The sequence below is a fragment of the Papaver somniferum genome, unplaced genomic scaffold, assembly GCF_003573695.1.
Source record: "Papaver somniferum cultivar HN1 unplaced genomic scaffold, ASM357369v1 unplaced-scaffold_10, whole genome shotgun sequence".
Taxonomy (NCBI): Eukaryota; Viridiplantae; Streptophyta; class Magnoliopsida; order Ranunculales; family Papaveraceae; genus Papaver; species Papaver somniferum.
In genome coordinates, this window is record NW_020618825.1 from 8864898 (window position 1) to 8936986 (window position 72089).

The 72089-nt window shown below is 38.0% G+C and overlaps 1 protein-coding gene, 2 long non-coding RNA genes and 1 pseudogene across 3 annotated transcripts; 3 read left to right on the top strand and 1 right to left on the bottom strand.

The window, feature by feature from the left end:
- Positions 1 to 3433: 3433 nt before the first annotated feature.
- Positions 3434 to 4078, top strand: LOC113326630. The gene is made up of 2 exons (XR_003348429.1): positions 3434 to 3578; positions 3901 to 4078. It is a non-coding gene; the product is annotated as an uncharacterized LOC113326630 (long non-coding RNA).
- Positions 4079 to 23807: 19729 nt separating this feature from the next.
- On the top strand, positions 23808 to 27815 carry LOC113326802 (annotated as a pseudogene).
- A 27626-nt stretch (positions 27816 to 55441) lies between these two features.
- LOC113326685 lies at positions 55442 to 56309 on the bottom strand. Its single transcript, XR_003348476.1, has 3 exons — positions 56219 to 56309; positions 55966 to 56041; positions 55442 to 55875 (listed from the first exon to the last, which is right to left on the bottom strand). It is a non-coding gene; the product is annotated as an uncharacterized LOC113326685 (long non-coding RNA).
- Positions 56310 to 66579: 10270 nt separating this feature from the next.
- Positions 66580 to 67123, top strand: LOC113326751. The gene is made up of 2 exons (XM_026574407.1): positions 66580 to 66700; positions 66796 to 67123. The coding sequence occupies exons 1-2, from the start codon at positions 66613 to 66615 to the stop codon at positions 67023 to 67025; spliced, it is 318 nt and encodes a 105-aa protein (XP_026430192.1). The 5' UTR covers positions 66580 to 66612; the 3' UTR covers positions 67026 to 67123.
- Positions 67124 to 72089: the final 4966 nt, after the last annotated feature.

Sequence of the window (72089 nt, forward strand, 5' to 3'; positions counted from 1 at the left end):
GGGAATTCGTTGCAATTTGAGCAAACCCCTCTGGAATCAATCCGAGTCAAAGTAAGTTGAATTGAGGCGAGGGAAGCTCAGTGGAGCTTTGATACCCAAGGCCTCACCGCTATCACAAGGCGGCGCAGTCACGCATTCAACTCACAGAAACCATCATGAACTTTGGAGTGTGCTTAAAGAGAAACCAATATTTTTTGAACGAGTTTCCTATTAAGCTCGTTACCCTATCGGTCTCGTTCTATTCCAAATTTTAAGCTTGGGTTCGCGTTAGGTTTCGTTTTCCTAAGGCGGGCAAGAAGGGAACGGTGATGAAATCCGAACCCTTATCTTGTTTAGGCCTGGCCTTGCCCTTTACTAGGAAAATAAAGATAGTCTGGTTCGTCCTCAAACAATTATCACCTTAAGGCAGACAGTAACCCGCTTGCAGGAGATTCGCGGGTGTTTCGATTGGACTTACCTCCCGTACCAGACGGGCGATGAACCGTTGTCGTCGACTCGGGCCACGACTCCTATGCCGTGTGCGAACCCGAGGGGCCGAGACGATATAGTAATCGTCGTCCTTCCCTGCACACAATTTATAAAATAATTTATTTTTTTTTATTAATAATACCCTTCCGTAGGGTTAAAAAAAAATAAAGTCCAATTGTTTAAAGTCCAAAAAATTAAAAAAAAAAAATTACAGTTTTCCTCACACACTCTAAAAAAATTAAAAATTAAATCCTAAAATTGTCCTTTTTTTTCTTCTCTTTTCGCTTTTCCCTTTAAGCTTTTTCCTCTCCAAGTCCTTAGTTTTCACTTTGAACCTGCAAAATAAAGACAAAAAGAAACGTAAAAAGGAACAAACAATTCTAAAAAAAAATAATAAACCTAAAAAAAAATTCTACCTAAGCACAAATCCGCGTCGGCGGCGCCAAAATGATTTAAAAATTTTCGTGGTTGTAGTAATGAAGGTTCAAACTCTCGGATTTGTGAAGGATAATTTTTTAGACTTAATAAAAAATAAATATATGCAAAAAATATTAAAAATATGGGCAAGAGTACTGGGACTAAGGATTTAGCCGTTTTTCACAACACTAGGTTCAATTGTTTATTCTCAACAATTATCGCTCAATAGATAAATAAAACACCGACTCTTGTTTTGCCAAAGTAGATCCTCAAAACATTAATTGTATCCCCTAAGCATAGATTATCTAATCAAAGCATAACCTATCTAATTGAATCACAACAAATTAATTCGAATCATAAATCAATTTTAAATCAATGCAAAAGTCATAAAAAGAATAAACTAAATTACCCAAGTGTGAAATAAGGATTCCTGCATCGCCCCAGTGTTGGGGTTTAGCTCCTCATATTAATCATGATCTCAAAATACATGTATAAATCTCAAAAGTTGATTAAAAGGGAGTAAAACAATTGAACAGAAAAATTGCAACAGAAATAACTGTTGCAAAGGTGCTGTTCAGATGTTACAAGAAGAACGATACATGAAAAGTGTTGTTGTCCCGTTTTAAGACCCACAGCCGTTGTAACTACGACTGTTAATAAACGACTGCTTCTGCGAGTCCGTTCTTCGTGTTCTTGGTGTTCATCAGCAGCAGCAGCAGCAGAAACCGAGTTTGGGAAAACTCGAATTTCTTCTTCTCTGGATCTTCTCAGCCCCCCATACTCTCGACAACCTCTATACTAAACACAAGGGGTCCTTTTATACCCAACAGGCGCGTTTAATCTCCCCATAACTCGAGATAATCTTCATTATTTCCGCTGTCCAAAAATAGGGAATAATTGCCAAAAATAGAAGATTCTTACGTACTCTTGCTTCCTGCACACTCCCAATTGCCTTCTCCACGCCTCAGCATTCGTCCAATGCTAGTAGAACTCCTCCATGCACGCTATAACTCCGTTTTTGCTTGCTTACAATGCGTGTTGCTCTGTTTTGAGCTCGTGAATTAAAACGAGCTTTCCAGCCAAAGTAGATCAAATTCGATGCCAAAAATGTCTTCCCTATGTCATATCACATCTTAATGCCAATTTTCAGCGATTGAATCGCATTCCAACCTCTTCATTTTCTCGATCAAACATCATGCAGAACTGTTCTTCGTTTCCCGCCAATTTTCAGTTTTCAAATTGTTGAAGAAGGTGCCCCTTATCCTGGACTGGGGTGCGAATAGCAGATGCCTTGGGGTTGACCTGGGGGTGTCCCTTAGTAATTATGTTACCTCTTATCCAAACTTGGGTGTCCGAATAACACTTTTCCTCCGGGTGACAAAATCAACTTTTTGAGCCGAATTTTCCAAAAATGTTTATTTCCTAAAAATACATAAAAACAAAATATTAGTACAAAAACGAGTGCCAACAATATATAGTATTGAGATCAAATTAGACACAAAAATGTGTCTATCAATATATACCGCAATATACCAGTGAATAACGTCCAAGAATCATATTGATCTTTTAACTGTTACCCTGTTCAGTCATTTTTGAGGTATTTTTCATTTTTTCGCCAATCTTTTTTGATAGGATGGATGGATTTGTTCATGGCCTTATGCATGCATTTGTTTGTGAAATTGTTCTTGGATTTAATCAATTTGATGCAAATTTGATTGTCTCAAATGTTGTCACTATGATTTGGTATAGGGATTGTAGAAGTAATAGTGTATGGATTGTAATTTTGTAAAAGAAAAAATTGAACATGACATTATCATAGTGGTGGTGGTAGCTTGGGTGATAGCTCTGATTTGGTGTCAAATGATTAATATACTTCTTATCCTACTGGAAAATGCTTGTGTGTGACCAATGCTACTACATATTTGATTTTGAACAGACTGAGGATAATATCTCGGTCAGTAAGTGGAGTGTCCAATTTTGTCTCCCAACTAAGCATTTTTTGTTTTACTCTTGCTTTTTAATGCTGACAAGAACATAAATTTTTCTCGGTGTTAAGACCAATGAGGTTGGTCTGGTCAGCAACATCAAAAAATGCATCCATAAGACTATGCACACATACCTACAATAACGTTACTTCTGTTTTTTGTTTTTTTCTATGATGCACTTCTGTGCAATATAATTTCTCAGTTTCCCTCAACTTTTGCATTTTTGACATCCTTAAATGTGTTCCCTTAAAGTCGTGGTCAGTTTATTGCTAATCTGCAATCCTCTGTGGTACACATTCGCAGGGACTAAGGAGATTTTTTCATTTTAATTTTACTGCAGCTGTCAGAGATCATAGTTTAAATAATGTTGTGGAAGTGGAGCAGATGTAGCATTTCCTATGTGATTTGGGATATCATTGCAAACTGATTCCTACTTGCGTGAATATGAATTTGTACCTTTGCCAGAATTATAAGCGGTCTTCATTTCCTAGATTAAATCACCGTTCTCCTTTGTGCTACTCATCCAACGTGAACTAAATCATCTGCAGTCTAATGATGGAGTATTCCGATCAGTGCAACTACTAACATTGCGGTCTAATGATGGAGTATGCTAGTCAGTGCAACTATTAACAACTCCTGAACAACTTTTAGGACCTTTAGATCACCTTTATAAACCCAGGGTGCAGCTTTACAGACCTCAGACTAATTGTAAGTACTTGTTCTTCCTTAATTTTGCATTATAAAATATGGAAAACTTTCTTAAACAAATATGTGAATTAGGGTTATAATTGTCATTTGAATTGTAATTTCCGTACATTTTAGCTAATGTGAATTGTTTTCCATGAATGCAAGTATAACTTTTGGTATTCAATGTTTGAACTTGAACTGATTTGCACTATTTTGTCTTTAATCTGTTAACTGAGTCTGCATGTTATTATGATAATATCTTAATTACAGTTCAAGCTTTCAATAAACTTGACCATTTTTTGATGTGTTCTGCTTGGTGGTGTTTGTTTTGATTGTTTAGCAGGATTTTGTGGCCTGGGAATGGACTGCTGGCGTGGATTTAGCACAAAATAGGTGTAATTTGAAGTATCAATTCTATTAGAGTTTGAGATTGTGTAGATTTAGTTTATAATTTTTTATTATTGTGTAAATCACTGTACTCTGAAACATATTTATATTTATGAAATTTGAAATCTTTGTTCGGAAATCAGTTTTTGTCTATGAAATGCTTGATTTAGATATTACTTTACCGACTATGAATCATATACCACAACAATGGTCTATAAACAATATTAGAAAACAATTCTCTTAATAGGCTTTTGCGGAAGAAATGTTGCTTTAATGCAGGTTTTCTTGACGTTGTTGCAAGAGAAGCCTATAACAGCACCTAAGTGGTGTGGCAAAAGTATTTTCACAAAAAATAAAATTAAATATTTAAATAATTAAAATGAACTAAATATTCTTTTGTCTCACATTATTGCCTCACTATATGCTGTTGCTAAAACCTACCCTTTGCTAAAATGCACATAAGGTGTGGCAATAACTTCTTGTCACACAGGTTGTTGCCACAGTGTGTGGCAAAATATTTTGATGTGGCAAAAGGCTATTGCCACATGAAACATGGGTTCTTTCCATGCAGAGAACATGTTGCAATACACTAATTTTCTTGTAGTGGTGGTTCGTGGATCTCGAGGTAGGCGTGGCTTGTCATCAAAAGAGGTGGGAATACTTTTAACTCTTTTGAAACCATTGTTGTTTCTTTTACAAAAGTTTATGTTTTACAAACTCATGCATTGTCTATTTGTGCATTTCATACATTATTTAGTTTGTATTATGATAATTCTGATGATTCTTTGAATCTTTTCATGAATTGGAAAGGACTTGTAATGTTTGTCATTATGAATTGTTTTGGGAAATAAGCATTTCCACGTGTGGTATATAGGATACGCTCCTTCATTTATATCTACATGAATTCAGCTTTTATGCTTATCAGGTGTGGAACAACCCGGCATCAATATAGCTATGTAGGTGTGGAAAAACCCGGCATCACTAATATATATTGTTTGAAGAAGGAGTTTGTCCATATACATGTTTGTGCATTTCCAGTGACTTAGTCACTTTGATGTTTGGGAAAACATGAATTGTTTTCCAAATCTTTCTCACGATTTCTTTAAAGTTAAATGTTATTCCTGCTGGGCACCCCTTCTAGGGATGATGTGCTCACCTTTTCCTACTTTCAGTTTCAGAGACAGTTTAGAGTTGCGCAACGAAAGCTTCGAAGAGTTGACTCCGTTAATTAGTTAGCTTCTGCTATGTTTATTATGTTGGTTATTCTATTTGCAAAAAAAATGACTATTGTATATGTATCATTTGAGAGAAGTTCTTGTATATATATTTCTGAGCGGGGTTAGTTTTTGGTTAAGTTTTATAGCAGATTTCTTAATCGATTGTTTAAGTAAATGATTTAGATTCTTAATGCCTCTTTGTTTAGTTTATCTCTTGTATTAGTCAGCTGCTAGCTTTGGGGGCGCTACAATGTTGGTCTCACAGCTCATTATTAGATCTTATATGGGAAAAGATAGAATTAGCCAATGCAGTTAGTGAACTAGAATAATTTAGAACTGGTTGGGTGTGAGATAAATATTAATCACTAAAAGCTATAAATAATTAAAAGAATTATTTGATTGATTGATTTGTTTGTTTAGTTGTTTGTATAAGTATTGAAGTAAAAATTGTAGTGTACACTAATAATTTTAGTTAATAAGGATTTGAAAATAATTAATCTAAAAAGTATGAACACGTAGATAATCTAATATTATAATAATATTAAGATTAGTATTATTAATAGATCTTGTAAATCACATAGAAAGTTATCGAACACATTGACTTATATGAAAAGTAAGCAAATTATAGTTACATAAATGTTAATAATATTTCTGGGATTAAATAATATTTTATAAGAATAGTTAGATCATAGTTCGACCATCAATGTTAATAACAAAAATATTATAATAGTACTATAAATGATAATAAAAGTAATAATAATTTTGATAAGTAATGTTAGCTTTTCTCAGTTAGTATCATACTGAACTTAATTTAACTAAAATTTCAATATGGATATATAACGATAAAAATAATAATTATGATTAAATAACTATGGAAATTTATTTGCGCCTATCTATGATTAAGTTCTGTAAACAAAATTAATTACAAATTATCTATAAACTAAATTTCTAAATTGCAACAAATATATCCGCAGTAGTGATAATAGTATGCGAACAATTAGTTTGGTAGTAAATTTATAATAGATAATATTGAAAAATTTTGTATACGGTATTACATTAAGTTAAAATTATTGAAATGTTATAAATTGACATAAAATCGAATTGGGATTATCTACATTGGTAAAAAGGAATAGATGAAATAATATTTTGATGATTAAATTTCTTAAAATGATGTGAACTATTCATATTTTTACAAATTAAAAGTTTAGGTTACACCAGTTAAGATAAATGTTAAAGACTAATTAATCTTAACAAATTAATACTTAGTTAATCCAACACTGGGGAATAGTGAAGGTTGTGTTTTCTCTGTTCGTAGGAAGGAATTGTTGGGACTGGCCAACCTTGACAGGGCAACTGCATTCAGAGATGACCGATCATAGAAGTTTAGTGTAATTATTTTAGAAACCGATAAATGTAATTTCAGTTAAAAAGATTCGTAGGATTCTTCCTTGAAAATTAGTGACAATTATCATACCGAAACAAGAACTAGTATATTGAACTTTGAGCCACAAATTTTAGTTGTAGAAAGTCATATAGGTTTGTGCTCTGTTTCCTTTCTGTGCGCTTAGATAAGAGATGGGATTATCTCTATAAGGTGGGGAGTTTTTGAAGACCAGAAGGATGGATTGATTTTCGAGGACGAAAATAAATAAGGTGGGGAGAATGTAAATACCCTCAAGCTCGTCAACGCTATTAGACTAGTCAAAAAATGTCTTAGCCGCTAATTACTCGATTAGTTTAACACGAACGTTAATTAATAGGAATTAATATAACAACGACATAGTTATGAAACTAGTATCATCGAATAGGTATCGAAAAGTTATGCGAAATGGACTACTCGAACGTGTCTTTCGGACACCGGACAAAGAAGATATCATTAGATTATTATGAAGTGTAAAATCATCATTTCCGGAAAAACGCTTTTGATGCAACATGGACACGTTGTGGCTTTCCATTATCATATTCTTGGGTGCATTTAATGACCTCGTCGGCCTTATCACCAAAACGGATCGAAGAAATACCATTCTCTTCTTTTATTCCTCTCTCTTTCTTCTTCTTATTTCTTTCTTCTTCTATGTTCTTCTCCTGTGGCGATTCTGAGACGAGTCTGAGAGATAAAATCATTATTTTGAGATCCAGAGGAATAAATCAAGTAGTAACTGACGGTGTGCGGCGATATGAAGTTTTGGTTAAGGTTGGTTAGAAGCTCTTGAAGATCTGTAGAGAAATATTTAGAGGTATGGTTTGTAAGAAGAAACTCATACGAAGATTAGATAGTGAATTTGAGGTTCCACGAGACTGATTAAAGATGGGATTTTGATTGATTGAAGATTTGAATGGAAGTATTAAGTCTGAATCAGAGAAGAAGAGTAATTGAGAAATTAGGGTTTCTTAAATGGAATTATAATTCGAATTAGATGATGAAATTGATGTGTAATCGAAGCTATAGAGTTGTTCTGAAGATGAATCGAAGAATTAGGGTTTCTCGTGTTCTTCACCAAATTAAGAGTTAGGGTTTCAAGTTGAATTACAGAGAATAATGAAGTTGAAATTGAAATTCTATAAGGATGATAAAAGTGGGTTTGATGTGAATAGAGTATAGATTGAGATCGAGTTGTACTAACAGTGAAGATCGTTGAGTGTTGACTAAACTAAATTGAGAGTGTGTTGTTGGATTAGAGGTGGCTGAATTGAAATGGTGAAGCACAGGGAGAATGTATTTAGTAAACCAGATTGAGGTAATTGTTTTCCTAAATTGTCTTAGTAAAGTTACTCAGCTTCTTAGATTAAGTGTATGTGTTTGGTAATTGAGCTATAATATGTAGTTAGATTTATGATGAGCAAAAGGAAATTGTTGTTATTGTTGAGTTACAGAGATTTATATGGAAATTTTATGATCTGAACGAGAAATTGGTGTTAGTGAGATGATTTGTTGGATGAGCTGTGATAAACAAGATGGCTGGGGTTATTTTATGATGTCTATTATTTGTGTCTGAGATTGGTGAAAATGAAATTCAGGAAATGTATGAGGTTTTAGTGGTAGTGCTGGAGATTGAGTTATGATGCTGGCAATGGAGGTTTTCTGTTGAGTTACACGGAATAGATGTTGGAAACAGTGGTTGCTTGAATTCGGTGGAAGTTGAAGTTGGTTATCATAAAGAATAAGAGTTCAATTGTTTGCTGGCAGTATTGGTGTAATGGATTGCAGAGTTGTAGAGATAGGAATGAATAGAGTTGTCCTTTTTCAGTGTATTTGAGTTGCAGAACTGGAGTTACTAGTAGTAATGATACTATGATCGAATCAGTTGTGTGTGTTTGATGTTGAGTGTTGTTGCAGCTATGAAGATTGTGATTATGAAGTTGTTATAGCCGAGTTCGATAGTAGTGCTTGTTGAGGTTATGCGAATGAGTTGGAGAATGTTGTTTGTTTTGTGAAAGAAGTAAAAATGTTGATTGTTAGTGTGGAAACTTAGCAGGGTTGTAGCTATAATGATTTGGAAATAGTAGATATAGAATTATAGTTAGTGATTCAGTTAAAGCTTGCGACTGCAGCTACATTTCAGGTAAACTGAACTTGTAATCTTTTAAGAATTCTTAAGTTTGATAGAAATGAAATGTTTTTGAAGTAGATTTGACATGAAGTCTGTAATTTGATTTTAGGCTTATTAGCTATTCCAGTCAGTCTAGCTGACTTACCTGACTCAGTATCTAACTAAGTTGAATCGGTTAGACTCACCGAGTTCACTGTCTAGACCCGAATTGACTTTGTTGGTCGATTTCTGTTTGACTTATTTGACCTCTGACCCTGGACTTTCACCTGACGTTTACTGTTAGTTGACTCCATTGACCGTTAGTTGACCCAGTTGGGTCAGCACTTGTGTAATGGGCTGAGTCTAGTGGACTTGGGTTTAGTATCTTGTATTCTTAGTTTGATGTTTTGGACTCTTATAGTCTAAATTAGTTTTTGTCATCTTCTACAAAGTTATAGATATTCATAAGACTTAACTATGGACTATATAATCAATGTAATTGGATTAGTTAAACCTTTAGATATGCAAGAGATGGATAATGAACAAGTGTGGAACCATAAATGGGCTTAGATCAATTAGATAGACTTGTATGATTCTTGTATGAGCCATTTTGGCTAGCTTCTTAGACTTCTTGTGTGATTAACAATTAGTCTATTAACAATGATCGATTCAAAGGATGAACCAGTGGATCGTGGATCTCGAGGTAGGCGTGTCTTGTCATCAAAAGAGGTGGGAATACTTTTAACTCTTTTGAAACCATTGTTGTTTCTTTTACAAAAGTTTATGTTTTTCAAACTAATGCATTATCTATTTTTTCATTTCATACATTAATTGTTTAGTTTGTGTTATGATTGTTCTGTTGATTCTTTGAATCTTTCCATGAATTGGAAAGGACTTGTAATGTTTGTCATTATGAATTGTTTTGGGAAATAAGCATTTCCACGTGTGGTATATACACTAGTGGAAAATGGGTGTTTAGCAACCCACATCAGAGACCCTCGTTGACTGCAGTCAGACCGTTGACCAAAGGAAGCCGTCTCTGATATGATAAAAAAATGGAAAATATTCGAGAGACTAATAAACCGTCTCTGAATAGAAAAATTTATTTACCATCTTATCCCCATAGAACCACCGATTCAGCGACCACTGATCATAGTCTGGGGATTGAAACTAAAATTGATCTGACGGTTGGGATTAAGATATCCCATATCTCTATTAAAACCTCAAAAACCTGTCCATTATTCTATCTTCTCCACTCACACCACAGAAACCATCTCCTCTCTCCTCTCCCTCCGACCTTCACCTCACCACTTCCATCACCATTCACCACCACAGACAACGGAATCTCCATCCACTACTTTCATCACCACAACAACACCTTCTTCTTCATCTTCTCCACTGATTTAATTCGTTTTCTCAAAATCAACGAAACCCACAAGAACCCTAAAATACAAATCTGCATCGTTTCTCACTTCACAAATTCAAAGTTACTGTAGAAATCAAAGCTTTATCCTAACCCATATCTCAAAATCAAAACCCATGTATCAGAAGAAATCAAGAGGAAACTCTGTAACACTAGATCTAGTTATTTTATACCTGAAATCAGCAGGGTAATATCAATCTTTTTATTGTTTCATAAATTGATAAATTTTTAGTATTGTAAATGATTTAATTTCTTTTGATGTTCAATCGTTTTTGCAGTTAGGTGTTTCCTTTTTCTATTTTTCCTTGCAAGAGAGCTAATCCAGGGGTAGAAGATCTCTTCTCCTATAGTAAGAATGAAAACCCCTAACTCTAATTCTGAATATAAGTTTATTTTTACTTTGATCTTTAATCCTAGCTAACAATTCCTTTTTTTCTTTTGGTCGAGTCTTTCTAGAACTTCGCAAAAGAAGGATTTAACCCCATCATAGAATGGTATAAATTTCATGATTCCATATTGGTATTACTGGTTAGATGATTGCTTATGATTTTTTTTAATATTTGATGGATGTCCTGTTTTTTTTTTTTGGTTACAGGGTATCCTACACCAGCAGAATAGATAATCCGAAGTCATATTCAAGGATTATAATTGTCATCATATGACAATGACACTCTCAGAAAACCAAGGTTCGTGTGTTTTGATCCGATTTTTCCTTTTCATTAGATTTCGATTATTCAATTTTTTAAAACTATGAAAGTGTGTGTTGGAAAAGTTCACTTACTGTTATTCAATATTTAGGATTTGCTTAGCTCCAAAATATTAATTCCTGTAGTTGGGATTTTGTTTGAAGCTTAAGTCTAGAGTAGAGTAGTTGCAGTTTTGCAAACTTGCCTCGGACTATTGGTTATGATTTTAAATAAGTACATGTACATCAGTATTGCAAAATTTGATTCTTTTGCTTCTGTCGATACTTTTTAAAATCTATTGATTCATCTTTGCAACTTAACATTCCATTCTTTGAAAGAATATATTGATTTTGATGCTAGCATACTAGTATAGTCTGTACTTAACTTTGGGGTTGAATACATATTCCGTATAATGTATGTTAAGATTGAATTGTTACGAGGTTTTGTCGGATTTGAAAACTAAAGAATCAATTAGTGATTTTTTTCAGAGTTGGTTTGTGCACGTAATTTAATATATGTTCAGTGATATCAATGAGAACGCGTGATGCTAAAAATGAGAAATACAATTTTGAGTGCTTTTTTTCACTAAGGAACTCAAGGTGCTTGCAGAAATGATTGTTAGATCCTTAGTTCCTTTATCTCAATGTTTGTATAATTTGTTGTTAACACCTTACTTTCCTTTATTGTTTTATTTTGATGAATAACTCAATTATTTCAGGTTCGTAAATACTGACTTCAAGCATTAGCCTTTGTTGATATTGGATTAAGTTAGCTACTGGTTGGAGCCTTGGAGGCCATGTGCATTCTAGGAGGAAATAAATGCTTTTTATTTTTCTATTTTCGGCATGAGGTAACAACATGAACCTGTTATGTAGTTTTGAATTTCATGAATGCCACTAGTATACGTGGGGAATTGCAATTTGTATAAATTATTTAGCTTTTAGAAGTTTTATGCAGATGATTGTCTAAAAAGAAAATAGTCGTGAAGTGAAAGTAAGGATAGGGATTTTGATAATTCTTCGGATCGGCGTACTTTTAGAATCACTAATCCATTTCTACAATTGTTTGGCTTAAGATAACAAATGTTTATTATTGTTATGCGAGTTTATTTTGATTTTGTTACAAGGGATTTACGTGCTTAGAATATAGTATATGTTTTGTGTACTAGAAGAGCATTTCTTATGGGATTTTGTTAGTTGTGTTAAGTTTGTGGTTTTAACAGCTATATATATATGAGCCCGGCTATCACAACACACAGTAAAGATTTGTGTATTGACATCAAACTTCGTAAAACTGCATATGTGAAATTATTTAAGTTTTTGGGTATTTGAACAGGTGCTATAAGTTACGTGTTTCTTTAATACTGCTGCAGTTTTAAAGTATGCACAAGTTACTTTTTATTATTGTCTACTTATCAAAATCTTTCACCTGAATTGAGAAGTTGGCATCAATGAGTATACAAGGAGAGCTGCAATACGAGGACAATATAATGAGAACTGCAGATGAGTTCTTATTACATGACAGGTTAGTGAACTATAAAGGAATTGGATTCCTCCAAATGGTTTAGTTACTTTTATTTTTGTCTCCTTATCAGAACCTTGCACTTGAATTGTTCAGTTAACATCAAGGAGAATACAAGGAGGTGGGAATACTGGAAATGCTTGTGCTGCTCGCCTGGGTATGATCCGCAACTACAAAGCTGAGATGATTAAACTATAAGATGTGGCTTATTTGAATGATAATCATTCCTTTACTTTACTTATACCCCCATATGGTTTGAATTACTAAGACCTTATGCTGGTATGTTGCTTGTGAGTGAAAGCATACAAGTTATTTTTGATTTGTGAAATATGAAGGTAGATAGTAATAAATGAGCTCACTTATAATCTTATACCTCATAACTTAACTTAACCAGTTAATAAGCTCAGTGCATAACATTTTCGAGGTTTTTTGAGAATTATTCTCTATTCCCGTAACTGTCATGTAGCTCATTTGGACATAACTTGTCATGTAACTCATCTGGTAATGTTGCTTTCTAATACATAGGACCAGCTATTGGTCCAAATCTTCCATGGTGATTACTATGGAAGTTCAGGTCTAAAACCTTGACTTACTTACACTGTACATGTTCTATTTTGATGTTTTTGTTTCATGTTAATCCTGAAAGTATCTTTAGAATGGTAATGCAAGTCTTAACTCTTTTGTGTTGTAGCTTTGAGTAGTGTGCTGGTTATTTAGATTATAACACAGACTTTTGCGTAAAGGAAATAATGGATATATAGTTCTTCTTTTGCTTGACGTATTTCCTAGGTTACTCCACTGTTCATTGTTGTATATGATTTGGTAAATATAATAGCACTTGTAACACTACATTTAGCTTGTACTTGGAGTAAGATAGATTTATATTTTCATTTAAAGTTTTTCGCTTGTGTTCTTTATCCTTACAAAGTTTGTTCTTTAACCAGGAGCCTCTGAGCCTTGATATGCACCTTGTGTTATTCAGGATGAACTACACAGCGTATCAAAAATTACAGTTACTGAAGCAGTGCAGTGGATGGAAGAAAGAGCTGTCTCGTTGGTTCTATCCTCGTCTTCCTCATTGCAGATTTTCTAGGTAATTCACCAATGTATCTGTTATTTATATTGTTAATCTTAGTATTCCCTGAAAATCCCAATGGAAATAATTCACAATCAATATGGTCCCATCAAGAAATCTAAAACATGTGGGATTCGCTTAACTAAGTTATTTCCTTGGAGTTTCTCATAGAAAGGTATTTAGACTAACAATTTTATTATTCATTGTCTAATTCAGATTGGTTGTTTACACTACTTATTGTGTTGGTGGGAAGATGAAATAGATTACTTTGTGATCAGTGGAGGAAAACATATGCAACAAGTGAGATCACACTCCAAATATACAATTTCCCAATTGTCATTCTTTGTTTAAGAACTAAGTGGATGATGATGAGTGGTTCATTGTGATATTATTAAAACTTTATCAGACTATCCAAGTTTATTTTAGTTAACTGATATTGAAAATTTTTTGTTGCAGGTGAGTTGATCATTGGACAAATTATCTTTTTGCGGGTTTGCACCTGTTCTTTAACAAATCTCAGAATTTCATCTTTTTTGTGTAATTTTAAACCCAATGGAAATGAATGAATGAATGTGGAATTCTCAAGTTTGAGTTTGAGTTTAAATTTGAATTTCAGTTTGAGTTCCATTTGACTTGACTTTTGCTTGAATTTATTTGAGTTCCATTTGACTTGACTATGACTTGACTTTAATTCAATTTGACTTTGATGCAGTCAGATTATTTCAGATTCAGCCATTCAGGCATTTCAACAAATCTGAATCTAAGGGTGCACAGGAACCGAGCCGGACCGACGGACCGTCCCGGAACCGGTGGAACCGTACCTGGTTTTGTACCGAACCGAGGAACGGGGTACAGGTACCGGTCCTAAAAATAGGAACCGAGGCTAGGGAGGTACAGGTACACGGCCCTGGCCTAGTCCCGTGCCGAACCGTACCGTCTGTACCGATTAGTTGTAGCCGTCAGATTTAGGGGATGATAGATCAATAATAACCGTTGGATTAAGTGGTGGTATATAAGAAAATATTATAGGGCTACGGTTTCTATTCTCAATTTCGTTTCTTTTTTTGTTTCCGTCAACTCTCTCCTCTGTCTCTGAGAAGGAGAATAAGTGAAGAACTCTGTGTCTCTGTTGGATTACTCCTCTGTCTCGTTGATTGATATGAGTTTATGTCTCAGTTCTTACTAAGAGGTAATCAGATGTTGCGGATTTTGATTTATTTTTTTTTCAATTTAGGTCAACGTTTCTTCTAATCTGCATCTTCTTATCTGTGTACCTCTCTTTCATTATAATCATGTTTTCGTTGATGATTCGTGAAAAATCAAGACAAAGCTTCGATTTGTAATCATTACTTTTGTGAAGTTTTGAATCTTTTGATCTTTAAAGCTATGTCTGATTATATTAGGGTTTCACTTTCACAGGGTAAGACAAAGGGAAAAGAAAGGAACTGAACTGGATAAGTATCAATCAGATTATCTAAGGGAGTGGAGAAAGAGAAGGAAAAGGTTAGAGATTCGTTGTTGTTTTGGATTATGTTGTTCCTAATTCACTGTCTAGTGTCTAGTGCTAATCTTTGAATGGTAATTGTGTTGTTTTAGTAATTTGAGTACTTCTTTTTCTTTTTGTTAATGAAATTAGGGTGTTAGTAATTGTTCTGATTTCTAATTTACATGGTTGCTAGAAGTAGGTAGATAATTAGTTAGTTACTCAATCTTTTTGGTGTTGTCAAAGTGCATTTACTTGCAGTGATGCTCCAATTATGTGGTTTTGTAACTTTTGTTTATAAAGTTAATATGGGTTAGGTGTTCCTACTAGTTACAATTAGCAATCTGGGATTACGATTTGGTTCATTATACTGCTGTTAGACTTTGTTGATGATGCTATATAAGTACCAAGTAGTTAACTGCAATTACATGTTAGAGCAGGACAAGAATGACAAGTAGTTAGTTCTTATGTTTCATGAATCTTCTTATGTTTGATCACCTCCATGTTTGTCTAAATAAAATGGATTTTATTGAAATGAAGAATCAATAGGTACTGAGAAGTTATCTGACTTGATCAAGTGTATGATTAGGTGCTGAAGTGCAGATTTAAGTTCTTGGAGTGGAGTGGGTTTTCTGAATTGGGTTTATTAAATGTTGTTGAAATCTAATTTATCTGTTTTTCTTGTGCTTTTGATTAGGTGCTGAAGTGCAGATTTAAGTTCTTGGAGTTCACTAATTCAGTAATTCTAGAGGGTTGCTGATACTGCACATTTAAGGTTTGTCATTTGGTATTTGTGCATTCAAGGGATATGTAAATGTGAATGTGTGGTGGCTGAATTACAAGATTCAAGTTGCTAATTAGGTTCCCTTCGTGGATAGGAATTTATCTATGAGATTAGGATAGAGCTAGTAACACTTGTTGATATTCTAGAAATGGTCTATGTTGTCCATATGTAATCTTTGCAGCAGAACACATGTCTTTGGAGACATCTTTTCCTGCTGATGAGTTACACAACTTTCATTCTTTCACATTAACATGCATATATAGAGCTTGCTTGTGTAATGTGTGTGTGATAGTAATTATGGGCTATGCCATTTATCTCAATGCTCCTTGAATTGCTATGCTGCATACTCAGTTTTGAGTAATTTTTGTTGTATCTTTTTGTTATCATTAAAAGTCTTTTCTCTTGTCAGTGATGGAAATATGGTGCCATTTCACTCGGAGAAATGTTGAAGAAGCCACTTGCAATTATTGTGGAAGGACTTATAGGGCTAACATGTTCAGAAATGGAACTTCTGCCTTGTGGAAGCACTTTAAAAGATGCCCCAGCAATCCTAATCATAACATAGCTCACATAAATAATGCTTAGAATTTGTAACTTATGCAGTTATGCTTAATGAAATTATGCTTAGAACTTATGCAGTTATGCTTAGTACAATGTCCAGTTCTTATTTTTTATAACAGAGCTCAATGCTCCTTGAACAATGTCCAGTTATGAAGTTCTTATTTCTTCTTCATTTTATAAGTATGGAATATATGGATGGATCAAGTTTCTTATTTCATTTCTTATTTCATTTCAGTTCTTATTTAATTTTTCAGTTGAGTTCTTATTTCATTTCTTATTTCATTTCAGTTTCATTTCAGTTTCATTTCATTTCATTTCAGTTTCATTTGTTTTCTCAGTGATAAGCTGGCATGGATGAATCAAGTCAAGCTCATGGAACATATACCCCTACACCTATAACTGCTACACCTACCACTGCCACAGATGCAATTGTTGGATCCTCAGTCCAACCAACAAATGAATCAGCACAGCCAGATACAACAACAGTAGATGTAGAAGCTACTTCTACTCGAATGGGTGGTAAGATAACTTCTAACATTTGGAATCATTTCAATAGGTTGAATGTTCAAGATGCTGGATGCAATTACTGCAAGAAGGTGATAAAGGCTCATACTGGAAAGAATGGTACAAGTGGAATGTGGAAGCACTTCAACAGATGCAAGAAGAATCCTAACAAGCCAAAGCCAAAAGGACAACAAACTCTGACATTAAATCCTGCACAACTGGGTGAGGATGAAGGTCAGTTAGTCTCTACTATTTTCAGTCAAGAGAAATGTAAAAGGGCATTTGTTGAATTTATTATAATTGATGAGATGTCATTTAGAGCAGTTGAGGGTGAAGGTTTTAGGAGAATGATGCATGTCTTAGAGCCTAGATTTGTTGTGCCAAGTAGAATGACTATTTGTAGATGTTTATTAGACATGTATGTATTAGAGAAAGAAAAGTTGAAAAATTACTTCAAGTCAACCAAGCAGAGGGTTAGTTTGAATACAGACACATGGACTTCACCAAACAATTTAACCTACATCTGTGTAACAGTTCACTTTATTGATCAGCAGTGGAAGTATCAAAAGAGAATTATTATGTTTTGTGAGGTTAGCGGTCACAAAGGAATTGACATTGGTGAGATGTTAGAGAAGTGTTTGTCATATTGGGAGCTTAAAGATGTGTTTACTGTCACTTTGGATAATGTGAGTGCCAACAAGGTAGCAATGGATTATTTGAAGACTAGTATTGTTTCAAAGACAAGGGCAGAAGAGAGAGCTAAGTACTTGCATGTAAGTATATGTATATGAATATGACTTGTTATTTTTTTTACTTTCTAACTTAGGATTATGTTTATTACTTTCTAACTTGTTTGAATTCACCTTTTCAGGTAAGGTGTGCAGCTCATGTACTTGCACTTGTGGTAAAAGATGTTGTGAGGGTCTACAACAAATCAATTGCAAGAATCAGGTCAGTTGTCAAGTATGTAAAGGTTTCTCCATCTAGGTTGGCTAAGCTTAAGCGTTGTGCAAAATTAGTTGGAATAGAGTCTAAGGTAACATTTATATTAGATGTTAAGACTAGGTGGAACAGCACATTCTTGATGCTACAGGCTGCAGAAGTGTTAGAAAAACCATTTATTAGGTTAGAAAGGTATGACAAGGAATATCGGCAGTTGTTTTATTACCCAAAACAGAGTGAGAAAGATCTACCTGATGCTAAAGATTTTGATATTTATGTTAATGTTGGTGAAGAAGAAGAAGAATTTAGTGAAGAAGAACAAGAAGAAGTTGAGGTGACAGGGAAGAAGAAGGCACAAAAGAAGAAGAAGAAGGTAGTAGTGAGGAAACCTGCTCCATGTGAAGAGGAATGGATCTTTTCCAGAGGCCTTGTCAAATGTTTGAAAGTATTCTTTGATGCCCCTGTTGCATTTTCAGCCTCAACTAAGGTAACAACAAACACTTTCTTATGGCAATTAGATATCATATATGAGCAACTAGTTGAGTTTAGATATAATGTAGATGAAGATCCTTTTATTGCTACTATGGCTGGAAAAATGTTTAAGAAGTATAACAAATATTGGGGTGATTATGAAAAGATGAACCCTACAACCTTTTTTGCCACGTTGTTGGATCCTAGAGAGAAAGAAAAAGGACTACAATTTGCTCTTGAGCTCTTGTATGGGAAGAATTCTTCTAAGGTTGAATCTGTTATGAAGCTTATTAAGTTGGATTTTAAGATTCTATTTGAAGAATATAAGGATGCCTATTCAGTTCATGAGGAGGAGTCAAGTAGTTCTATCCAGGAACAAGCCAAAGCAGTGGGAAGTAAACCAGTGGCAGGGCCAAGTCGTATGAAAGAGTTGATGTCAAGGAGTAAGAGGTTCAAGAAAAGCCCAAATGATGATGAGGGAAAAACAGAGTTGGATAAATATTTCATTGACGAGTATGAAGAAGGTGAAGGAGAAGATGATGATGAGGAGTTTGACTTATTGGGTTGGTGGAAGACCAACAATACAAAGTATAAGATACTTGGACATATGGCTAAGGACATATTAGCCATTCATGTGTCTTCTGTTGCCTCTGAGTCTGCTTTTAGCACATGAAAGCGAGTCTTAAGTCCTTGTAGAAGCTCTTTATCTACAAGGACAGTTGAGGCATTGCTTTGCACACAAAGCTGGCTAAGGAAGCCAATACAACTTGATCTTCTATCTGATTACATACCAGATGATGATGTTGAAGTTGAAGAAGGTATCATATTACATTATTACTTGTGTTTGGCAGTAATAGACATAGTCTAATAGTTACTAACTGCTATTATTTGTTTTTTTTTGCAGCGTTACTTGGTCCTATCAACAGTGATGACACCGCAAGTGCTGCTGACATGGATTAGAAGATCAAGATTCAAGATTACAGAAGCACTAGATGCACTGCTAGTTGAGTAGTTGTTCTTTTTTCAGATTTTCTCATTTTCAAGACTTAGTGTGTGTGTCTGTGGTTACTGCTACTTTTTTTTCCATATTTTCAAGACATTGTTTGTTTGGTTTGTTAGTAATATTGCTACTTATTAGTTGTTGCTTTGAATGAGAATTTTTTCTATAGAAAAAACAGGTAAAAGAAAAGGAAGTCATTTTTGTGCTGAAAAGGTACCGACTGGTACCGGAACCGAGGTACACGGTACCGATACCGGTCCAAAATCTTCGTCCCGATCCTAGGGAGGTACAGGTACTCGGCCTCGGCAAGAACCGAGCCGAACCGTACCGTGTGCACCCTTAGGTAAAAGAAAAGGCAATCATTTTTGTGCTGAAAAGGTACCGACTGGTACCGGAACCGCACCGGAACAGAATGGTACCGGAACCGAGGTACACGGTAACGGTCCAAAATCTTCGTCCCGATCCTAGGGAGGTACAGGTACTCGGCCTCGGCAAGAACCGAGCCGAACCGTACCGTGTGCACCCTTATCTGAATCTATATATATCTTTTTAGGGTTATTTTGTTTTTGGTACTCAAGTTTTGACCAACTTTGTTGTTTGGTCTAACATTTGTCCAGCTTGGTGTTTGGTACTTGGATATGACGTTGACCCGCGTGGACTCGGTTTGACCTTGACGTGTCCACTTCTCTGTTAATTAATTAGAAAATTACTAAAAGAAAATTAACTTTAGTAACAATGACCTGCTAAGTCCTAACGTTACACGTGTACGCTCAAAATTTCATATATCTCAATGGTGGAGAATTCTCCTAAATTTAACACTTATAACCCTAAAATCTATCGACTCAACCCTAAGTTTTCTTTTCTCTTCCTTCTTTCTTATTCTTCTTCTTCTCTCCTTCATTTTTTTTCTTCTCCTATGCTCGAGTTCTGTTAATGTTTGAAGAAGAAGTTTGTCCATATACATGTTTGTTTATTTCAGTGACTTGGTCACTTTTTGATGTTTGGGAAAACATTATTGTTTTCCAAACCTTTCCATGATTACTTGAAAGTTAAAGGTTATTCCTGCTGGGCACCCCTCTAGGGATGACATGCTCACCTTTTCCCACTTTCAGCTTCAGAGACAGATCGGAGTTGTGCAACGAAATCTTCGAGGAGTTGACTTCGTTAATTAGTTAGCTTCTGCTATGTTTATTATGTTGGTTATTCTATTTTCAAACAAAATGACTATTGTATATGTATCATTTGAGAGAAGTTCTTGTATATATATTTCTGAGCGGGGTTAGTTTTTGGTTAAGTTTTATAGCATATTTCTTAATTTATTGTTTAATAAAATGATTTAGATTCTTAATGCCTCTTTGTTTAGTTAATCTCTTGGATTAGTCAGCTGCTAGCTTTGGGGGTGCTACACATACATATGTTGCATTTCAAGTGCATTTGAAATTCCCAACTTAAATAAGTAGCGGAATTCCATAACGTTCATTACAGGAGAACAATTCCAGGGCTTTGTTAGAAACCTTGCGCCACAAGGCGAGTATTTATACTTTAAAACTACATTCTTTTCATAATGCTTTATGAAAAATTAATCATGTATGTCCAATAGGTTTTACACTTGGTTGGTTAGCACTACCACACAAGATACCTGTATATTTGTCAAAGAACCAAGTTCTACCTGGATTGTATAGGCCAAATATGCTCTTCGTTGACATCTCAACAAAGATCTTGGTTCGATCTCATCTTGCTCTATTTCCTAAAGAAAGTATATATGAAATTAATCATCAGTATACTCGCATGATCCTTCCATTGACTTGTGCGCGTTTTCATAATCCACTTGGGATGTCATTGTTCTTTAGAATCATTAAACTTCGGAGCGTCTTCCAGTTTGATTCATTGACATATTCAAAGACAATCTTATGAGGTGATTTATGATGATATAAATAAGTTGTTCCTTACTCAACTACTTCCTTTCTAGGTGAGAATTGATATAACCAAGTGGAGTCACTGACTCAACCACACTTCCACTGAGTGTAGTTACAACACCTTAGTTTATATCGTATATCCCTTATTGAGGATTTGTAACCTTGCAGGTAAGTTGCAGTTGGTATGTGTGATCTCATCAATTTAGCAACATCAATGTACATTCTGAAAATTGAATATTCTTTATCACTTCCCATTTACATTTATGGATTACAAGAATCAATATGAGACACAGTGGGAACACACAACGAAAATTCCTGTCGTTCACCTAGAAAATACTTTTTCTTGTCTCCCCCTAACGACGGGAAGACTGTCTCACCAAAGTGATAACCCGCAAATGTAGCGGTAAGAGACCTCCTTCCAAAAGGTTGAAAATGCGGATAAAGAATATTCGATTTTCAGATGATGATCATAATTTTCATAAATCATGATCATCATGACTCAGATTTGAACACGATGAAGATCATAAAAAGAAAAAATAAATCTATTATCTTCTCCCCATCCTTCTCTTCTAATTCATAAATCATGATGAAGATGATGATAATAATTTCATCATGATGAGGATGATTATCATAAAAAAAAACCAAAACTATTATCTTCTCCTTCTCAATCATAGATCATAATAAAGATGATGATCATCATAACAAGAAAAAACTAAGAAAATCAATCATTTATTTTTGCTTTTGAATGGTTAAAAAATATGATTCGATGAATTTCGGGTAAAAAATAAAACAATTTATAAAGGAGTTTACAGCTGGGAGTTCTTAGATTCCCATCCGAAAGTACATGTTTTGGCTTGGTTTTCCCAACCGAAATTATTTTTCAGATTTTTTTTTGGTTTCCAGAACCAATTACTGCCAGGTTTTCCCAGCCATAAGTGTTGTTATGGCTAGGACCCTAACCCTAGTAATGTTCCAGCCATTAGATTTAGTTCGTTCCTGGTAGTTAGCTGAAGTGCTGTTGAGTGTTAACAAACAATAGTGTGCTGCATGGACAGTTTCTCATATGGCCTAGGTGCTGGTACAGTTGTTCAAGGATTTGTTCATTACGGGTTAAGCACAAATTCGTCCAATCAGAATTAGATTTCAGGTAACTTAGAGTGCATGTAGTAATAGATCTTCGGCAAAAAATATAAAGCAACTCTATAAATTTACAAAGCATACAAATTACAAGCGATTACAATTCCCTTCTAAATGCTGGACAGTGCTCGACCACAAAAGTAACATAGATTAGTTCACATTAACGGGAGTAAAACATTAGACAACTCATAATCCCAACATACATATTCTGAAGCATTCTCCCCAGTGTTCCCACACTTCACCAGATGGACCGATTAAGGAAAAGGTTACATTTTAGCATAAAACCCACTGCACATTCTGCAAGTGAATTATATCAAATGGCAATAGTCTGATAGTCTGATTTATTCGACTAGCCCACAAAATTTAAGTTTCATTATAAGAAACTAGCCCAATGACTTCAAACCACATATAATAGCCTTTCTTAGAAATTGAAATATTTCGAAGCTCTGATACCATGTTGGAAATTCTTATAATTTTAACTATGAATGATATTTGGGGAGATATACGAGCACACCTGCGTTGCTCGTATAGAGCTCCTTGAACTCTAGTTAGTAGAGAAGGTGGAATCAAGGACTTTGTAATTTGAACTTTCTACATTTCTATAACAAACGGACTCTGACTTGTCTTGCTTTATCTAGACTTTTAACATAGCAAACTTTATTTGCACTTAAATGACTAACCAACCAATGGACTCTCTAGAGTCTTCTTTACAATACCGACCTTACTTTCTTTAAGGTAAAGTGACCATGTTTATAGTTTCTAGATTTTTCGTGTATTACAAATTACCATTGACTATTTCTTGTTAGTCGATACTACAGGACTTTGCTAGACTTATCTGCATAATTCTAGAATCTTCTCAGCATTACAAATTAGTTCCAACAGCCTTCAACGAAACATTGCTCATCGAATATGCAATTGCTTGAGAGTCTTGGAAGCTTGCAGCATGATCATCCAAATATTTTATATTATCTTCTAAATGGAAAACAAATAATAGTCGGAAACCTTCTAAATGTACAGAAAATTCGTTATAGAGAGCCGCTAATAAATCTCAGCAGCCAAGATATGTAATGTTATATTATCTGGTAATCTTTATTAATGAGGAAACATGGGAATGAGTTCTTAACTTTACTATTCGGAGCTCATTATCATCAATTCATTTCCCATTTCAAGGGTTATATCAGAAATTCAGTCCTTGAAGAAGCTCAATTGAGTCATCATGTCGACTCATGATTTAGAGAAGCCGTAGCTTGGACCGGAGAATTTCAATCGAGATGCAATTGATCTGGTAACTAATTTCTTGTTATTGTTAGGGACTGTACAGGGTTAACAGATTGATGATTTAACTCTTTGCGGTAACAGGAGCGACTGCCGCTGGAAGAAGTTTTTGGAGAATTGAGAACGTCGCGCGGTGGACTTTCATCGCAGGATGCTGAGGCTCGAGTGATCATTTTTGGGGCTAACAAGCTCGAGGAGAATCCGGTATGTAACTTGTACTACACATTGAGATTACTAATTTGTAATTGCCAATTGCTCATAAGCGTTAAATTGATGAATTTTTGCTCTACTGATAATGAAATTCGTAAAATGAGGTATAATTTAATCGTTATATGCAGGAGAACAAGTTTTTGAAATTTCTTAGTTTTATGTGGAATCCCTTGTCATGGGTCATGGAAGCTGCAGCTGTCATGGCAATTGTCCTTGCTAATGGCGGGGTGAGTAGCCTTTCAGAAATTTACTTGGAAATTGCTCAAAACATTGAATTTTCTTTTAACCATCTCTCTCGCTTTCTGTTTCAGGGAGAAGGCCCTGACTGGCAAGACTTTGTGGGAATCGTGTGCCTGTTATTCATCAATTCGACAATTAGCTTTATCGAGGAAAATAATGCTGGGAACGCTGCTGCAGCACTTATGGCCCGATTGGCTCCAAAATCCAAGGTCAGCGTCAGATGCAATAGAGCATGGCACAAGTGTCCATTCCTCATTTGCACTTATACTGCTTGTGATGCAGGTACTCAGAGATGGGCGGTGGCAAGAGCTAGATGCCTCAGTTTTGGTACCAGGAGACATAATTAGCATCAAGCTCGGCGATATCATCCCTGCCGATGCTCGTCTTCTTGAAGGAGACCCCTTAAAAATTGACCAGGTAATACAGAAATAAAAGCGTAGCTTCCATTTCAAGAATTAAAGGCTTTTTTGATTTTTCTAAGTGGCCTGCGTTGTTATTAATTTGATATGCTGCTGCAGTCTGCGCTTACCGGGGAATCTCTTCCTGTGACAAAGAAGGCAGGAGATGAAGTTTATTCTGGTTCAACATGCAAACAAGGAGAGATTGAAGCTGTTGTTATAGCTACAGGGCGTTACTCGTTTCTTGGAAAGGCAGCTTATTTGGTTGACTTCACCGATGTTGTTGGCCATTTCCAGAAGGCATGTTAAAATTTCAATTCTACAACTATCTCTGAAGTCTTATTAAGTGAATGGATTTTGATTTGAAAAAATGTTCTCCCCTGCAGGTTCTAACTTCCATTGGAAATTTCTGCATTTGCTCGATAGCCGTGGGAATGATCCTTGAAATCATCGTTATGTTTCCTATCCAGCATCGGGCATATCGAACTGGAATCAATAACCTTCTGGTTCTCTTAATTAGAGGAATACCCATAGCTATGCCCACCGTGTTATCCGTTACGGTTGCGATTGGATCTCATCGCCTCTCACAACAGGTACATAATATCTCCTGCGGACCATATGATAGATATGTCCATTGTGTGTAATGTTGTTCATCTCTGTTTCTTGTATCAAGGGTGCTATTACAAAAAGGATGACCGCTATAGAAGAAATGGCAGGAATGGATGTCCTCTGCAGTGATAAAACCGGAACCCTGACCCTGAATCGCCTCACTGTTGATCGAAGCCTTATTGAGGTACTTGAACCAAATAATAAGTGTTTGTCAGCAACATAAATTTTGGAGATGTCTTAATGAATTCATATGCATCTTCTGTAGGTTTTTAGCAAAAACATGGACAAAGACACTGTTGTGTTGCTTGCAGCTAGAGCCTCGAGACTTGAAAATCAGGACGCCATCGACACGGCCATTATTAACATGCTTGCTGATCCAAAGGAGGTGAGGAACAGAAACAAAATAATCCAGTTCAAGACAAACTGGAGTAAATTTCCCCTGCTAACAAGAAAGTTCCGTGTTTTCATTTCTCGCTGCAGGCACGCGAGAACATCACACCGGTTCATTTTCTACCGTTCAATCCTGTAGAAAAGCGGACAGCAATTACATACATCGATTCTGACGGAAACTGGCATAGGGCTAGCAAAGGAGCTCCTGAACAGGTATGCGCACATTTTTGTCAGTGATCTTCATATAATGGGAGCTACCGGAATACTAATTTTCTTTTTTAACTTCAGATTCTCAACTTATGCCAAGAAAAAGAACAGATAGCTGGCAAAGTACATGCCATCATTGACAAGTTTGCTGAAAGGGGATTGCGGTCTCTTGGGGTTGCTTGTCAGTTAGATTTAAAACACTTGACTAGCTCAATTCTGTTATGCCGCTTTCATTTTTATGACGCGCGAATATGCTAGTTCACTGACAACTATAATTTGCAGGAAGTTCCAGAGAAATCTGAAGCTAGTCCAGGAGGTCCTTGGACATTTTGTGGGTTGTTACCATTATTTGATCCACCTAGACATGACAGTGCAGAGACTATTCGGAGAGCACTTCACCTTGGGGTTTGTGTCAAGATGATTACAGGTGACCAGTTGGCAATTGCAAAGGAGACTGGTCGCCGTCTTGGAATGGGCACAAATATGTATCCATCTTCAGCGTTGCTCGACCGTAATAGAGTGACCATGAAGCTCTTCCTGTGGATGAACTCGTTGAACAAGCAGATGGTTTCGCCGGTGTATTCCCCGGTAATTCACCATTTTTCTGACTAAAATCGATCAATCATTTGTTTTCTTGTTTTGCTAATGCTTGGTTTTTCAGAACACAAGTATGAAATTGTGAAAATGCTACAAGAGAAGAAGCACATATGTGGAATGACCGGGGACGGGGTTAACGATGCACCTGCTCTGAAGAAAGCAGATATAGGTATTGCAGTGTCAGATTCTACAGATGCAGCCAGAAGTGCTGCTGACATAGTTCTAACAGAACCAGGATTAAGCGTCATCATCCATGCCGTCCTGACAAGCCGTTCCATTTTCCAAAGAATGAAAAATTATACGGTATTCTGCTAATCCGTAGCTCCCTGCAGTCATCTTGTTGATTTTATTGTTTCAAGCAGTAGTCTTATAACAATGTAAAATGACATTTGCAGATTTATGCGGTTTCGATAACCATAAGGATTGTGCTTGGTTTTGTGCTTCTTACATTGATCTGAAAAATATGATTTCCCACCTTTCATGGTTCTGGTAATAGCTATACTGAACGATGGTACCATTATGACGATATCCAAAGACCGTGTGAAGCCATCTCCAAAACCAGACAACTGGAAACTGAATGAGATATTCGCAACTGGCATTGTCATTGGGACTTATCTTGCACTAGTTACCGTCTTATTTTACTGGATAGTGACCGCCACAACATTCTTTCAGGTATCAACGTTTCTTGTTTCGGCTCCAATTGATCGAATGCGCGTGTTTACTGATCACATTCATTTTTCTAATGCAGACCCACTTCCATTTGAGGAGTCTAAGCTTGACTAACGGGGAGGTATCGTCTGCGGTATATCTACATGTCAGCGTCATCAGCCAAGCTCTAATATTTGTGACCCGCAGTCAAAGCTGGTCGTTTGTTGAAAGGCCAGGAATTCTGTTGATGCAAACGTCAGCTTTGCATCAATCCATGGCATTGGATGGGGCTGGGCTGGGGCAATATGGCTCTACAGCTTGGTATTCTACGTACCACTCGACATAATCAAATTTGCTGTTCGTTATGCTCTCAGCGGCGCAGCCTGGAATCTGGTGTTTGATAGAAAGGTACATGAGTGCAGGAATTCAGATTTGGCGCTATGAGACAGAGCCCAAATGCTAATATCATTTCATTTTATTTCAACAGCAGACGGCCTTCACTACTAAGAAAGATTACGGGAAGGAAGATAGAGAAGCAAAGTGGGTACTTTCTCAAAGATTACTAGAAGGGATAAACTCCACTTATTTAGACACAACTGGATGGAGGTCCTCAATACTAGCCGAAAAGGCTAGACGGCGCGCGGAAATAGCCAGGTAATAAATGATAGATCAAATGCAAACAACTAACATTTATGTTTATGGGTTAAGAGACATACTAATGGTGCATTTTCCAGGATGGGAGAGTTGCATAGTATAAGTGCACACACGGAATCAGCACTGAGGCTGAAAAATCTCGACTTGAGTATACTCCAATCTGCTCATACACTCTGAAGCCAGTGACTTTGAAGCCTAGATCAGCATGGTGTGCTACATTAACCGTTTATTGGTCGTAGATTCTTTACATGTACACCATTAATTTCTACATTTTCATATAGCTACAGATTTTGTCTCGCACCATCACTTGTCCTGTTAATCAAAGGTTATGCATCATCTGTAATGCGGACACTCAAATCATTAATTTGAAATAAACAGAATATTTCCTAGCAATAAAATTAAGGCAACAAAATTCCACCATTTTTACTGGTTAAGAAAAATAACAAGACCAAGGGTGGTTTGGGGCCGGGGCCGGGCCCGGGCTATAATCTTAAAGGCAAAAAAGAAATAAAAATGTTCTTACACCATCTATACACCTGGATATATAAATATCAATTCCCAAATGCCCTAATCCTAATCCATTTCATTTTACTCTTTTATCTCTCCTTCTATCGGAGGGGGCGATTTTTGTTTCTTTCACTCTTCTTCTTCTTCCTTGATTCAAAACTCTATAGCAATTCAAACATCGGAGCTAAATCATCACAAGTGAGTAAAATTATTGTTTTATTTGAAGAATTTGGTCCAGTTATTTGTTCTGATTATCTTTCTTAGAATTTGGTCTTGTAATTCATCAGAGCAACTGCAGACGAGTAAACCCAAATATTTGGTCCAGTGGGCTGGCGCAGTGGGATGGACTATCGATCAAAATTTGATCAAAGAGTAAAAACCAGACCAAATTTGGTCGAAAACCAAGACCAAACCAAAATATAGTCAGGCGTTTATATAATCTCCGCCTACACCACGTACGTTGATATAGTCTACGCCACTCATCAGGCACTGGTAACGCCCAACGAACAGGCGTTGGTAAAATGTACGCCTGAATGGGGCGTTGGTTAAATGTACGCCCCGTCGGGCGTACGTAAAGTTAACGCGGGCAACAGGCGTTTATATAGTCAACGCCTAAAGTTTTAAAACTTTAGGAAATTTGCTTGGGGCGTTGTCTTTATCAACGCCCCATTTTTTTTTTTTTTGAACCCGGGCGAACGTATAATCTCCGTCCCACACACCAGGCATTGCTATAGTTCACGCCCCATACCACGCGTTATCTTTATCAACGCCCCATACCAGGCGTTATCTTTATCAACGCCCCATGCCAGGCGTAATCTTTATCTACGCTGGACGATGAAGCGGACTTTATATCAACGCGCGACCAAATTTACTCGTCAACTAAATCCAAATTTGGTCTTTTTTTTAGTCTTTGGTCTTTAGTTATACTCGCACCACTATGGACGCTCTCAGTGGAAGTAAAGATATAACTCAGCAACACGTGAGTAGTATTTCTTAGATTTGTGTCTTAATTTTTGTTTTTAGGTATTTTGATTGCAAGACATTTTCAGATCTTAGACTGGTTTTGATTTTGTCCTGTGGTTGAAATGAAAAGCATCAGCAATTCATAAAGCTGCTACTATGAAAGAAACCTCTGAGACTTAATATCTCAACTAGTCAAATCAATCTCTAATGCTTTTTTTTTTTCCTTCAGAAATTTAATATTTCAATACGTATTTTTTTTGTGTTTTAGGGCAAAGCTGAAGTGAGTAAGATAAAGTCATGTTCCTCAGTGTTTGCAGATATCTGAATGCTAACGCGTTTGGTGGCTCTTGACATCCCAATGCCGAGGCGCGTTTGGTGGCTCTGGTGACATCCGAATGCCGAGGCGCGTTTGGTGGCTCTGGTTGACATCCGAATGCTTACGCGTTTGGTGGCTCCGCTGACATCCGAATGCCGAGGCGTTTTGACATCCGAATGCCGACGCGTTCGGTGGCTCCCCTGACATTCGAGTGCTGACGCGTTTGGTGGCTCTGTTGACATCCGAATGTTTTCTGTCAAAGTATCTAATTATCCGACTCCAAAGGTACAAATTCTTAACTCCCCGACTATGTATTTTGTTTGTTATTTTGTTGCACAACTTGATTACTTATTCCAGGGATTTTGTCCATGTGACTATTTGATATCAAATAGATTTTGTTTTCCATGTGACTATTTGGAGGTGCGATTGCTGAGAAACTAGAGGTGTTGCTGACAAACAACATATACTTCCCAGCCTTTCAACTCTAACCCACTCGCCCTTCGATAGATCAGTTTTATAGACACCAATGGACTTTCCCAGAGGGTGGCCTAAATGCACTAAGACGACATTTCCATCACAGGAAACCAAGAAATTTATATAACCAAACCTAAATTCTTCCATAGAGAACCTGAAAATTTTCCATTTAATTTTCTTACAACTTTGTAACTGATAGCATGACAGTAAGTCATCTCGGTTATTTGCCATCCAATTATTGTTTCCCCATCTAGTGGTATAAAACGATTTATCAGAAAACCAATTATCAGAGATGGCGAACACTATGCAGTCTCTACTAGTAGGTAATGACGAGAATGAGAAGTCACGGCATGTAGTATATAATACACCAGGTTTTGAAGAACGAATTGTAGCACCTCTTACCATTGCAGAGCATTCGGATGTCGCAGAGCAATTCAGAAACATCTGCATCTGAAATTCAATCAATTACAGTTACCATTTTTCCAACCAAGATAAATTGAACTGCTTTTGGTTTGTGAATTTAATTGTAGTTACCTGTATGCTTGAAGAAGGATCATAAGAATTTAATTGTTGATTATGCATCAAATATTCCTGCATAAGATTTATTTTATGACCACACAATGAAGTGTTGATAATTGAATAGATGAACTAATGTGGACCTTTTCATTTTCTTACAAACGGAAAGGAGGATCATCGTTTACTAGTACTGATAGAAGCTCTAAACTGCACTCTAGACCATATGTCATTAGAAGTACTTGTTAGCCACGGAAGAGACATCCGCCACCAGTTATGGCGCTATGTAAGTTACCTCAACCGATCAGTTGATTTATCAATTAAAAAGTTATTCTGAAACGTAACCCTTTTGTCTTTGGGGTGGATACTGCATGCAGTGGGAGAAATTCTTACTACTAGATAGCAAAGAAGAGAGACAACACTATGAAGCATACCTTTTGGTACAGACGATAACACGCTGTGCACCAGCCACTCACTTCCACACCAGGAGGAAGGTCGGATCTTATTGTCTAATCCTAAGTATGAATGCCTCGTCTCCTCGCCAATTCTGTCTGTTACCGCTTGCTGCGGAGGTGTAGTCAGCAGAGTCTCACTCATGAAAAAGGTATCAATGGCACGATTGTAGACTATGTTCTCAAATTTCTGGAATTTGTTTTACCTACTCGGTTGTTTTTTTTATCTAATTATTTTACCTAGACAACCTATTTAGGCAACGTATCAGCCCCGAAGGAGTATAAAAGATACAAAACTAGATCCTATTCCACAATTGGATGCCACATGAGATAAATTGAGTAGGATCTGGTCACCAATGAATATGGGTCTAGTTTTTAAAAATAATTAGTGGAACCTAGGGCTGCCAATGAGAAGCGATTAGCTGGAACCGAATAGAACCTAGATAAGTCGGGTCCGGTTTTGGGTCCTAAAATTGGGCTCGTTAACAAAATTACTACCTGACTGGTAGAACTGTTAGGGACCAATAATATCCGGTACCCGAATATCTTTTGTTTCTTTGATAATTTTACCTAAAATGCAAAGATTTCGTCTAGTTTTACTTAGATTTTTTTCATTTTACAATTTTGCTTAGATCGAGAATGTTATTGTTACAGATCCTCCTTTGTGTTTGTTCATGAAAACTTGCTTTACTGAGTAATCATGATTGAAAGATTAATTCAACTTGTTAGTTGCCTTTAGTTTATAAAGTTGTCTTCTGTAATCAGATCTACTGATATTGTTTGTTATTTGTTACATTTTAATCTGTATGAATGAACAAGCTGGCATAGGCATAATCGCAGCCGAAAATGTCTATTTACACTGCCGTTTGTTCTCAATTTAATATAATAATTACCAGGCAATCAGGCATAACGATAAAAAATCACCTCCTAAAATATGCTACTAAGCATCAGCCCTTAGCCCAGAGGATCTATAAGAAACAAAATATATGTTCTGTCCCTGTAATAAGAAACCAACCAACTTGAAATGAAAAGCATCAGCAAATCAGTCTCTAATACTTAAATGATTTATGTTTTTTTTTTTTGTTGTTTTGTTCAGAAATATAATATTTCCATATGTATTTTTTTTGTGTTTTAGGGCAAAGCTGAAGTGAATAGGATAAAGTCATGTCCCTCGGCTCTGGTGACATCCGAATGCTGACGCGTTTGGTGGCTCTGGTGACATCCGAATGCCGAGGCGTTTGGCAGCTCCGCTGACATCTGAATGCCGAGGCATTTGGTGGCTCCGCCGACATCCGAATGCTGACGCGTTTGGTGGCTCCGTTGACATCCGAATGTTTACGTGTTTGGTGGCTCTGATGACATCTGAATGCCGAGGCGTTTGGTGGCTCGGTTGACATCCGAATGCTTACGCGTTTGGTGGCTCCGGTAACATCCGGATGCTTATTCTGTCAAAGAATCTGATTATCTGTCTCCAAAGGTACAAATCCTTAACCCCGTTGACATCCGAATGCTTTCGCATTTGGTGGCTCGGTTGACACCCGAATGCTTATGCGTTTGGTGGCTCCGGTAACATCCGAATGCTTATTCTGTCAAAGAATCTAACTATCTGTCTCCAAAGGTACAAATTCTTAACTCCCCGACTATGTATCTTGTTTGTTACTTTGTTGCACAACTTGATGACTTCTTCCAGGGACAGAAAATATTCAGTAGGGAGACTTTACAAGGAAGAATACTTGGCATTTGGTCAGCTTGATGCTTGGGTAATGTTTCAACTAAATTAGCCCTGTTTAGCTTTTGTTTTATATACTGCTATTGGTACTCTTTCTTTCAAAATTAAATCTTGTGTTCAATTTGTTTGAGAAAGAAGAAAACCAGTTACATGTCAAATCAAAAGGTAAACATTCTTAACCCTACCTCGATCTTAATTTGCCCTTATATTTCTAAAATGTCGGAGTTTCTTTTTTGCTTGTTACAGGTATATCGTTCTTGTTGTGTCAGGTTAGTACATTTTTTGCCTTTACAAAGACATAGTAGTTGTTATCTCATGGATAAACAATTGCAGGAAAAACAATGAGATTCTTTTCTTACATCAAATGGTGATACTATCTCAGGTGGTTGGGGTCCTGAAGTACTTCCTGCAGAATCATATAATATCAGTTACTTCTATCTTCTTTGCGAGCATTTATGGAAAGCAAATGACTGAAGACTGACCGGCAGGGGAATCACGAGGCGGACGAATCTTGATGCTTCTCATATATAGGTCTATCAGAGGCTTCGGACAATACATCTTTGTGTTATAATTTCCTGCCAATCCTATTACAAGCGCCACAAGAGGGAAGTCCATGAGCTATGCTATCTTCATTCTAGTGATAGATTTGGATATCTGCAACAACAAAATCGAGTACAAAGGAATTTTTAGCTACAATGAAAAGACCGCAGAGCCAAAAAGTTTTGTTCCCAGTCATAGATTTTGATAGAAGACGGCATAATATTAAAACCTTTTTTCTTCCTACAAGGTTGGAGGCGTCCTGAAGCAGTGGATGACTAATATGAAACAGGCAATTGTTTGAATAGTTAACCTGGTTAAGGAATTTCTGGTGGCGGGAAGGTATAAGAGTAGTATGCATCTGTGAGTGCTCATTAGAAGTGAAATTTTCATTCATGTTGTGAAGTACGCATCTATATGTTCACAAACAATGTTCGCACTCTAGGTACGTACTCGCACTGATGATACAATTGCATTGATTCCTTGGCTCAAAACCTTCGGGTTTATCATAGCCTCATCTAATAATATCGTGACAGGCGTTTACGCAGGGAAAGATAAAGAAAACGAAGTATAAAAGTAAAACTCATGGATCGTTAGACGAATATAAAGTGTTGAAATGTAAATAAGACTGGGATTTACGTGGTTCAGCACTAAGGCCTACATCCACGGGGTTGTTGTTTCACTATGTACTTGATGATTACAGAGATAGTCGAATGACTTTGGAGTTTACATAGGTCTGTGTATTGTAAAGGACAAACTTACACTCATAATCCTTCTCTCTCCTCCTCTCCCTCCTTTTTCCGATCCCCTCACTCTTGGTGGAGAGGGGGTATTTATAGGGTTGGAGTGTGGGACCCATTTCTGAGGGCCATTGGAACCTTATCTTCTTGTGTTTTGTGTCCATCGCGCGGAGATCTTCGCTCATTACTTGATCACGCAGAGTCATCGTCGTTCGTTCCACGGGTTGATCGACACGTATACTGCTCAGAGTGTTTAATGCGGGTAGTTGAGACGCATGCTCGTGTCAGACAAGTGTCTTCTGCCCCTGTCACATCCATGTCAGTTAACCTTCTCTTCACCGTTGATCTTAGCTTCTTTTGGGGATGAGATAAAGTAACTCTTTGGGAGTTATTTGGTGCTCCGCAGTACATCGTGTTTTCGATACATCTTTTAACTTCTGCCCTTAGATTTGTTCGGGCAAAGATCCGACGTCGACGGGACGGGCTTCTTGGCTGTGGGCGTGTGTCATCATGTTCTGATGACTTTGTCCGCATGCTATCCACGTGTCTTCCTGTATACACGTGTTTGATGATGAAATATGTACACACAATTTGCCCCTTTTCTTCGGGCTTGAGTGTTTAGTGGGAGCATTGAAGAAAACATACGTTACATATTCTTCCTCTCTCCTAATAATTTCTCCTAGATACTTGGGCATGTTTCTTACTTGTGCATTAACTGCTCATTTAATGGGCACGTTTCCCATTCCTCCTTTAACTTCCTTCTTTTTCTTTCGAGTATATTAAGGAGAGAAGAAAAATTAATTTCATTCAACGTTCCACAAAATTAATTTCATTCTCCCTGTCAGTCTTTATTCTTTGTTCTTCAACCATTAAATTCTCTCTGCCCTAGCATTAATCACGCTCGTTTCTTCTTTGTTTCTGGTTTGTTGTCTTCTTTCGGGATTTTGTTTGTGGTGGTAAGGTTTCTTTTCTTCGTTTCTGTTGTTTTAAGTTGTGTTGATTGTAAATTTTCTGCTGTTGTCGTCCCTTTTTTGTGATGAAGAACAACTTTTGATACATGTATGTTAGTTTGCCCCTGTTCTTCTTCTCAAGTCGAGGAGGCCATTTTTTTGTTTTGATTGGATTTTTAAGGTTAAGGTTTTAGGGTTTTGGGGAATTCAAGCATGTATGCTAGTTTTAGGGTTTCTGGGTTATATTGAGATGAACTGCTAATTTTGTGGTTTTTTGATCTTTGGTGATGTCCTCGTATTTGGTTCTAACTTGTTTATGTTGTACGTCTTCGCAGCCATGTCTGACCGTCCGCGGCTTCCTTATCCAACTCCGGCATCCAGTCTACCGAGATCCCCTCCTCGTAGAGAGTCTGATACATATCCACCTGAGGGAGATCTCTCTAGATTGTCTCAAATGGATCCCCGCGGAAGTAAAGTTTCGTCTTCTTCTGGGACGAAGGCCTCTCCTCCTAGGAAAGGGGATCCATCGAAGAGTCCTTCCGGGTCTCGATATGCTGCTGGTCGTGTTGCTTCTCGTCCTCGTGATGACTCTAGGTGTACGCGGACACCTCCTCGTGGTGGCGCCTTCGATATTCCTCCTCTTCGTTCTGTAGTGCCCGTGCAGCACCCTCTGCCGCCGCCTCCAGTACTTTCTTTCAAAGGGAAGAACTCCAAAGGTGGTGTGTTGGTTCCGAAGCTTTTGTTGGTTCATCCGATCCCGCGGAAGAGGATGATGCTGCCCCGGTGATACGCAGCGTTTCGGTAAGCAAGAAGAAAGTCACGTTCAAGCACATTGACCTTGAAGTTTTCAAGGAAAATCATGAGCTTCAAGCCTTCGAGGTTCTTTTCTATGCCCCTGAGGATGATATTACTTACGAGCTCATCTCGAAGTATCAGTTTGATGAGTTTCACCTGTTGACTACGGTTGGAGCCTTCGAGGCGGGTCTTATGCTGCCATTGTAAAAGTATGGTGATTCTTTTTATTATGATGTGTTGTCTGGTCGTGAAGGCTCTTCCACCAATACTCACAGTCGTTCCGTGTCGCAATTATCTGGGAATTATCTCCGTGCACTGAGGGAATGTTATCTGCGGAGTAAGGGGGAGACGACGATGACATGTTACGTTCCAAATCCCGCTGAGAGGGAATGGTATACTCCTGAAAACTTCAACAACTCCTTTGGGGATTATGTAAATAGTAGGAACCGTAAACCGTGGAGTGTTAGCCTTCGGAACCTCGCTTCTCCTCGGGGCGAAATTCGTCTGTTAAGTGAGGTGAGCGATGCCAAACTGAAATATGTTCCAGGCACCGAGGGGTCGAGTTAGCGGAAACTTTTCCCGCGCGCGAAAGGATCAAGCGTGACCATGATTATGAGTGGAACGCCACTGTTGTTGAAATTGTTGGTCCTTGGGCGTATGGTTGGATTCCCGGTCCGCGCGGTTGGCGTCCTTCTGAGAGCAGCAGGCCTCGTGAATCTCCTCCTGCTCGTTATGGAGATTTCTGTCCTTGGCGTTTAAATTTCGAAGTCATGAATTTTTCTTATGCTCTCGACGTCGTTGAAGGAGACGAGGAGGAAGGTTCTGGTGCTATACTTCCATCGAAAAGTGCCACTACTGCCAAGGTATGGTTATTGTAGATTCTGTCCGCGCCCCTCCTTTGTTGAAAATCAAACTGTATGAAGAAATAAATATTTTTGTGGTACGTGTGTTGGTTTGCAGGTGTCGAAGAAGAAAAAGATTGGGCCCAAGCAGTCTTCTACCATTGTAACGGGTGAGGCTGAGGTTCATGAAGAAGTTACCAGTCTGGTGAACGAAGAGTTTGCCAAGGATGAAGAAATTTCTGATGGGGAAGAACGCACTGATACTTCCCCTCCTGATGTCGAGGAAGAGGTTGGTGCGGGGTGTGATGGTGTTGTAGGGAGAAATAACGCCGTGGTGGCTGACGAAGGTGTTATCGCGGACATGTCTGCTCCTGCTGGTGAGGCTGCGGAAACTCTCCCCACCATTTCTCAAGAGTTCTCGTTTGACAGGATATATTCTGCGGGGGAACTCTTTGACGATGCCCTTGATTTTCCCGAAGACTTTTCTTTGCTTTCCCCCAATGATGATTGGGATGTGCTCAGGGGTTCTGGTAAGGAAGGTGCTGCTGTTAAGAATGAGGGCGCGGATGATCATAATGCGCGTGGTGATGCCGAAACTTGTGTCGATGGGGAAATGTCAGATAAGGGGAAGTCTGTGGTTGACTTGCCGTCCGAGGATTTCCCTCATTCGCTGATGTTTGAGGGTGAGGATGCCATAATGGATTGGCTCAAGAAAAAGAGTCTGTTGTTTGTTCCTCACCCTGCCCCGGTGGTTGCTGGTGAGAAAGATTCCGATGCTTATACCCGTCGGATGATGGAACTATCTCCCAAGGCGCGTGTTGCTGAGATGTGGGGGAAAAGCTTGAGTGTTCCAGAGGCTACCCTCGTATCGGACCCTCCCTCTTCTGTTGCTGACATGATGGCCATAGCCGATGGGTACCAATATGGTTTTCCCCAGCAGCGTGTCTTGGAGGTAAGTCCTCGTACGTATCTCTTCGTGACAATTGAATCCTTCGGTGTAATAATGTTTGCCGTTTGACGTGTAGATGATGAGGAGTGAGCATTGTAACCATGTGTTGTATCAATTCTTTAAAGCGAAATCTTTGAAGCTGGAGGCTAAGCTTCGTCACAGAGAAAAGGCATTATCTGCGGCTGAGGTGGAGATAGAAGAACTGAAGAAAAGCCTTAAAGAGAAAGAAAGGTTGGGTGAAGCGGAGGCTGGTCTTCGTTCAGAGCTTGCCGGTTCGTGCTGAGTTAGAGCAAACTCGCGGCCAAGTTTCAGCTTTCACAGGTTTGGTTCTTCATCTTTTATCCCTCGTAATTCCTCTACTACTTAGTTGTTCTGTCTGAGCCTCCCCACCCTATCTTCAGTGGGTGGCGTCCCCGAGCTGATATGGCTTCGAAACGAAAGGGCCGGCAAAAATCTCGTATCAAAGAGCTGGTCGAAAAAATTAAGAGCGAAGCCAAAAAGTGGGACGCTCGAGCTGAGGGATGGCGCGCAAGGCATGTTCAGATGGTTGATATGCAGAATCTGTATAATCATGACCGTACTTTGTTCAATGGTACGCTGCTGTGGACACGTGAGAATCTGCGGGAATCCCGTGAGCGTACTTCGTTGTTGGAGTCTAGAATACATCTTCTGGAAGAGGAATTACAAAAGGCTCGCTCCCTTCCTTTTCCGGGAATTAAGGAGAGTATGTTGTGCTTACTAGAGAAAGGGACGATGCCAGAGCCGAAGTTGGGGCTCTCAGCAAAGCCCTTGCTGCGTCTCGCGCTGAAATAGCCCGCCAGGCTGAGTCTGAGAGGAATCTTGAAGTATGTATGTACAGACTTAGCAAAGGGGTAACAGAGATAAACAACGAAGTCAACCACCTTCGTCACATGGATTCGATGAAGCAGGTAGAATTAGATGCCAGTCAATTTACTCTCACCAACCTTCAACTAGATTATAAGAAATTATCCGAGGAATATGACTATCTTGATGAAGCGCGAGATGCGGTTGTTAATGAGTATGAAGAGGCTTCGGCTTGTGTCGAAGGTATAACCCTATTTCGTCGAGTGTGATTGTGTCTTTTCTGTGCTAACTCCCTTGTGTTGTCTTTTTCAGAGCTCGAGGGACAACTCCGCGTTGCAAATGAAAAATTTGAAAAGGCTCAATCTTCCTTAGCGCAGCAGGAAGAACAGACTAATCATTTTAAGAGTTTGGCGGCATCCCGCGAGGAGGCCGTTGGTGCTGCTTCTAAAGAAGTGAATCGTCTATCTTCGTTGTTATCTCAAGCCCACCAGCGGACGACAGTTATTATGCATAAGGCTCGGTGTCAATTGGCTGAGGAGACAAACAAGATGCTGGAGAAGATTGAGCTTGGCCTTAAGACCGAGCATGGCCTCGTGAAGAGCTATCCGCGTCGTCCTGTACCTCCTCCTTGCCTGGCTCCTCGGGACCCTCATCTGGTGGGAGCGTCCCTTCAACTCTTCGGAACAACCCTGCTGATGGGGCGCATCATCTAAGTAGAGACCGCGGCATCATTAGCCTTCCGTTAGATTTTGCTAGTATTTTGTAAAAAGAATATTTTTGATGTGTTTTCCTTGTATTGGCCTTGCCGCTTTTTGTAACCAACCTTTATGAAATGGATCATTCTTTTGATATACCTGCAATATCAGTTTGTTTATTTTAAGCATTGTGAGGAAGGACACTAAAAACAAAAGAAGAGTTTTTAAGTGTTTGGGTGCGATACCGAAGGGAGGTACCTTCGTGATCGTCTTGAGACCTGTCACCCCGCTGGCGAACCCTTGGCCAGAGGATTCCCAGACGGTGGGGGTCGAGGCAACGTTCTAGGATATGGGGTTAAAATATTTACATACACCCATTCCGTCGACCCGTTGCCTTAAGATTGGTTGGGTATCTCTTTCTGCTGGGTGCCTTCCCCGGTCTTACACTTATGGACACTGATGGGGAGCCCTGAGAGATTGTAGATTAACTACTTTCCCCAATATTGTTGATAGTTTTGTTTACTGAATTTCAGAAAGCTTGTTTGATTGATAGGTTGAGGCTGCTACTCCTCGTCCAGAGATAGAAACATGTAGAGCGGTTACGCTGCCTTCTTCTTCTGGATTCTTCACGCAGATGCAAAGCTGCGTTGCTCCTATGGGTAGTATGGTTTGAGCCACTTAGCATTCCAAGGATGTCGGAGAACCTCGCCTTTCAGATTGCGAAGAGTAGGAACCGTTCCCGCAATGTCGTGTATTATAAAAGGTCCTCCCCACGTAGGTGCTAGCTTTCCCCATTTCTTTTCTCGTTGATACTGTGGGATTGTTCTTAGCACATACTGCCCCTCTACAAAATTTCGAAGTTTTACCTTTTTGTTGTACTCCCTTGCTAGTCTTCGTTGATAATTTTCCATCTTCTGCAATGCTGCTTCCCTTCTTCCTTCCAGGTCGTCCAATCTCTCAACATCATGTCTGTTGTGATTTTTCTCCCATGCTTCAGTCTTTGTGGTTGGCATGAGGATCTCTGTTGGGATGACGCTTCAGCTCCATAAGTGAGGAGAAACGGGGATTCCCCAGTGGCAGATCTTCGTGTTGTCCTGTATGCCCATAACACATTGTGCAACTGTTCACACCATCGCCCCTTATGTTCGTCTAATTGCTTTTTGAGGATAAGGGCGAGGGTCTTGTTAGTGGCTTCCGCTTGTCCGTTGCTTTGAGGGTATATGGGGGTGGATTTGTTCTTCCTTATTTTGAAAGTATCGAAGAGCATGTCTATATTTTTCCCTGTATTGCTTACCATTATCGGACACGATTTCTGCTGGTATGCCGAACCTGCAAATGTTTTGGAATATGAAAGTAAACACATCCACGTCTCTGATCCTGGCTAAGGCTTTAGCTTCCACCCATTTACTGAATAGTCCGTGGCTACTATCAAAAATCGTCTTTTCCCTGATCCTCGCGAAAGGCCCGACGATATCTATGCCCCATTTTGCAAATGGCCACGGGCTACCTACAGAATTTAACGTTGTTGCTGGCGCGTGTATCTTTTTGGCGAAACGCTGACATTCTTCACATCGTCGGGACATTCTTGCGGCATCCTGTATCATTGTGGGCCAGTAATATCCTTGCATTTTTGCTTTGTCGGCTAGTGATCTCATGCCGCTATGATTCCCTGCGTCACCATAATGGATGTCGTTTAGAATTCGATGCCCCTCTTTCCTGGACAAGCAGCGTAGTAACGGTCCGAGGAAGGATTTCTTGTACAGGATTCCATCCCGAAGGTCATATCTTCCCTTTGGAGAGTATTTTCCTGGCTTGTTTATGATCCGCGGGTAAGTTCCTTCTTGAGAAACGCATGGATCACCTTCTCCAATCATCTTCGTTGCTGAAATCTTCGTCTTGATTTGCTCTTGACAGGATGTCTTCTTCGTCAAAATCGTTATGGATGTCTTCTCCTACCTGGTCTTCGATATTTTCTTCCACTGTATCTTGATTGGTAGCGAAGGAGAATTGTGATGCAATCGAAGGCTCGTATACCCTTGTTATTAATAGCTTCGACGCTTTTGTCCTTCAGCATGGATGATATATATGCTAGGGCATCCGCGTGCCTGAGATCCCTTCTGCATAAGTGCCGGAACTTGATGTTGGAATTTGTGATGCCAATGTTTGGACCAAGGCCATGTAAGCTGAGAGGGTGTCGTCGTACACATTGTACTCGAGCCCTATTTGTCGTATGACAAGCTGCGAATCACTTGTCAGTCTTACATCGGTTACCCCCATCTCTATTATTAAACGGAGGGCATGTACGACTGCCTCGTATTCGACGATGTTGTTAGTATGCTCTTTGAATTCTAACCTGAGTGCCTGTACGATCCTTTCTCCGGTTGGGGTGGTGATGACGATGCCTATTCCTGCTCCTTCCTTATTTTTGGAACCATCGACGAAGACTTCCCATTGTCTTTGACTCGCGGGTTCGAGGATATCCATTGGATCCTTGCTTTCTTCCTCGGCTTCTGGTATTCCCTCAATCTCCTCGTCGTTGTCCAGGGGGAGGTCTGCTAAGAAATCCGCCAAAACTTGGGATTTTCGGGAATGTTGAATTTCATGATGATGTTGAATTGTCCAGGTGGGTGTTCCACTTGGCTATTCTGCCCACTTTTCCTGCGCTTTTAAGGACTGCTTCCAGTGGTGCTTTGCATGGGACCCGGATGAAGTGAGTTAGGAAGTAGGTTCTCAGCTTTTGAGTAGCCCATACCAATGCTAGGATAAGTTGTTCGATCTTCGTGTAGTTCCTTTCGCGAATTGAGGGTCTTACTGACATATAGATAGGTGTTCTATCTTCGTATTGGTTTTGACCAAACTGCGCTAACTGCGTCTTCCGTCGCTGCTATGTACAATGCCAAAACCTCATCAGGATCAGGCTTCTGCAGGATTGGAATTGAAGCAGGTGTTCTTTGATTTTCTGGAAGGCTCTTCGCATTCTGCGGTCCATTCAAACTTACTCCCTTTTTTGAGAATATTGAAAAAATGTTTGCATTTGTCCGAGGATCGGGCAATAAATCTGCCCAAGGCTGCTATGGACCCATTGAGCTTCTGCACTTCTTTTAAATTCTTCGGGGACATTTCTACTATGGCTTGAATCTTCGCTGGGTCTACCTCAATGCCCCTTTTTGTTACCAGATATCCGAGGAATTTCCCTGAAGTGACACCGAAGGTGCATTTCTCTGGGTTTACTTTCATGTGATGTTTCCTCATTGCTTCGAATATATCTCTCAGATCCTGATGGTGATCTTTGCGCAGCTTACTTTTGACGAGCATGTCATCAACGTAGACTTCTAAGGTACTACCAATCCATGGCCTGAAGATAGCATCGACCATTCTTTGGTATGTTCCCCTGCGTTTCGAAGTCCAAAGGGCATTCTAGTATAGCAATAAAGGCCATGTGGGGTGTAGAATGCTGTGTGTAGTTGATCTTCTTCTGCCAGGGCTACTTGGTTGTAACCAGAATATCCATCCATGAAAGACAGCTCTTCGTATCCTTCTACTGCTTCAACCAGCTGATCTATGCTTGGCAGGGGATAGCTGTCCTTTGGACATGCCTTGTTGAGGTTAGTAAAATCGATGCATATCCTAACCCCTCCATTTTTCTTAGGAACGACGACCATGTTGGAGATCCATGTAGGGTACTTGACTTCTTTGATGAACCCCGCTTCTAGTAGTTTCCGAAGTTTTTTTCCACTGCCTTATGGTACTCCGGTGCAACTTTTCTTATTTTCTGCCTGAAAGGTGGCGTGCCTGGTTTGATGCGCAGCTCGTGTTGGATTATTTTCGGGTCAATCCCCGGCATATCTCCTAGCTTCCAGGCGAATACATCCGCGTATTCTTTAAGTAATTTGGTTAAGGAATCTTCTCTTCTTTCGTCCATTATGGTCCCTACTTTGATCATCTTCGGGTTTTCTTCCGTTCCTATGTTGATTTCTTTCACGGGCTCTACTGGTGTGAACACCGGCTTCGGATCCCCGAGGACTGGGACGTTCTTTGATTGCTATTTGGTATGCTTCTGTCCTTGTTGGCTGCTGAAGTACCTGTTTCTGTGTTTAGGCATTATCATCCTTTGTCAAACCCCTCCTGTGGTTTCCTTGAGGAACAGGTCTATGGCCTTTTCTTTCGCGGCTTCTTTATTTTTAATTCTTCGGGTTTTTTGCTGCTTGTTCGTTGTTGATACGATCCTGAGTGGCTTGGCACTCTCTTGCAGAGACCCGATCTCCCTTGATTTCCATCACTCCCTCAGGTGTAGGGAATCTGAGATATTGGTAGTAAGTTGCCGCCACTCCCTTGAGTTTATGTAACCACTTTCGTCCGATAATGGCGTTGTAGGGGGATGGGGCGTCAACCACGCTGAATCGTGTTTCTACTTTCATGGGTCCGGCGTTAACTGCAACACGATGTCTCCCAATGGCTTCGTGGGTGCCCATTGAATCCGTAGATGGTGTAATAAGAGGTCATCAGCTGTTCTTCATGGAGTTTCATTCGTTTGAATGCGTCGTAGAATAGAACGTTTACTGAGCTTCCCCCGTCTATGAGGATCTTTTTGAGGTTACATCCAGCCACTGGTAGTGTAGGACCAGGGGGTCGTTATGGTCTTCCATATCTTCTTCGATATCTTCAGCGTCGAAGATAATAGGTGAGTCCATCCACTCTTCGTGCTCGTCCACTTCTACACCATCAATCTTATACAATTCGCAGTGGTCCTCGAACTGTTTCCGTAGCCTCTTTCCTATTTGTGCTGTAAGTGAGGGCCCACGGCTTCAGAACACGAGATGGTATTGATTGTGCGGTTCCCCTCGGAAGTTGGACTGCTTGTTCGTTTGGATCTGTCCTCGGTGACCTCCTTTCGTATGTATGCTTGAGTTCGCCAGCATCAATCAATTTTTGGATCATTATTTTGAGGTTTTTACATTTCTCGGTCTGGTGTCCGTTGAAGCATGATATTCACAGTAATCTTTAGACTTCTCGGATCTAGGGGCTGTTTTCCCTTAGACCATGGCCACTCCAAATTTTCCCTTCCTTTGATCTCTCGCAGGATCCGGGCATAGCTAGCATTGAGCTTCGTGTAAACTTGATCTTCGAATTTTCGATCGTCTTTTCGTCGTTCATCCCTTCGTTCCTTCCTTTCTTCGTGGGCCGTTCCACTGAGCTATTCCTTTTGACCCCATTGGTTTGTTCTGCGGAATTGGTACGGTGAGACCTCTGCGGATACGCCCTCGGGTTTTCACGCTGGATTTCTTCAAGACGAGCGTGCTTTTCAATAATTATTCGAAGATCTCCCTGTCTTAGGCACGCTTCCATGAATCTCAACAAATAGTGGACTCATTCGGTCTAATCCCCACTTGTAGCAGTTGATACTTACCACTGGGTCCACACTTCCTATGGCTTGGCAGATCTTGTGCCATCTGTTAGTGTATTCCCTCGTGGTTTCCTTGTAGCCAATTTAGCGAAAAGAGCTTATCCATTCCGGTGTTAAGCTTGTTGTACATGTAAGTTCTTAAGAACTTTTCTGCGAGTTGGTCGTAGGAGTGGATGGAGTCCGGCGGCAAATTATCAAACCAAGACAATGCCGATCCCTTCAGGCTTGATGGGAAGTATCTACAGAGTACGGCGTCGTTCTGACTCCATCTGGCTAAAACACGGTTATAATACCGAATATGTGCAGCGGGATCACTGGATCCGTCATAGCATTCGAAGGTCGGGACAGGGCACTTCAGCGGAATAGGGGTGTTGGCCAGGCGATGAGTTAGGGGCGTGGAATTAGCCTCTCTCATGACCTCCTCTAACCTTCCCCCGCCTTGTCTAGCTTTTAACTGCCTGATCTCGGCCATCATTTCATCACGCAGCTCTTCCATCGCACGGTGGTGCCCTACGCTCTTCTGCTCGTGATATTCTGACTCTGCGTCATTAGAATCCGGGTCGGACGCGCTACTTCCCCTAGCCGCGTCTCCATTAGCTGCTACGATGACTCTTCGGTCTCGATTAGGTTCTGGTGCCTTTGAATTGGCTTCATCAAGTTGTTGGCTGGTCTTCGTACTTAGGGCAATCCGGTCTTTTAAATCTTGGTTTTCTCTGGCCAGCAGAGCTACAACATCTGCGTAAACCTGCTGGCTCTTCTTCAACTCTTCAAGCTCAGCCATCAATCGATGTGATTGGTTTGACCCCTGATTGGGAGTCCCAGCTCGTGCTACTACGTCCATGGTGCCGCCTTCTTCTACGGTCTGTACTAAAGGTGGTAGAGGTTCAGCTTCGATTGTTGGCATTTCCAAATCGGGCTGAGTGCCCATCTGCAGTGTTAGAGCCGCCGGCACAGTTTGATTCTGATCGTTTGTTGATGGCATTCTGAAGGTTGGCGGGTGCGCGGGTTGATGTGTTCTGGATTCATCCACCTTTTCTTTTGGCTGATGAAATTGATTCGTAGCAAAAGTTTTGCTGGCTTCTGCAGCCTTCAGGGTTGCCGCCGCCGTACTGTACTTTGTCGCCGCTGCTCTGAGAGTCGCGGCTGCAACGGAGTTAGCATTCATCGGGGAAGTGATTTCCGCGGTATCCTGCCTCTGACTAGTCATTTTGGCTTTGTCCCCTTTCTGCTTGCTTCGGGTGATGACCGGGGTAGTTCTTGGTGCTTCCTTTGACGAGGCTTTGGACTTTCCTGCTTCCTGCATCTTTTCCATAGTGGGTCATTTTGTCGCTTTCGTTCTGCACAAGGGAATTTCAAACAGCGAGAAACAGAAATGTCCGTGCGGATCGGGTTAGTTTGTGAAATACCTTACTCCAAGACATGGAAAAAATTCCCGACGGCCACAGAGAGAACTCTTAAGGAGGCTCATTCGATTAAAACACACGAGTTAAAATACACGGGCTAAAGTCTTACTAAAAGTGTTGATTCATTGAAAGTACGTGGAAACGCGAGAATATCCCTTTTCAAAATGCCTGTAGATCCTTTGAAAATTTACGAAAACCCTCCAGGAAGACATGTTCGTACGAGATCTAAAAAAAAAGTAAATTCATGGATCTAGTAGTAAATCTTTTAACCAATAAACGAAGATACTGCCGGAGCTAACGAAGATAAAGGGTGCGCTTTCTGAATATGGTAAAATAAATACTGTCAGAGCTAATGAAGCAGAGCAATCATATGCTAGTTTAAGATGAAATCACAGGATAAGATAAATCTTTTACCGGGACGAAGTCCCTGTTTCTAGCGCCAAATTGTGAACACGTAAATCACGAAGGCATCTATATGTTCACAAACAATGTTCGCACTCTAGGTACGTACTCGCACTGATGATACAATTGCATTGATTCCTTGGCTCAAAACCTTCGGGTTTATCATAGCCTCATCTAATAATATCGCGAGAGGCGTTTACGCAGGGGAAGATAAAGAAAACGAAGTATAAAAGTAAAACTCATGGAGCGTTAGACGAATATAAAGTGTTGAAATGTAAATAAGACTGGGATTTACGTGGTTCAGCACTAAGGCCTACATCCACGGCGTTATTGTTTCACTATTTACTTGATGATTACAGAGATAGTCGAATGACTTTGGAGTTTACATAGGTCTGTGTATTGTAAAGGACAAACTTACACTCATAATCCTTCTCTCTCCTCCTCTCCTTCCTTTTTTCCGATACCCTCACTCTTGGTGGAGAGGGGGTATTTATAGGGTTGGAGTATGGGACCCATTTCTGAGGGCCGTTGGAACCTTATCTTCTTCTGTTTTGTGTCCATCACGCGGAGATCTTCTCTCATTACTTTCTCACGCAGAGTCATCCTCGTTCGTTCCACGGGTTGATCGACACGTATACTGCTCAGAGTGTTTAATGCGGGAAGTTGAGACGCATGCTCGTGTCAGACAAGTGTCTTCTTCCCCTGTCACATCCATGTCAGTTAACCTTCTCTTCACCGTTGATCTTAGCTTCTTTTGGGGATGAGATAAAGTAACTCTTCGGGAGTTATTTGGTGCTCCGCAGTACACCGTGTTTTCGATAAATCTTTTAACTTCTGCCCTTAGATTTGTTCGGGCAAAGATCCGACGTCGACGGGACGGGCTTCTTGGGTGTGGCCTGTGGGCGTGTGTCATCATGTTTTGATGACTTTGTCCGCATGCTCTCCACGTGTCTTCCTGTATACACGTGTTTGATGATGAAATATGTACACACACATGTCTTCATTTCCCTCAATATAAAACCTGTATGAGAGTTAAGATGGCAGATTCATTGAATGATTACTAGTAAAAAAGCAACGCTGTTAACATACCAAGCAACAAAAGTGGTTAATCATATTTTTCTTTCAGAACCTAACAAAACAACACAACTAAGGTAGACATCGAAACAAAGATTCTATAAAGTGATTTTCTTCAGATGTGTAGATGACAAATCCCATAGTAGAATATGTTTCCTTGAATCAAAAGGGTCAAATAAGGTGATGTTGTCTCTATCAGCTGAATAAGAAAAAGGGAACGATACATAATTAGTTTACATCACTCGTTCTATGCAAAATGCTCATGACTTTGAGTGTGTATGCTCTCATGCTTAGAAACCAAAGGGAATTTTTAGGGTAGGATGGTAACCTTGGTGATGTTTTTGATCCTCCAGGTCTCTTGCATTCTCCTCATTAGTAAAAGGCTCATCAATATGGTTCATCCGCTGCAATAAGTTAAACTTTAAGATTAAGTAGCATTCCATTTTTAGCAATTTGAATATCCACAAACAATTACGATTTGACAAACACAAAAAGATCTAGTTGAATTACAATCACCAACACCCCAGTTAGTGCCAACCACAACAAGTGGTTCAGAACAAAACTGCTGAAACATAATTTAGTTCACCCAAATGGTAGAAAACCTACGGAACCACAAAACTGAAATAAACAAATAAAGGTAAAACAGATCTCAAAACCACTGAAAGGTTGTAAACAATGCTAACTTTAAATTAAACCCTTATTGAAATTACAGTTTGCAAAATCAGTTGAAAAAGCTCAGAACTATAGGAAATTGGAAACGCTAACTTAATATTTTGGGGATAATCGATATAAATAATAGAGAAAAGAGAGTTACCCCATGCCTCACAGATCTTGATCATCTTCAAACAATGATGATGTTTGGAGAAGAGTATGTGTTTTGGGTTTTAGGTGTTCGTCATCGCTTCCAATAAATAACATGAATCAGAAACCAAATCAAAATCTAATTCAATATGAGAAATAAAAGAATAAATCGAGATATATATATATATATTGAGAGACTGAGATGAAACATAACAACAAAGATTTAGAAACTGCAGATACAGAAATAGAGAGAAAAGAGATTTGAGTCGTGCTGTGACGGGGTTACTGATAGGTGCCAAATATTGCATTTATTTCTGTATCATTTTATTGGCACTTATCCCTTTTTGCATACCATAATTTCCCCTTTTGTAATGAATTTTGTATTTTACTCTCCTCAAGGATAAATACTTAATATTGTTTAATTTTGCATTTTTAGGTACCAAATAAAGACTAGATGAGTTGTGGAGCGAAAAGAGCAAAGACACGGGAAAAAGCCGGCGGAAACTCTAGCGGAAAAGAAGTGAAGAATGTGGTATGGAAGAATCAAAGATGAAAATGGTCTTAAAAAGGAAGAAATTGTTCTTAAAGAAGAAGTGGGCTCAAGACTATCTAATCCCAAACCCATTTCCTAAACCCAAAATCCAAACCCAAACCCGTTTTTCCCTTCAGCCGTCAGATTGGATCCATTCCATCATCCTACGGTCGCTTCATCAGAGTACATCGAGCTTTGAAGTTCCTGTCTAACATCATAGTACCTAACTCCATCTTGGACCGTCAGTTTTGATGTATTCCATCATCCAACGGTCGCTCCGCATCCATCTTCATCGCGTCGTTGGATCATTCTATCACCTTTTCATCCTACGTTTTTCACAATCAAAATATCAAAATTTGATGTCCCGTCTAACACCCTATCACCTAGGTTTATATCCCCAAACCAAACACATCCTAACCCTAATCCCATCGACCCCAACTTCTTCTTCTTCCCCCTTTCCTTCTCTTCACAGCAGAACCATCACCTGCTCCGCCACCAACTTTCTGCCTCCTCAACCACCACCATCATTATTACCACTTTCACCAACTCTATGGCCTCCTAATCTCTCAATTTCACGCCTCACCCATGTCAGAAACCCTAGAGGTGAAATTGATAAATTAGGTCGGAACAGAGTTGTAATCACAGCATGGGAAAAGCAGGAGAAGACGAGGAGGAAGCATGGGTCAAAGCTCTCAAGTGTTTTCAGTGATTAGGTAAAACTTAATTTCAATTTTTGGTAAACCCTAATTTCACTGTTTTAGGAGTTTTTTGGGGAAAGTTGTTATATGTATAAATTGACGTCTTGGGTGTGAGATTAGATATGCCCGGATTAGCCGGTGCACCAAGCTGTAGTAGTATATTGTGTTCATTATGTTCTAATTACTCCTGCTAGGGTTTAGATGAAGCCCTAGTTTGCTACTAGTTATTCCTGTTAATGGTAGTAACCTTGTTGTGCTTAATTGTTTTAGAATAAAATTCAATCTTAGGACTTCATTACTCTACTTTCACAGTGTATGCCATGTATCCATTGTAGTTATAATAATACTGTGCTGAAGAACTACAACTCATACTTAATCCCATATATTGATCTTTTGATTAGCTGTTCCCTGAAAAGACAGTTAATGCTTAGGAGAAATACCTTAGTTGTGATTGAATCATTCATATCAAGGTGACCTTAGATATACAGAGGATTGACATCCCTTTTGTTATCAGATATAAGGACAAGGTTAGTGTTATGAGCAGAATAACTAGTGTAAGTTAGTGGTGGACTCAAAGGACCTAGTACCATTCTCATCATTTGCTCTATTTACTTTCTTTGCATATTACTTTTCTATTTTGTGTTACATAACCAACATCTAGCCGTATCGGCAAACAAAACCCCCTATTTGTGTTACTTCTTGTTCTGAAGTCAGTTGTGGTGAGACCATAGATTCAACTACAGACACCAAGTCCCTGAGGACAAACCCCTTCTTACCTCACTCTCTACAACTGACCATGTATACTTGCAGGTATAAGTTGTAGGTTCTTTTAAAACCACACCAAGTTTTTGGCGCCGCTGCAGTAGTTGAAAAAACATTCTTGCACTTGCTTTTCTGTTTTCAACCTACTGTGTAACTTAGATTTTCTGTAGTTTAGCTGTAACTTAGTGTAGCTTAGTTTGTTGTCACTTGCATCATCTTTTCTTGCATAACCTGCTGTGTAGTTATGATAAGCATCTTAGTGTAATCATCTCTGCTGTAGCATCTTGCCTCAATTAGCTGTAGCTTGTCTGTTAGCTATACAATTTGCATCTGTAGCTGTAGCTGTAGCTGTAAGCATTTGTAAGCATTTTCATCTGTAAGCATCTTATTTTCTTTCCTCTTAGTGTAGCTGCATATCACCGCTGTTTTGATCCCTCATTGCTTCTTTGTAATTCCATTGTTTCAGTACAAAGAGACTGATCCCTCTCTTCTGAGCTAGCAGGTACCTGCTGTGGAGCAGCAGCTTGTGGTGCTACTGATTGATCAAGTCAAGGCTAAGAAAGGGAGGGCAGCAGTTGTGGGCTAGGCGAGAGGAGCAAAGCAAGAACAACAGCTTGTGGTGCTGCTGAGAATCAAGTTTTTGGGCGCTGTTATTGTTTCTTTTGTTTCTCTGATAACCTTTCTTCATTGCTTGCTCATTGTTTACCTGGTCTTTGCTGTTTCATCTTGTATTCTCATTAGCATCTTGTATATAGCATTTCTGTCTTTCATCTTCGTCTTTCATCTTGCATATCATATTCCTGCTGCATATTCTTGTTTGCATCTTCACCATCTGCATACTTGCATTGCTGTTGCATTTAGCATTAGGAGCTGGGTACAATTTTTTTCCCTGCTTGAATTTGCTGTTGTCCCTTGCTTGAATTTGCTTCTTGTGCTGTGTACTTGGAGCTTTGCTGCTGTGGTTAATCTTGAGCTCCCTTGCTGGTCCTGGTGCATTGCTGCTGGGCTGTGGTGATGCGTTGCTTCTTGCTGGTGCTGCTTCTCTGTTGTGGCCCTGTGAACCTGCTGAGCCTAGTTTGCTGGTGTTGAAGTTGCTAGGCTGGTGCATTGGCCTTGCAAACTGCTGGACCCAACTGGGCTTGTGCAAAAGTCAGGAAGATCAAAGCCCAACTGGGCTTGTGCAACAAAAAAGGGATAAAAAGCCCAACTGGGCTTCCCTCCAAAAACAAGTAAGCCCAAACCCATTAGCAAAGCCCAACTGGGCCTTCTTTATTGTCTGTTGGGTTTATATTTTTTCTGGGCTTGTAATATTATTGTAAACCCAACAGTGGGCTTGTGTTTTTGGACTTTTGGGCTTGTAATTTTAAATGGACTGTGGGCTTATAACTTTGAACATTAACTGGGTCTTGTACTCAAAACAACAACTTTGGAAATTTGAGAACAGTGGGCTTAAAATCTTTGAAAATCTATCAAGTTTTCCAATTTCAAAAACTCCTGTTGGGCTCCTCACTTTCCAAATAACCTGTTGGGCCTCCTGAAGACTACTGGGCTATGCTTTGGGACCTGTTAAAATACTAACTGGGCCTGTTCAAACTTCATCCAAATTCACAGTTGTAGGCTGTTTTTTCAAACTTCTAGTGGGTTGTGCATTATCCCACCAATGTGGGCTTGCTCCCAATTTTAAAACCAAATTTGCTCCCAATAAACAAAATTTTTCTCCCACATTCAAACCAAATTTTCTTTTCAAAACCCAACAAATCCAAAAATTTTCAAAACCCATCAAAACCAAATTTTTCTGAAAAAAATGGGCGAGTGTGTGAATAAACCCCATAGTCTCCATGAATACATGTACCCTAACAGAATAAGTAAGTTATCATGTATCGTCTTACCCCAGACTTATGGCCCATTTGAACTAAACGCTAGCATGATACAAATACTTCCTATATTTCGAGGGTTCGATTCTGAGAATCCCTATAATCATGTAAGAGAGTTTGAACAAATTGTCCGGGCTATACAACCTGACTATATGTCTGAAGACTCTTTGAAATTGCGTTTGTTTACATTTTATTTAAAGGAAAGGGCTAAAACATGGTTTTACAATCTGAGACCGCAGTCAATCACCACTTGGGACCAACTCACAAATCAAGTTCTTTCCACATCATAGGACCATCTCTATTCGTCGAAGTATTAATTGTTTTGTCCAGTTAGATGGAGAAACACTTTTTCATTATTTTTAACGGTTTAATGATTTGTTGTTTGAGTGTCCTCACCATGGCCTCGAGAAGTGGAGACTGGTCGCCATTCTTTATGAGGGACTAGACTTTAAGTCTCGAGCCTTGGTTGAATCTATGTGTAATGGTGAATTCATTGATAAAACTGTGGACGATGCATGGTCATTTCTAGCTGAAGTCGCAGAGAAAACCCATCAGTGGGAAACCTATAGGGGAACTAGGACCATGCCACATGATATGGATGATCACCATGAGTCAGATGTTGATTTTCCCAATGAGCTTAATTCTGGATATAGTGTTTCATACCCTATTGCGGAAAATGTCAATCCATATTCACCTATTTTAGAGGCAGATGTATGGGCGGAAAACACTAATGGTTTTGAAAAAATAGGATTTTCATGTATTTGTGATGATGATGATTATGATGATGTTATATTAGAAGAACATGTCTATGCTGAAAATGTTATGGAACCTTTGGGTTCAAATACATTAGGCTTTTCTGCCCCGACCTTCAAAATGTTATGAAACCTTTGGGTTCAAATACATGAGGCTAATGATTTAGATATTGTGCAGTTATCCTGTGAAGAGCATGACTTAGGTAATGTCGAATCTTCTGTTGACACTAATGATCCTATGCATGAAAATATAGTTGATGTGTCTGATTCCATACCTAAGCCACAATATATTACTTCTTTTGATGTTAATTTGGATATTTCGGATAACCATGATTCTGAATTTGGACTTGTGAAATTGTTTTGCGATGATGAGCATGCTACACAACTTGATTATGACTTAGAAAATGCTGATGTGACTGATAATATTGGTACTTTTGATCTCATGCATGTGAGAAACTTAGATGTCACCTTCTTGCCTAAGTCACAAATTGAGATTATTCCACCCAACCTAGATTTGGTTTGTAACAAAAATTTTAAACCAACTTTTCTTAAAATTCCCAACCTAGGATTGGAAATGTGTGCCTCTCAAGTCCTCTTGGACTATTTTGCATCTAAATACAATACTTTTAAGGAGCCACAGTTGGAATATGCATGTTTGCCCGTCCCTAACAAAGTCCATTTCGAGTTAGACCTTGTGTATGATGAACCCCCAAAACCGCGAGATTTTGTATCCAATAGTATATCTAGTGTAAAATCCAGGTTTAGGGGTAGATCATTTGGTTTTTCACTCTCACTCTCATTTCAGTCCAATTTTAGTGTTTTGAAACTGTTTATGTTTCAACACTTTGTCTTTTGGGTTGATCCTCAACTCTTTAGACTTTATGTATATAGTGAATTTTTGTATATAATCCTGAAGATTCAAAATCTTCAGGTTGAGTCACTTTGACTTGATTTCTTTTTCCATTTTTGTATATATTTGGTTACTCCATGGTGATCGCGGATGAAATATGTTGGATTCTAACCATGAATAATGGAGTTCGGTTTTTTCTTTCGTCAAATCGGGTAATCTCTTTCCTTTCTCTCAAAACGTAACATGTTCTCCTGTTATGTTAAAATTATAAATATGTTTATCATTAGAAACATTGAGGACAATGTTTAGTTTAGGTTTAGGGGTGAAAAGTAGATACCGTGATATCATGCTATAATTGAAAACTAAACTCCTCCCTCTTTTTTGAAAAATAAAAAATTGAAAAAACATAAAAATGGAGCTCATTTACTTGAAATGTTGACTCTTGTGCATATATGTAAACATAAGGATTCTTAGTCTAGATATAAAGGCACCCCTGATTCTAGCACAATTTACATCGTGATAAGAAATTCGCACACGCACGATCTACCAATACATGTATAGCCTCAACCTTGAGGTGTTCTATCAGAAGTTTTAGTTTCCAATCACTTTAGAATACTGAACGAGACTTGACTAGCTTGTTCTTTGGTTGGTTGGGATAGAAGGTGGAGGTTACGTTAAGAAAAACAACCATCGAATTTAACTGGGTGCATCAAAAAGGGCTACCTCTTGCTAAGAGTCATGTAATTTTTTGTTTCTTTTGTTATGTATCAAAAGTGTTACCATGTTAAAAAAATGATTATATTCAAAAAAAAATCAAAAAAAAAAAAACGATGTATATATTCAGAAAAATATCAAAAAAAAAATCAAAAAAAAAAAAATCAAGTATTTATCAATTTCATCCTCCCTTGTTCCAAAAATAAAAGAGAGTAGTCAATGTAAATAAGAGTATGTAAAGAGTCATATTTTGTGTTTTTGTGTTATAAGCAAGGAAGGGTGTATGCCATTGATGTACAATGCGAGTAATTGTGAAATACCTCCAACTCATTCACAATTCTCGTAAAGTCCGGACAGCTAGCTAGATTTCGACCTCGGTTCTTAGCCTGAGAAACTATCTCTTGGTGATTAGTAGTCATAACATCCGATCTTTCTTTACACATGTGTAGATACACTTTACACTCTTATCACATGTCTTTATTTGTTATCAGTGCTAGGATTGTGCCTTTGATAGCTAGATTGACATCTCCATTTTGCTGTGAGCTTCTACTGTCTTGCACATGTCACATTTCATGGAATTTGAGCTTATATTTTGTCCTAGAACTTTGTAGGTACGTTCTAAGCAAACCTTCACGAGACTTCAACTCGTCCACTAGGGACACTTAGTGGTTTAAAAGGCTTATTGCATTCGCTAAATGCAATCGAGAGACCAGCGACAGTGGTATAGTTAGGATTTCCTTAGTTTCTGTTTTACTTGAGGACAAGTAAAATTCAGGTTTAGGGGTATTTGATAGGTGCCAAATATTGCATTATTTTTGTATCATTTTATTGGCACTCATCCCTTTTTGCATACCATAATTCCCCCTTTTGTAATGAATTTTTTGTATTTTACTCTCCTCAAGGATAAATACTTAATATTGTTTAATTTTGCATTTTTAGGTACCAAATAAAGACTAGATGAGTTGTGGAGCGAAAAGAACCACCACAAGAAAACTAATGTATTACAACACCTCATTTGTGTGGCAAGAACCCATGTTTCATGTTGCAAAAACCTTTTTCCACATAAAAAACTTTTGCCACACCGTGTGGAAACAACCTGTGTGACAAGAAGTTATTGCCACACCTTAAGTACGGTGCGGCAATAGCTGGTTTTTTTGCCTCACCAAATAGTGAGGCAATAACATGAGGCAAAAAAGTATTTTTTTTATTTATTTTTTTTAATTTGTTTATTTTATTTTTTTTGGAAAATCTCTTGCCACACCAACTAGCGAGGCAATAAAATGAGACAAAAAGGCATCATTTTTATTTTTTAATTTATTTATTGTCTTTAAAACTGTTTTGCTACACTACTTACTGCTGCTGCAACAGCTTGACTTCGGCAAAAACATGTTCACAAATTTAGGGACTACTGTAATCATCATGTAATAATTTATGCACAACAAAATCGATTTCATACATAGATTGAATTAAAACAAACAATTCGGATTTCATTAACAAAAAAGAAGTTTATGTTACAGATTATAAAAAATCCTACTTCACCATAAGAAAAGAAACAAATTAACTTACAGAATCTCCGACTTTAAAGTTGACCTTAAAAGTAGCGAAACTTTATACTTCAATTTAGACCTAACTAACTCCTCTCTACTAGTTGTACTTGTACACAGACACATATGAGAAATGTACCTCAACCATGAATAGTCGAATCCAAATATGAGAAATATACTTTAAAATTTCAAAGAGAACAGTGACTGTAACCACCAACTTGTGTATCCACTTCAGCTTTGCGTCGAATAGTTTTTGCTGCACACTGTGTGAGGCTTCTACTCTTTGACATTGCCATCAGAAAATACCTTACAAAACAAAACGGTTTCTACTCTTTGACATTGCCATCGGAAAGTACCTTACAAAAACACAAGTCAGAATTAATTAGACATGAATGCATTACTAGAACTTAAACTCATACCCATACATAGCAGATGACTGAACTTACCTGAAACATTACTAGAACTTAACCCAAAATTGCACAAGATCCTTCAACTCCCCCTCGTTTAACGCATTGGGTTTATCTGCAAAATAATCTGCCTTTGTATCGTGGGGTGCATAGTGAAACATTTTCCATTTAACTTTATTTCTAAATATTCCACGAGCAATAGATACAACAGAACTACTTGTCATTGAGCAAATAAATCATGTGGAACACAAAATAAACAAACATAATATAAAGTGTTGCTAAGCAAGTTCACCTGAATTTCGACTCACAACCATTCCTTATCCTCATTAGCTTGCATATTCTAATTCTTGGTCTAGTTGAACCACCGAGATTGTTCTAGCAACACCTGCTGGCATCAGAAGAATGTATTTGATTAGTCTCCATTAAGCTTGCCTTCTGCGTAGTATTTAACAACAACCTCGGGGGACGATAAATTTCTCAACTCATGTGTACCAATGAAATAAGCAAAAACCAAGAAACATGTTATTATATTGGATAACTGTGGTTTGCAACATCATAGTAATAACGAAACAAAGAGGGGAACATAAATAAAGATAACAGCTTCTATTACTAGTCAACACGAATGGCCTATTAAATTTTCACATCAAATACATTAAATTAAGAAAATGGATGTCTATTTTAAACTCCTAGAAGACTTAGTAATTATCCTTGCTTTTGATAACTGCAACCTCTGCAAGGGCTAAAAGACGTCCTTTTGTTCAGTAATTTAGACTAATGCACCAGAATTGCTCTACAATTAATCAATTTTTTATAAAAAAATAATTGGTTTATCAATAAACCATTATATATGACTATCAGGTATAATCAGAATACATACCACGGTGAAGGTTTATGAACTTATCATAAGTTTCAAAAGAATACATCTACACAGTCAGAAAAATGATCTGCCAAAAGAAAAAAAAATGTTTAGGACACTCGATACTTTTCAGATCTTGGGACTAGGTTAAGCATTAAGACCCTTTACGCTGGTTCGCAAAATATAAAAGTGAAAGAAAATGTCACTAATGTATTCAAATAAAATAGTCTGATTCATGTTCATGATGGTATATATATACACTGGCCAGAATCTGTCACTAATGTATTCAAATCAATAAGTGATGTAACAACGTATAAAGTTGTCAAAACTGCTCAAGTACAATAAGACGCTAAACAAATATGAAATCAGTTAAAAGGGAATAAGTGACTAAAACAGAAGATTGGAGGGTTGAATGAAAAATGGTTGGCACCTTCATGATAAGTAGGTGGTGTATCTCAATCCCGCTTTCGGCAAAATGCACTTTCAAATAATCCGCTCTTTTCCACCAACCAAAAGTCAAATAAAAGTGTGAGATAAATGTTGTTGAATAAAAAAAACATGCCACATTAGCAAGTACAAAGTCATGGAAAACCAATGGGGATATGAAATACTAAGGAAAAAAACAGGCATACATGAAGCTTCCAATAACAAAAGATCAGGATAATCAGGTTACTCAACCATAGGCACATATGCCTTTCATTTACTTAATCTGCTGTCACATATGCCTTGCATTTACTTAATCAACCAGATGATACATCTTATGTATATAATATATTAAATGAAAGTATCCTAACCGTAAAAATGAGTATATGTAAGAATCGAGCCTTATGGTCTTGTGTTTACTCACCATGCCACTGGAGTGTTGACACCAACACAAGTACACAAGTAACACTATAACTGGTATATCAAAACCTCTGATGGATATTCTTTTCACTGTGACCCATTACTGTCACAAGGTTCCATCACATCAAAGTGTAGAAGACTAATAACATCTATCATAGAGGTATCGTATATGATAGATGAAATTCAATGAATATATGTGTAGAAGACAAACATCTATCATGGATGAATTCATATGTTACTGTATTTCAAACTTTTAAGTTATCACCAAAAAATTAAGCAAACTAAATTTTTTAACCTCAATATTCATATATTCCTCGAATTAAAACCAAGCTTTGCATATGAAGCAGATATAAGCAATTACAGACACAAAACCAGAATACTGCATATTGCCATTATCTAACAAGAATTTCTTGAGCTCATCCTGGAGGTTATGGAAATTAAACTCCCCCTAGTGGTGGATCACTAATTTTGAATACATAAACAACACCAAACCAGAAAACAGATAACATTAAATCCTACAGAAATCGTATAAGGCTATAAGCAAAAATAAACAAAAAGGGATTTAAAACTTACTCCTGTTCAAATTGTATCATCTGAAAGAAACCCTACAAAAATAAAAATAATAATTAAGGTCATCAAAAATCCAAATTAAAGAAAACCCGTTTTGGAATTGAAATTTGAGAGAAGGGTGAGAATATGACCTGCTATAACCCTTTGGAGAGTAACGAAAACAGAAACCTCTCGATTAATCAGACAGAAATGGTAAATTAGGGCTACACCTTTTGATGTTCGCCAAATTAGGGATTTCAGAGTGACGAGATTATGTTTAAGGTGGAAGAAGGTGATTCGTGTAGTTGAGATACGGTCTCAGAGTGACAAGTTTTTTGAGAAACGGGAGTCGTTTTTTAGGGTTATAATTAGATTTGTCGCAAGATTTTATAATTAGATTTTTTTTTTCGTGAAAACTTTTGGATCACTTAGGTGTACTTTTTTTAACCCCTCTTGGCTCACATATGAGGCTAAAGACATCATTTATTTGAATTTTTATTTTTTTTCTTTTCTTTATATCTTATCAATTAATCATATTTTTTATTAAAAAAATCTATTTAAGTATAATTTTAACGTGTTGCCACATTTATGTGCCAAGAGCTTAGCTTATTGCAGAATCATTGAAATGCATGAGGCAAAAAGTTAGTTTTTTGCCTCAATTATTTGTAGATGTGGCAAACAGTCCTGCCTAATGCCACACCTATTGTGGTGTGAGGCTAAAACCTACCTATTGCAACATTATCCATAAAAATGTGTCAAAGTAGTGTGGCAACAGAGTCATTTTCTTGTAGTGAACAAAGACACGGGAAAAAGCCGGCGGAAACTCTAGCGGAAAAGAAGTGAAGAATGTGGTATGGAAGAATCAAAGATGAAAATGAGCTTAAAAAGGAAGAAATTGTTCTTAAAGAAGAAGTGGGCTCAAGACTATCTAAGCCCAAACCCATTTCCTAAACCCAAAATCCAAACCCAAACCCGTTTTTCCCTTTAGCCGTCAGATTAAATCCATTCCATCATCCTACGGTCGCTTCATCAGAGTACATCGAGCTTTGAAGTTCCTGTCTAACATCATAGTACCTAACTCCATCTTGGACCGTCAGTTTTGATGTATTCCATCATCCAACGGTCGCTCCACATCCATCTCCATCGCGCCGTTGGATCATTTTATCACCTTTTCATCCTACGTTTTTCACAATCAAAATATCAAAATTTGATGTCCCGTCTAACACCATAGCACCTAGGTTTATATCCCCAAACCAAACACATCCTAACCCTAATCCCATCGACCCCAACTTCTTCTTCTTCCCCCTTTCCTTCTCTTCACAGCAGAACCACCACCTGCTCCGCCACCAACTTTCTGCCGCCTCAACCACCACCACTCAAGCTCTCAAATCACTAACCCATCACTACCCCCATCATTATTACCACTTTCACCAACTCTATGGCCTCCTAATCTCTCAATTTCACGCCTCACCCATGTCAGAAACCCTAAAGGTGAAATTGATAAATTAGGTCGGAACAGAGTTGTAATCACAGCATGGTAAAAGCAGGAGAAGACAAGGAGGAAGCATGGGTCAAAGCTCTCAAGTGTTTTCAGTGATTAGGTAAAACTTAATTTCAATTTTTGGTAAACCTTAATTTCACTGTTTTAGGGTTTTTTGGGGGAACGTTGTTATATGTATAAATTGACGTCTTGGGTGTGAGATTGGATATGCCCGGATTAGCCGGTGCACCAAGATGTAGTAGTATATTGTGTTCACTATGTTCTAATTACTTCTGCTAGGGTTTAGATGAAGCCCTAGTTTGCTACTAGTTATTCCTGTTAATGGCAGTAACCTTGTTGTGCTTAATTGTTTTAGAATAAAATTCAATCTTAGGACTTCAGTACTCTACTTTCACAGTGTATGCCATGTATCCATTGTAGTTAGAATAATACTGTGCTGAAGAACTACAACTCATACTTAATCCCATATATTGATCTTTTGATTAGTTGTTCCCTGAAAAGACAGTTAATGCTTAGGAGAAATACCTTAGTTGTGATTGAATCATTCATATCAAGGTGACCTTATATATACATAGGATTGACATCCCTTTTTTTATCAGATATAAGGACAAGGTTAGTGTTATGAGCAGAATAACTAGTGTAAGTTAGTGGTGGACTCAAAGGCCCTAGTACCATTCTCATCATTTGATCTATTTACTTTCTTTGCATATTACTTTTCTATTTTGTGTTACCAACATCTAGCCGTATCGGCAAACAAAACCCCTTATTTGTGTTACTTCTTGTTCTGAAGTCAGTTGTGGTGAGACCATAGATTCAACTACACACACCAAGTCCCTGAGGACAAACCCCTTCTTACCTCACTCTCTACAACTGACCCTGTATACTTGCAGGTCTAAGTTGTAGGTTCTTTTAAAACCACACCAGTTACCCTCGTGACAACTACCATAAGGGTGCATATATTAACCCTTGGATAATATCTCGTAGATGCACACACATCCCGAGGCAACATTCATAAAACAAAAAATATTTTATACTATTTTTATTATTTTTATTATTTTTGTTATCTTTAAAATCCCTATATTTAATTGTATTTGCACTTTGATCCCTCTACCAAATACAAAAAAATCCTGTGATATCAAATTCTTATTTTTATTTTTTCTATTTTCTTAGACCTAAACCTGCGTTTTTATTTCATTTTTGAATATGGATGAAGATGATTGTGATCGATAGTGATGTCTTTAAAAGGATGAATCATACGAAGAACAAGATTTACTATTGGCCTTAATATATCTTGAGGCATTAGATGTATATTTTGGATTTTCATTTCTAAGATGATCAATGACCTAATAATATCTAGCTCTAATATCTATATACAATATACTGCATCCTTGATTATTGTATAAACTTTTATTTCCAGCTCTAATATCTATATACAATATACTGCATCCTTGATTATTGTATAAACTTTTATTTGTAAATCACGGTGAACAAAAAACACCTTCGAGTTTCAATTACACTAGTACTCTTCCCACTTTGGAGCATAGTTGCTTAAGTGATTATCGTGGAAATTAAAGTAGGACCACCAATTGATCCATATTCCAACCCAAGAGAAGGAGAATTTAACCACTTTCAAAATCCAAGAAAGTTCCATTAATCTACCTGCCTTCATTTATTTCGAAAACAAAACAGATAAGAAACTTGGGTTGTGTAGATATATGTAAAAAATGAGATATTAGAAAATCAATCACAAATAATATATGGAGCCCTTTAAAGACCATCAATAATTTAGATTTAAAGATACGATGAAGCATAAATACTCAAAAGATAATAAAAAAAAATAAAAATATTTTTATTTTCTAAATATATGAGTACATCTATGAGATAGGATCCAAGGGTTAAAAGATGCACCCTTATGATAGTTGTCACGAGGGTAATCTCGCCACAGCAGGACTCAAAGAGAGTTTGGGAAGAAAAGGTTTCGGCTGCGGATGCTCTGCATATAAGGAAGAAGAAAGAGGTTGAAGAGAAACTTATCTCTTCGACGAAAACAAGTGGAAGAAATACTGATTGTTTAAGTTCAAGGAGTCAAGGGGGTGGAAATATACCAATTTAAAAGGATATAAAAAATATGGGCGGAAAAAGAGCTGAAAAGTATTACCTGAAAGCATGTGAATCGCATGCTGATGATCTCTGCAGTTGTTACTAGCAACATAACCCTGGCCGTTGCGAGATCCGCAACAGAAAACAACATTTGCTAAAATTTAGCAACAACTTTTCTTTGTTGCTAAATAGCAACAACACTATAGCTGTTGCTAATCTGGGTTGCTAATGCTGAATTTGGTGTACTGTTAACATGAATATGCGAGTCTGTGGAAGATCATGAAGGATGTGTTGCCCTTGAATCTCTGCACTGAGTTGGCGATTAGTTTGATTGCTCCTATAGGTGCTTTTAAGTTCAGGTCAACAAACCAAACAATGATTACATCAAGTGCAGCAAGCTGAGATATTCCTGAATCCATCTTCTTCCCTCCACCACTTACTCCAACAAATTTGACATTCACCATATTCAATTGCCAATTATTCTAGCGTTTTCGAACAAGAAGAGAACCTATAATGTCTTCCCAGTCAACAACTCCAAATGCATTTACCTGTTTGTTAAAATGCCTGAACGACTAGATTAGCTGCAGCTTTTGTTTTTCAATGAACCGAGCTGTTACTGGCAGTTAACTATGGTGCGGTGGCTGTTTACCAATAGTTAAAAGAGGGTTTTTAAGAAATTTGGGTTTGTCTCCAATTTTAATTTTTAAATTGTATCAATTGTTGGTTTAGACAGATATTGATTTTGAAATTCTTTGGTTGATTAGCAGTTCTGTTTTGTTTTGTTCAGTAAGAAGTTCCAGTGATGTGTTGATTAGTTCAACTTTCTTGGCTCGAACTTACATGCCCAAACAATGTTATCACTAAATTTAGGATTTTCAGTGTAACCCAATTTTAAAGAAATTGCTATCCAATTTGGGTTATTGGTTAGTATCTTACAAGAACTGTTTTCACCTTGGGGTCGTATTTTCTATAGAGTTTTTTGTAGGTTATGTAGAGGTGATGAGTATTGATTGAAGGTGTTGTTGCTGCAATGGGAGAAATCGGTTGATTTTGCTGTAGAATGAATGGGTAGGTGAATGTCAGGATCTGTAGTTGTTGTTTTGAATGGAGAAGATAAGTGTGTGTGGTTGGTTGTGCTGGGAAGGATTTGAAGTCTTGTGCTGAAGGTTAAGGTAATTGTGTGTGGAGGTTATGGATTTTTTGATCCTGTGATGCATTGATGATATTTCCCCCCATTCTATGAGGTCCTTGGCAATTAAATCTTTTGATGCGGTGAAGAAGAATATACCCACCCAGTTTGCTATGCTGGTGCGTGATTCAGCTCTTTGGCAGAGTAATAGAGTCAAACATGCTCATGATTACTTGTTGGAAATTCCTATTGATGGGCTTAATCAAACTATTGGGGACAGACAGTTTCGTGTCATTGTGCGTTATAGGCTCGGATCCCCCTCTTTGAGGATGGAGATTTGTGTTTTAGCTGTGGTAAGGTATGGATATCTTTGGGGGTCAAGCCTTACATTTCAATAAATGGGTTGGTATCAAATACAGGTATGATCTTGTTCATGACACCTTTGCGGACATTTGTTATCGAGCGGGTGTTTCAGGACGAAAGGAATTGTATTTTGGGATCCTTGCAGACAATGGGGTGGCCTTGCGAGTTACGGATATCCTTGTGTATGGTTGGGACAGTGGACACGATATGTGCTTGGATGTTACGGGCGTCTCCACCTTCACGGGTAACTGGGAGCGTAATTTTGTTCTTGGTCAGGCAATTGATAGCGCGGTTGCCAAAAAAAAATGCCAAGTACCTTGAGAAATGTACGAGTTAGAGGCTGGGGTTTGGTGTTCTTTCATTTTCTACCTTGGGCGGGCTAGGAAGTGATACTGCGGAGTTCCTGAAAAGGCTGCGGAATTACATGTCTAGTCATGATGAGAATGTTACTGTTGGAGATTTCCTTTTTCATAGGTTAGGTGTTGTTATCCAAAAAGGATTAGAGCCCAGCTTGTTTCCAGGCATCCATCCAATGCTTGTAAACTCCTTTCTGTTGATGATGATTAATAAAGTATTTACTTCTTTTTTTTTTTTTTTTTAAAAAAAAAAAAAAGAAGAAGTTGTCAACGAGCAAACATGAGCTCCACTCTCTAGAGAGTAAAAACCAAATTAAGTTATAAGTACCTTTAGTTTCAAACCCCAGAAGAGACAAAGAAAGTGGATATCATGGTATGAAGGGACAATTGCCTTCCCATGGCATTAGCCGACTTCTTCCCCATCCATGGTTGGAGTGTTTTTGCCAAGTGAAAACCACAGTCAAACCCATTCTTTAGAATTTTTATTGTAAAACCCACCATCAGAAAAGTTCACGGGGGCATCCATTTTCTCAGTGAAAATTTCTCCCAAACCCTTAATTGTTCAAATTTTCGTTAAACCGTAATTTCCTTCATCTGATTTTTCTTTTTCTTTCTCTCTCTAGATCGATCCCTGAATATCTTCTAATTTACCGGTAAGTTTATAGATTTGGTTTACAATAATGACTCTGTTTGTTCAATATAAGCTTAGATCTTACTTAATTGTTGTGATATGCTTGTTAAATTAGGTTAAGAAATTGATTTTGTTATCAGAATATGTTTTTTTTTCTTCTGGTTTGAGATTGTTTCCGAAATAGAAGAAGAAATTGATGATGGTTATCTGGAATTATAAATTGAAGATGGTGATGATGTTGTCGAGATCAGGAGAAGAACATAAGAAGATATTATGAAACTGAGATAGAAATTAGGTCAAATATGGACAGAGATGGGGATGAGAAGACTAGGATAGGAGGGTTGATTTGTTGGATGGGGTCTGGTGATGAAATTGGAGGAAGCCGATATAAACTGATGGTAGTATTGAGTCTGTAGAAGATGAGAAGGAAGTGCTTATGGTGTGTGTGATTTTGGATGTAAAGAATATTACAGAAAAGTTGTGTTTGTTGTTCATGGTGGTAACTGAAATAGAAATGATTGCAGTTGAGGGAGCAATGAGCTAATGGATCTAATGGGTGAATGGTTTGGGTACTGGTGGTAGCTGATGCTGATACTTAAAGTAATTTGAGAGATGCGTTCAACTATGGTGAAGATTTAGGTTGTGTATGAAGCTGAAATGGGTTGGAACACGATGAGTTGATCATGCTTAAGAAGGTATTTAGATGTATGTTAGGGCAAGATGATGGATGAAAAGTGAAAATTGTGGTGTTACTGAGATGGAAATGGTGGTTGTAGTCAAGAGGATGACTGCATGAAGTTGAGAAGTGAAAATGGGTATGCAGGTGAATAAGAATGGTAATGGACTGAAAGGTTACTGACATGGTTTTGCAGCTGCATGACACAATGGCTTGATACTGAAAATGAATAGGTTGTGGTGTTTCAGCTAAAGGTGTTGTTGTAGATGTTGCAATGAGTAGTCTGTGTTAAATTATGAGTTGTAGGTGGTGCTGATAAAGATGAGCTGGAGATGTTAGAATTGGTTGCTGCTACAAAAGGAAATGGAGCTGTGAATAATGATGCAACTATGAAATTGGTTGCATAACCTGTTATGCATCTATAAAAATTGTTACAGAACTTGTTATGCAGTCCAGAAAATGGTTGCATAACACGTTATGCAACAACTTTTTTTGTTAGTATGGAAACCAATAAAAAAGAAAAATGCTTGTCATGCACCTACAATAATAATGGATGCATAACTTGTTATGTAGTCGATAAAATGATTGCATAATTCGTTATGCTTTTTGTTGTGATGTTATTTTTTTAGGCATATATATCGTTTTTGTGGTTGCATGCGTTGCATAACTTTTTATGCATCTTTTGTTGTGTCTGCATAATGTGTTATGCATCTTTTTTGGTGGCTGTATAATGGTTATGTACCAAGTTTTCGAAAAATTTTCCTAAAAGAACAACCACCTCCAATTTTTTCGTAAAAAACTTAAATTTGGTATTGTTGTTTGTACTCGTTGTGTAGATCTCTTTAAAAGCTTTCCAACGAGATAAAATTTGTTAAATTTCAAGGCACGTTTTTTTAGATATGTTATATTCTAATTTGCTTGCCAATTATATCCATAAAAGATTAAGATGTATTACGAGTTATGTAAACATTTTTAACTATTTCAAATAATTATGAGTCTCACGGAAACTGTAAAATATTTTGGGCCTGATAACGAGAAAAATAACATTTTTTTTGGCCTTAGCCTAATTTCCCCTATTGCCAAGCCAGGGAGTATATCGTTAGACTTCTGGGGCATTTACTCGGCCTATGATCACAATCATTGACCTTGACTTTCTTAATGGGCCGAAGAACATTTTTTTTTCCTAGACGAATGGCGCTAGATGAGGTAGCTGCCGTACCAGTGCCATTGTGTGCATTTTTTCAGCAATATCCGTTGCTAATTTGCTTGCGGATGTACCAATTCAATGGCGCTAAATGGATCATGGTGCATCCCAAACATGGTAACCCCATTAACACCCATGATTTTCTATGTTTCACTTTTTATATTCAAAATCCAACGTGAAGTCCACTCTTTAGAACTAAACTAAATTCCTTTATCTTAATTTTAAACCTTAGAAACCGTTTTATATACAAATAAAATCAAATCGGATTTCTATCTACTTTAAAATAAGTAATCGTGCAAGACGTGGTTAGGTTGTGTGTTTATGGTACCGATTGATAATAATGACCAAAAGCACATCCCTAGACTAGTGTTTCTTCTTCTATTCTCTTCATCTATAAATGTAGAGGGCTAGAACAGATCATATTTGAATCATCGTATCAAATCATAAATTGCAAGAGGGAAATTAGTAAAAACAAATCATGGCTAAGACTAATTTCATGAGAGGAGTTGTGTCGACTACTGCACTTGTCTCCGTTTTCATTATGATGTCTGCTGCTTTATTACCACGTAAGTTATCATTGTCATCTTCTTCACCTTTAGTATATATTTACTACTAGTATCTTTCTCAACACCCTACTTGATGATATTGCATACATCTGCAGATGTTATGGGTATCAGGCTTATGGGTCCTGGCGGTTGTTACGTGGATATCCCCGACGTGAAACCAGTGGTTCTTGGCTCTGATTTTAATCGGGATTTTCGCGTGGTTCCGGGTGATAATGGCAATCTTAATGTTGGACTGAATGATGATGTGGATCCGGCGGCTGTCAATGTCAACCAACCAAAAAATCCTGGCGAAGTCAGCGTTTCGGTCGGTAATTGTGGCCGATGAGTATTCGGGAAAAGGCTGCACAAGCACTCTGCCTGGCATCGATATTATAACCGGGGGAACGTAGTACTTGGCTGCCAAATACTTTATATCAATATGAAGTGCCTTCCTCTTTTTTTTTTTTTTTTGTTTCTTTCTTTCTTTTTGCATGCATTTGTTGTCTCGTAACGATAATTGTATTTACATGGTTCAATAATCAGCATGACGTTGTTTTGTGGGATTTTTTAATTGAAGTGGGAACCGTGGTAACACAAATTTTCTTTATCTTGTATATCAAAAAAGACAAACAAACATAAGTTTCTAAGATTTTAATCCATGCACATACAGTGAAATAAATTTAACCATTTCATTACCAATGAATTAGTCATCGACACCAAAAAAGAAGAAAGAAAAAAAAACCCTAAAGATCTAGGTCAAAATTAGAGATTCAAGTTCGAAATTTGTCAGCACTAAACTAGTTAATGATCAAAAGAAAAAACGAATTGAAACATAAACAAATATTTTTTTTAACTAGTGGGACCAGGGATTGAGCCAGGACTAAAAAGTATTAGGGTTGAAAATAAAATTCTACCGTGACTACCATTTATCTAGTAGCACAATCAAAAGACAATTGTCTTTCAAAATCATTGGATCTTAATTTATGCCAATAAAAACAGTAAATAAAAAATGACATAAACAAATAAATAAGAGAGTTCGACAAAGATAATTAACGTGGTTCGACAACGGAGTGTCCACATCTATGAAAAAAAATGAAAGATGAATATTATTATTTGTTGGTGTTACAAGGTTGATGAACTCCATTGATGAAAGTGATATTCAGTGAGGTTATTAGGTGAGCGAAGGTCCATGGGAACGAAGGATTATTTCTCTTTTTTAACCAACTAAAAATCTCCCTCTTTCTTCAACTTATCTCTTTTGCTTTATAGGGAAAAGAGATACTCATTTATTATTAAAATGATATCGGCTTAGTTTCTAAACAGGTTTAGAGTTGATTTGGTATGTGTTGTTATATACTGGTATCTAGCTGCGGTTTCTAATCACCCACCCCGTGTCAAGGTATTTTATGGTATGTACTTCATTATTATATTTTTTAACCTAATCTAAATCATAGTTTGGAGATTTACCTTTAAACGCAAGTACTAGTGCGTTTCTATTATCCAGAAGCCACTCCTCCATTAGAGGTGTTTTATGGTGTATTATTAGAAGCCGCTCCTCCATCACCTCATGCGGATAAAAAGCAAGCCAGAGCAAATTAAGTTCATGTACTACATCATCGTAATTAGCAAGAGGTGGAAAATTAATACAGGCTTACCGTTATTCCAATCCGGTAGAAATGTAAAGCTTACCAATATATAGAAACGTTATCGTTTTTGCAAAACTAGATTAACACGTCACTATCACGACAACAACCGTCTCTTATGTCATTTGAAAACGGTCCAATCTGCTGATACACCTTTCGAACCTGGTCTCGAGCACAAGACACAATTGAATATATATCTTCTTACTAATATAAAGAAAAGAGGGATTTTTGGTACGATCACAAATTTCTTTGTGTACTTTCTTACAGTCCGTCGGATCAGATGACTTAAAAACACGGAAATTGATTATCGCCGTCCATATGATCCTTAAACGAAAACAAACTTTGCGGTGTTCTTCTCCCTAACAGCCGTCACATTTGAGAGTTCTCCTCAGAGGCTATACAACAATGAAAATAGAAAAGGGTTTTGATTTTGATAATGGTTTAAACTGTGTTCTTTTATTTCCAAAGATCTCTCATCAAAGTGGTGTTTTGGATACCAAATTTCCAATCAAACTTTCTCGATCAGGGATTGGAGTTGGGTTTCTCAAATACCACATCTTTCCACCACTGATTCCATTAACACCATTAAAACCATCTCTCATTATACCAGTTACATTATCGAGTTGATTTTGTTGGCATCATTTCGAATTCTGATGAATTTAGTTAGTGATTTACGAAGGATCGGAAAGAAGGAAGATCTAAACAGGTATGTGGGAATTATGTTAGGGATTTTCAAATGTGGGCTTACATTTTGCTAATTTCGCACTTCAAAAATCAGGTGACTTTCACATTCAATGTCTTAGTTTAATTTTATTAGCTTTGTAAATTGATTAGGTAATTCCGACATATGATGAGTTGAAAACTTAGCTTAAAAAGTTACTTATTAGGGTTTACTCTGATTGCTGAAATTTTTTTTCCAACTGTTTGTTGAAATGCATGATAGAAAATGATTGGCTGTTTTGCTTTGGTTCTTTCTCCACCTTCCTAAGTTTGGAACTATCAAGTACCAGCACTGGATGTCTGCAACTATTACAAGTATCTGAATGTCACAGCTAAAGTTAATTGAATATCACTATCAAATAGCAGTGTGGTCTCTAAATCCCCCAATCAGAAACACAATGGCCTTCCAGTAGTCCAGCACTGAAAAGATCATTATGATGGCATGCGTTCCTGTAATTTTCTTCATTTATATCTAAATGGCTTCTGTTAGTCATTGCCTATCTGTAGAAGAAGAAAAACTGGTGTCTCAGCAAGTGTATTCTTATAGGTAGACATCTATTTAAGGTCAGTTGCCACTCAGGCAGCGACGGATTGCAACTAATTGTGGTCGCATAATCCAAACTGACTTTGTCGGTGATGAGTCTAAATGCTCGGTACTTGATAACTTTGAAAGGTCGTTGGCCTCTACAAGCAGGGAAGTTTAATCTGAAAACTAGGTGATTAAACTTAAAATTGGCAATATAATTATTTTGTAGTTTAATTTTTCATTAAAGTGTATTCATGATCCCCATATGGCCATTGACGCACTGGAGGTGATCAAAAGTTGATTTGCTAACTGCAGATGCCTTGAGAAAATACCGTACGATTTTTTTTTTTCATGGAACGCGCAAGAAGTGCACGTGTCACCAACCCAAAAATTTGTAGTCGCAAGTGGAAACTAAACGTGTGTGCTTCATGTATTAGTGTTTGGTCGTGCATTAAGAGAACATTGGTTTTTATAGAAGTATTATCTTACGTAGAACTTTTTTTTTTTCTGTTATTCCGAGTGTTAAAAGATTCAACTTCAGTTAGTTCTCTTGCTACGTTTTTACTTTTCAATTTTAACATTGTATACATGATAGGGAGAAAAAGTTGGAACGTACACGCACACATTTTTAGTGTAAATGGTTGTTTTTGATTGGAAATTTATTGAACGAAAATTTTGATTATTTTTTAGAACAAAACGGCAGGCGCTTAGCGCGTGCTTCTCGACTACAGCAGCTGCAGTGGTGCAATCGAAGACTGGAAAACTCTGCCTGACTCAACTATATATACACGAATTCGATACAATGGAAGACGACAGTAACCTCAATAGTTTACAATCATCATTGACACCTCCATATGGTATAGTTTCTCTATAAGTGCTACTAAACCCCGCAAACCATGACCGATATCAAGTATCATATTCGTATAAGTACTGCTAACTACCAAAACCATCGTATAAATACTGCTACCTAGCCAATACCTCAAACCATGACGTACGCATACTAAAGTATCTGAAATTCAACCAAACAAGCGAAAGCTTTCAACCATTGACTACTCAACAAAAACAACAAAATTATGGGACGAACGGAACAGCAGGCGCATCGCGCGTGCGTGTTATACTAGTACTCATAAAAATAATAGCGTATTATACAATCTATAATCTGTTTTCCTACTAATGGTCGTGTATGTTGGATCATTTAAATGTGAAAATGAGGCACCAGAGTCAAACATTACACTAAAATGCAACATGTCACTCGCATTTTTCCCTCCACTAGTTCAGTCACACTAACATTGATGCAGGGAATAAGTTTGCGATAAGGAATTAACTTTTTTGGTTGTCAAGAAAGCACAGAAAACAATGAACCGAAAGATTACTCTCTTTCGCTACGGCTGAATAGAATCACTAAATTGATAGTGCTATAATCAACCAGGTACATAGTGCTATAATCAACCAAGTACTTTCAGGATGAATACATTAATTTGAGAATACATTAATTTGAGAAAACTGAAAACCCTGGATCATTCCAGTTAAAGATGACGGCTGATTTCACTATTTTTTTTTTTAATAAACCAAAATATATTAAGAAGGAAGATATCACAGCCATGTGCCATAGCATTTATAACATTACATTTCAGGCTCTTATGAAGGGAGTTACTTACATCAAAAAAAAACTCTTTTTACATCTTGTCCATCTCGCTAAACAATCAGCTTCCTTATTTAGTTTCCCATGTACATAAACTGCCTTTTCATTACCATGATCCCCCAAAAGAACCTGACTTTAGATCTCCATTCGCAACTTGAAGGTTATTACCCAAAAAATTAACCACATTCTTGTAGTCACTGTGCACCTGAACATTGTGCAGATTTAGTTCTTCTGCCCATTCGCAAGCTCTTTTTACTGCGAGCGCTTCTCCACATTCTGGGCTTGTTGTGAATCCTGCAAAAATTTCAATATCAGTAATCTTATCATTAATCCACAACCCTAATCCCACCCGCAAAGGCTCCCGTGTCTTCATCAAAAGAAACATCTGCATATATACTTCTTCTCGTGTTCCTGTGAGCTAGTGCAATATTACTCATGCCTCTAGCACTCGTGCAATTCATGTTCATTGTACCAACTTTTTCTGTTTTCATCATTAATGCCCATTCATTAATTGCAGCTTTAATCAGATTAATACATGTTATGGGATTTGGTTTTTCTCCCTGAAACACTACCATAATCTGTACTTCCATATCTTCCAACATATAATGCTGAAGATCTCCTTCCACTCATGAAAAGGAGGTGTAAACTAAGACTTTACCCATGAAAGAAAATCATTGGTACCATCTGGCATTTGAAAACCTAAACCAACCAAACTTCCATTGTAAAAGTACGTTCCCTAAGAAGATGATTTGATGTCTCTCTAATATCATTCATACACAACAAGCAATAAGGATTAGAGTGTCCTAAAACATCATATAACTTTGATCTAAGAATTAAGACACCTGCCACCATTTTCCAAACAAACAAAGTTACTCTAGG

Excerpts from the sequence above, each read along its gene's own strand:
- LOC113326751 (XM_026574407.1), top strand. The coding sequence starts at position 66,613 with ATGGCTAAGACTAATTTCATGAGAGGAGTTGTGTCGACTACTGCACTT. Across the intron at positions 66,701-66,795 it reads GTCTGCTGCTTTATTACCAC|ATGTTATGGGTATCAGGCTT; the intron begins GTAAGTTATCAT and ends ATACATCTGCAG.